Source organism: Bufo bufo, chromosome 8 (assembly GCF_905171765.1).
Source record: "Bufo bufo chromosome 8, aBufBuf1.1, whole genome shotgun sequence".
NCBI classification, from domain to species: Eukaryota; Metazoa; Chordata; class Amphibia; order Anura; family Bufonidae; genus Bufo; species Bufo bufo.
Window position 1 is genome coordinate 1774248 of NC_053396.1, and position 58714 is coordinate 1832961.

The window sequence follows — 58714 nt, forward strand, 5'->3', positions numbered from 1 at the left end:
GGGGGTCAGCCTGTCAGTGCTCTGCGTCATATCCAGAGGTTGTATGAGTGCTGCCAGCATTGCTGCAGAGGTTACAGGGGTGGGGGGTCAGCCTGTCAGTGCTCAGCGTCATATCCAGAGGCTGTATGAGTGCTGCCATCATTGCTGCAGAGGTTACAGGGGTGGGGGGTCAGCCTGTCAGTGCTCTGCGTCATATCCAGAGGTTGTATGAGTGCTGCCAGCATTGCTGCAGAGGTTACAGGGGTGGGGGGGTCAGCCTGTCAGTGTTCAGTGTCATATCCAGAGGTTGTATGAGTGCTGCCAGCATTGCTGCAGAGGTTACAGGGGTGGGGGGTCAGCCTGTCAGTGCTCAGCGTCATATCCAGAGGATGTATGAGTGCTGCCAGCATTGCTGCAGAGGTTACAGGGGTGGGGGGTCAGCCTGTCAGTGCTCAGCGTCATATCCAGAGGTTGTATGAGTGCTGCCAGCATTGCTGCAGAGGTAACAGGGGTGGGGGTCAGCCTGTCAGTGCTCAGCTTCATATCCAGAGGTTGTATGAGTGCTGCCATCATTGCTGCAGAGGTTACAGGGATGGGGGGTCAGCCTGTCAGTGCTCAGCGTCATATCCAGAGGATGTATGAGAGCAGCCAGCATTGCTGCAGAGGTTACAGGGGTGGGGGGGGGTCAGCCTGTCAGTGCTCAGCGTCATATCCAGAGGATGTATGAGTGCTGCCAGCATTGCTGCAGAGGTTACAGGGGTGGGGGGTCCGCCTGTCAGTGCTCAGCGTCATATCCAGAGGATGTATGAGTGCTGCCAGCATTGCTGCAGAGGTTACAGGGGTGAGGGTCAGCCTGTCAGTGCTCAGCGTCATATCCAGAGGATGTATGAGTGCTGCCAGCATTGCTGCAGAGGTTACAGGGGTGGGGGGGGGTCAGCCTGTCAGTGCTCAGCGTCATATCCAGAGGATGTATGAGTGCTGCCAGCATTGCTGCAGAGGTTACAGGGGTGGGGGGTCAGCCTGTCAGTGCTCAGCGTCATATCCAGAGGTTGTATGAGTGCTGCCAGCATAGCTGCAGAGGTTACAGGGGTGGGGGGTCAGCCTGTCAGTGCTCAGCGTCATATCCAGAGGTTGTATGAGTGCTGCCAGCATTGCTGCAGAGGTTACAGTGGTGGGGGTCAGCCTGTCAGTGCTCAGCGTCATATCCAGAGGTTGTATGAGTGCTGCCAGCATTGCTGCAGAGGTTACAGGGGTGGGGGGTCAGCCTGTCAGTACTCAGCGTCATATCCAGAGGTTGTATGAGTGCTGCCAGCATTGCTGCATAGGTTACAGGGGTGGGGGGTCAGCCTGTAAGTGGTCAGCGTCATATCCAGAGGCTGTATAAGTGCTGCCAGCATTACTGCAGAGGTTACAGGGGTGTGGGGTCAGCCTGTCAGTGCTCAGCGTCATATCCAGAGGTTGTATGAGTGCTGCCAGCATTGCTGCAGAGGTTACAGAGGGGGGGGGGGGGGGGGGGGTCAGCCTGTCAGTGCTCAGCGTCATATCCAGAGGATGTATGAGTGCTGCCAGCATTGCTGCAGAGGTTACAGGGGTGGGGGGTCAGCCTGTCAGTACTCAGCGTCATATCCAGAGGTTGTATGAGTGCTGCCAGCATTGCTGCAGAGGTTACAGGGGTGGGGGGTCAGCCTGTCAGTGCTCAGCGTCATATCCAGAGGTTGTATGAGTGCTGCCAGCATTGCTGCAGAGGTTACAGGGGTGGGGGGTCAGCCTGTCAGTACTCAGCGTCATATCCAGAGGTTGTATGAGTGCTGCCAGCATTGCTGCATAGGTTACAGGGGTGGGGGGTCAGCCTGTAAGTGGTCAGCGTCATATCCAGAGGCTGTATAAGTGCTGCCAGCATTACTGCAGAGGTTACAGGGGTGTGGGGTCAGCCTGTCAGTGCTCAGCGTCATATCCAGAGGTTGTATGAGTGCTGCCAGCATTGCTGCAGAGGTTACAGGGGTGGGGGTCAGCCTGTCAGTGCCTTCTGTGAGATACTGTATATAGGGGTGCACTGACTTCTGTGATACTGTATATAGGGGTGCACTGACTTCTGTGATATACTGTATATAGGGGAGCACTGACTTCTGTGAGATACTGTATATAGGGGTGCACTGACTTCTGTGAGATACTGTATATAGGGGTGCACTGACTTCTGTGAGATACTGTATATAGGGGTACACTGACTTCGGTGAGATACTGTATATAGGGGTGCACTGACTTCTGTGAGATACTGTATATAGGGGTGCACTGACTTCTGTGAGATACTGTATATAGGGGTGCACTGACTTCTGTGAGATACTGTATATAGGGGTGCACTGACTTCTGTGAGATACTGTATATAGGGGGGCACTGACTTCTGTGAGATACTGTATATAGGGGGGCACTGACTTCTGTGAGATACTGTATATAGGGGGGCACTGACTTCTGTGAGATACTGTATATAGGGGGGCACTGACTTCTGTGAGATACTGTATATAGGGGTGCACTGACTTCTGTGAGATACTGTATATAGGGGTGCACTGACTTCTGTGAGATACTGTATATAGGGGTGCACTGACTTCTGTGAGATACTGTATACAGGGGGGCACTGACTTCTGTGATATACTGTATATAGGGGTGTACTGACTTCTGTGAGATACTGTATACAGGGGGGCACTGACTTCTGTGATATACTGTATATAGGGGTGTACTGACTTCTGTGAGATACTGTATATAGGGGTGCACTGACTTCTGTGAGATACTGTATATAGGGGGCACTGACTTCTGTGAGATACTGTATATAGGGGTGCACTGACGTCTGTGAGATACTGTATATAGGGGTGCACTGACTTCTGTGAGATACTGTATATAGGGGGGCACTGACTTCTGTGAGATACTGTATATAGGGGTGCACTGACTTCTGTGAGATACTGTATATAGGGGTGCACTGACGTCTGTGAGATACTGTATATAGGGGTGCACTGACTTCTGTGAGATACTGTATATAGGGGGGCACTGACTTCTGTGATATACTGTATATAGGGGGGCACTGACTTCTGTGAGATACTGTATATAGGGGTGCACTGACTTCTGTGAGATACTGTATATAGGGGGGCACTGACTTCTGTGATATACTGTATATAGGGGGGCACTGACTTCTGTGAGATACTGTATATAGGGGGGCACTGACTTCTGTGAGATACTGTATATAGGGGGGCACTGACTTCTGTGAGATACTGTATATAGGGGTGCACTGACTTCTGTGAGATACTGTATATAGGGGTGCACTGACTTCTGTGAGATACTGTATATAGGGGGGCACTGACTTCTGTGAGATACTGTATATAGGGGGGCACTGACTTCTGTGAGATACTGTATATAGGGGGGCACTGACTTCTGTGAGATACTGTATATAGGGGGGCACTGACTTCTGTGAGATACTGTATATAGGGGTGCACTGACTTCTGTGAGATACTGTATATAGGGGTGCACTGACTTCTGTGAGATACTGTATATAGGGGTGTACTGACTTCTGTGAGATACTGTATATAGGGGGGCACTGACTTCTGTGAGATACTGTATATAGGGGGGCACTGACTTCTGTGAGATACTGTATATAGGGGGGCACTGACTTCTGTGAGATACTGTATATAGGGGTGCACTGACTTCTGTGAGATACTGAATATAGGGGGGCACTGACTTCTGTGAGATACTGTATATAGGGGTGCACTGACTTCTGTGAGATACTGTATATAGGGGTGCACTGACTTCTGTGAGATACTGTATATAGGGGGGCACTGACTTCTGTGAGATACTGTATATAGGGGTGCACTGACTTCTGTGAGATACTGTATATAGGGGTGCACTGACTTCTGTGAGATACTGTATATAGGGGTGCACTGACTTCTGTGAGATACTGTATATAGGGGGGCACTGACTTCTGTGAGATACTGTATATAGGGGTGTACTGACTTCTGTGAGATACTGTATATAGGGGGGCACTGACTTCTGTGAGATACTGTATATAGGGGGGCACTGACTTCTGTGAGATACTGTATATAGGGGGGCACTGACTTCTGTGAGATACTGTATATAGGGGGGCACTGACTTCTGTGATACTGTATATAGGGGTGCACTGACTTCTGTGAGATACTGTATATAGGGGTGCACTGACTTCTGTGAGATACTGAATATAGGGGGGCACTGACTTCTGTGAGATACTGTATATAGGGGTGCACTGACTTCTGTGATATACTGTATATAGGGGTGCACTGACTTCTGTGAGATACTGTATATAGGGGTGCACTGACTTCTGTGAGATACTGAATATAGGGGGGCACTGACTTCTGTGAGATACTGTATATAGGGGTGCACTGACTTCTGTGAGATACTGTATATAGGGGTGCACTGACTTCTGTGAGATACTGTATATAGGGGGGCACTGACTTCTGTGAGATACTGTATATAGGGGTGCACTGACTTCTGTGAGATACTGTATATAGGGGTGCACTGACTTCTGTGAGATACTGTATATAGGGGTGCACTGACTTCTGTGAGATACTGTATATAGGGGGGCACTGACTTCTGTGAGATACTGTATATAGGGGGGCACTGACTTCTGTGAGATACTGTATATAGGGGGGCACTGACTTCTGTGAGATACTGTATATAGGGGTGCACTGACTTCTGTGAGATACTGTATATAGGGGTGCACTGACTTCTGTGAGATACTGTATATAGGGGGGCACTGACTTCTGTGAGATACTGTATATAGGGGTGCACGGACTTCACAGAGGCCGCAGTCAACAGCAGGACCAAAGATGGAGGCCGCAGTCAACAGCAGGACTAAAGATGGAGGCCGCAGTAATCACCAGGACCAAAGATGGAGGCCGCAGTCAACAGCAGGACCAAAGATGGAGGCAGCAGTCATCAGCAGGACCAAAGATGGAGGCCGCAGTCATCAGCAGGACCAAAGATGGAGGCCGCAGTCATCAGCAGGACCAAAGATGGAGGCCGCAGTCATCAGCAGGACCAAAGATGGAGGCCGCAGTCATCAGCAGGACCAAAGATGGAGGCCGCAGTCAACAGCAGGACCAAAGATGGAGGCCTCAGTCATCAGCAGGACCAAAGATGGAGGCCGCAGTCATCAGCAGGACCAAAGATGGAGGCAGCAGTCATCAGCAGGACCAAAGATGGAGGCCGCAGTCATCAGCAGGACCAAAGATAGAGGCCGCAGTCTTCAGCAGGACCAAAGATGGAGGCCTCGGTCTTCAGCAGGACCAAAGATGGAGGCCGCAGTCATCAGCAGGACCAAAGATGGAGGCCGCAGTCAACAGCAGGACCAAAGATGGAGGCTGCAGTCATCAGCAGGACCAAAGATGGAGGCCGCAGTCATCAGCAGGACCAAAGATGGAGGCAGCAGTCATCAGCAGGACCAAAGATGGAGGCCTCGGTCTTCAGCAGGACCAAAGATGGAGGCCGCAGTCATCAGCAGGACCAAAGATGGAGGCCTCGGTCTTCAGCAGGACCAAAGATGGAGCTGTGTATCGTGTGATACTGCGTTGTATCTAACCCCGTGCGGTACTGCCTGATGTATCTAATCCTGGGTGATACTGACACATTTCTCTGGTCTCCACCTCATTACACACCGGAAGTCCGTTGTGCGCCATATAATATCTTCCCCCACAGGGCTACAGGCCTCGCGTTCTCTGCTCCACAGAGTTTAGCTCCCTCCCCGGAACATTGGTGCTGCGGCGCTGTGTCCGGGGGAAGCGATTATCAGGACACGCTTCATTAGGCGCCCGTTACCATGGCTGCGGCTCTCGGGTGATTGGCAGGTGAGCTGCTGGATGCGGGGAAGGGGGAGAACCGAGAAGGGGCCCCGGGATGTGTGTGACCAGCGGAGCGACTGCGCGGCCAAAGGAGGGTGCAGAGAGCAGAGCCATGGGGTGCAGGACGCTGACTGGACGGTGACGCCGACTTCGGGGGTGCAGGGTGGTGACACTGACTCCTGGGGTGCAGGGTGGTGACACTGACTCCTGGGGTACAGCGAGGTGACACTGACTCCTGGGGTACAGGGTGGTGACACTGACTCCTGGGGTACAGGGTGGTGACACTGACTCCTGGGGTACAGCGAGGTGACACTGACTCCTGGGGTGCAGGGTGGTGACACTGACTCCTGGGGTGCAGGGTGGTGACACTGACTCCTGGGGTACAGGGTGGTGACACTGACTCCTGGGGTACAGCGAGGTGACACTGACTCCTGGGGTACAGGGTGGTGACACTGACTCCTGGGGTACAGCGAGGTGACACTGACTCCTGGGGTGCAGGGTGGTGACACTGACTCCTGGGGTGCAGGGTGGTGACACTGACTCCTGGGGTACAGGGTGGTGACACTGACTCCTGGGGTACAGCGAGGTGACACTGACTCCTGGGGTACAGCGAGGTGACACGGACTCCTGGGGTACAGCGAGGTGACACGGACTCCTGGGGTACAGCGAGGTGACACTGACTCCTGGGGTACAGCGAGGTGACACTGACTCCTGGGGTGCAGGGTGGTGACACTGACTCCTGGGGTACAGGGTGGTGACACTGACTCCTGGGGTACAGCGAGGTGACGCTGACTCCTGGGGTGCAGGGTGGTGACACTGACTCCTGGGGTACAGGGTGGTGACACTGACTCCTGGGGTACAGCGAGGTGACGCTGACTCCTGGGGTACAGCGAGGTGACACTGACTCCTGGGGTACAGGGTGGTGACACTGACTCCTGGGGTACAGCGAGGTGACGCTGACTCCTGGGGTACAGCGAGGTGACACTGACTCCTGGGGTACAGGGTGGTGACACTGACTCCTGGGGTACAGCGAGGTGACGCTGACTCCTGGGGTACAGCGAGGTGACACTGACTCCTGGGGTGCAGGGTGGTGACACTGACTCCTGGGGTACAGGGTGGTGACACTGACTCCTGGGGTACAGCGAGGTGACACTGACTCCTGGGGTACAGCGAGGTGACACGGACTCCTGGGGTACAGCGAGGTGACACTGACTCCTGGGGTACAGCGAGGTGACACTGACTCCTGGGGTACAGCGAGGTGACACTGACTCCTGGGGTGCAGGGTGGTGACACTGACTCCTGGGGTACAGGGTGGTGACACTGACTCCTGGGGTACAGTGAGGTGACACTGACTTCGGGGGTACAGCGAGGTGACACTGACTCCTGGGGTACAGGGTGGTGACACTGACTCCTGGGGTACAGTGAGGTGACACTGACTTCGGGGGTACAGCGAGGTGACACTGACTCCTGGGGTACAGGGTGGTGACACTGACTCCTGGGGTACAGTGAGGTGACACTGACTTCAGGGGTACAGGACGGTGATGCTGAGTGACTCCTGGGGTACAGGACGGTGACGCCGACTCCTGGGGTAAAGGGTGGTGACACTGACTCCTGTGGTACAGTGAGGTGACACTGACTTCGGGGGTACAGGACGGTGATGCTGAGTGACTCCTGGGGTACAGGACGGTGACGCCGACTTCAGGGGGTACAGGACGGTGATGCTGAGTGACTTCAGGGGTACAGGACGGTGATGCTGAGTGACTTCAGGGGTACAGGACGGTGATGCTGAGTGACTCCTGGGGTACAGGACGGTGATGCTGAGTGACTCCTGGGGTACAGGACGGTGACGCCGACTTCAGGGGTACAGGACGGTGATGCTGAGTGACTTCAGGGGTACAGGACGGTGATGCTGAGTGACTCCTGGGGTACAGGACGGTGATGCTGAGTGACTCCTGGGGTACAGGACGGTGACGCCGACTCCTGGGGTACAGGACGGTGGCGCTGGCTCCTGGGGTAAAGGGTGTTGACACTGACTCCTGGGGTACAGCGAGGTGACACTGACTCCTGGGGTAGAGGGTGGTGACACTGACTTCGGGGGTACAGGGTGGTGACACTGACTCTTGGGGTACAGCGAGGTGACACTGACTTCGGGTACAGGACGGTGATGCTGAGTGACTCCTGGGGTACAGGGTGGTGACGCTGACTCCTGGGGTACAGGGTGGTGACACTGACTCCTGGGGTACAGGGTGGTGACACTGACTCCTGGGGTACAGGGTGGTGACACTGACTCCTGGGGTACAGGGTGGTGACACTGACTCCTGGGGTACAGGACGGTGACTCCTGGGGTACAGGGTGGTGATGCTGGCTCCTGGGGTACAGGGTGGTGACGCTGACTCCTGGGGTACAGGGTGGTGACGCTGGCTCCTGGGGTACAGGGTGGTGACACTGGCTCCTGGGGTACAGGGTGGTGACACTGGCTCCTGGGGTACAGGGTGGTGACACTGACTCCTGGGGTACAGGGTGGTGACACTGGCTCCTGGGGTACAGGGTGGTGACACTGACTTCGGGGGTACAGGGTGGTGACACTGACTCCTGGGGTACAGGGTGGTGACACTGACTCCTGGGGTACAGGGTGGTGACACTGACTCCTGGGGTACAGGACGGTGACTCCTGGGGTACAGGGTGGTGACGCCGACTCCTGGGGTACAGGGTGGTGATGCTGGCTCCTGGGGTACAGGGTGGTGACGCTGACTCCTGGGGTACAGGGTGGTGACGCTGACTCCTGGGGTACAGGGTGGTGACGCTGGCTCCTGGGGTACAGGGTGGTGACGCTGGCTCCTGGGGTACAGGGTGGTGACACTGACTCCTGGGGTACAGGACGGTGACTCCTGGGGTACAGGGTGGTGACGCCGACTCCTGGGGTACAGGGTGGTGATGCTGGCTCCTGGGGTACAGGACGGTGACGCTGACTCCTGGGGTACAGGGTGGTGACGCTGGCTCCTGAGGTACAGGGTGGTGACGCTGGCTCCTGGGGTACAGGGTGGTGACGCTGACTCCTGGGGTACAGGGTGGTGACGCTGACTCCTGGGGTACAGGGTGGTGACGCTGGCTCCTGGGGTACAGGGTGGTGACGCTGGCTCCTGGGGTACAGGGTGGTGACGCTGGCTCCTGGGGTACAGGGTGGTGACACTGACTCCTGGGGTACAGGACGGTGACTCCTGGGGTACAGGGTGGTGACGCCGACTCCTGGGGTACAGGGTGGTGATGCTGGCTCCTGGGGTACAGGGTGGTGACGCTGGCTCCTGGGGTACAGGGTGGTGACACTGACTCCTGGGGTACAGGACGGTGACTCCTGGGGTACAGGACGGTGACTCCTGGGGTACAGGGTGGTGACGCCGACTCCTGGGGTACAGGGTGGTGATGCTGGCTCCTGGGGTACAGGGTGGTGACACTGGCTCCTGGGGTACAGGGTGGTGACGCTGGCTCCTGGGGTACAGGGTGGTGACGCTGGCTCCTGGGGTACAGGGTGGTGACGCTGACTCCTGGGGTACAGGGTGGTGACGCTGACTCCTGGGGTACAGGGTGGTGACGCTGGCTCCTGGGGTACAGGGTGGTGACGCTGGCTCCTGGGGTACAGGGTGGTGACGCTGACTCCTGGGGTACAGGGTGGTGACGCTGGCTCCTGAGGTACAGGGTGGTGACGCTGGCTCCTGGGGTACAGGGTGGTGACGCTGACTCCTGGGGTACAGGGTGGTGACGCTGACTCCTGGGGTACAGGGTGGTGACGCTGGCTCCTGGGGTACAGGGTGGTGACGCTGGCTCCTGGGGTACAGGGTGGTGACACTGACTCCTGGGGTACAGGACGGTGACTCCTGGGGTACAGGGTGGTGACGCCGACTCCTGGGGTACAGGGTGGTGATGCTGGCTCCTGGGGTACATGACGGTGACACTGGCTCCTGGGGTACAGGGTGGTGACGCTGGCTCCTGGGGTACAGGGTGGTGACGCTGGCTCCTGGGGTACAGGGTGGTGACGCTGACTCCTGGGGTACAGGGTGGTGACGCTGACTCCTGGGGTACAGGGTGGTGACGCTGGCTCCTGGGGTACAGGGTGGTGACACTGACTCCTGGGGTACAGGGTGGTGACACTGACTCCTGGGGTACAGGACGGTGACTCCTGGGGTACAGGGTTGTGACACTGACTCCTGGGGTACAGGGTGGTGACACTGGCTCCTGGGGTACAGGGTGGTGACACTGACTCCTGGGGTACAGGGTGGTGACGCTGACTCCTGGGGTACAGGGTGGTGACGCACTGATCTTTGGGGTGACTGTGCTTGATCGGATTATTAGTGGTGTCATCTCTTTTGTCGCAGGTCATGTGAGTCACGTTGATGTGGTTCCGCCGGTTGTGGGACCCCTGGGGGTTAATATGAGGTTGGTTCTGCAGCATCTGGATTCTCGGGGTGATTCCCAGGAGCGCTGATCCACCATGAGCGTGGGGCGAGTGCCGCTTGCGGAGAAGGCCATGTCAGAGGGATACGCCCGGCTGAGATACCGCGATACCTCGCTGCTTATATGGCAGCAGCAGCAGCAGAAGCTGGAGACGGCCCCCCTGGGCACTTACCTGAGCCGCAGTCAGAGCATGTGGTACTCACAGTACGGGAACCAGTCCATACTGGTCCGGGATAAGAACAGCATCTCCCGGGACACCGGACAGTCCAAGTTCTGCACGGTTATGTGACTCGGCGTAGTGGGGGGTGTCGGCGTCACCGTAGATTTGGCACCTCATCAAGTACAGCCCCCAGTATAGTCTGCGGGGGGCCTGCGTACATACAGCAAGCACACCTAGGGGCCCCACCGCGATGTCATGGGTTTGGCAGTCTACATAATGACCCGTCCACATAAGGGAATAGGACATGTGACACACAATGATGACATCAGCGGTCTGAATGCTGCTGCTACAGGGGTCTGTGAGGTGAACCCCATTCATTGCCTGATGCTGGCAGAGAAAGCCAAGTGCGCCCCCCGTCTGGGATTTCGTGGATGCTGAGCGAGGGACGGGCGGCTGCACTATTATCACTATTGTGTGCTGTACGTTGTATTCAGAGTAAAGCTGCTGCTCGTCTCCTCACCACTGTCATGGCTGCCAGGGGAGGGCAGTGTTATCGCTAAAGTGTACGGACCACCTTGGGGCAATTTTATTTTTCTTTACGATTCCATTTTATTCAGTTGGAGCTAAAATTAATACAAGGGTTAAAAAAAAAATAATCAATGCGGGCAAGCTGTCACTTTGTGTTTTCTTTGAATCCTGTCATCTGACGGCTCACGTGCAGCTCTGTTCTCCTGACCTCACTCATTATAGCTCAATTCTTATCAAACTAATAAGAATATCAGAAACCAGAGCTATACATGAGCCGTCAGATGACAGGATTCAAAGAAAACACAAAATGACAGCTTGCACACACTGATTTTTTTAACCCTTGTATCTCAGAAACAGCTGAACATTTTTAATAAAGAGAAATTGAAATGCAATTAAAGAAAGTTATAACGTATCCCAAGGCCTCGTTCTCATCTCTCGCCCGATCCTCTCCTTCACCACCGGATCCCCACTGACCGCAGCGAGGTCCAGCGGCGATCCGGCAGATTGCTCATATAAATGCCGGGTTTCGGCCGGACATAAACCGCTGCATGCAATGGTTTCTTCTGGCCGGATGAAGGGGAGGATCCGGCCATGCCTGCCGCATCCACAAACTGAGGTGTGAACAAGGCCCAAGTCCTCTGCAGATCTCCCAGCATCCCCCACTGGTTCCCAGTGCCCTGAATGTTGTCTGACCTGCGCTCCCAGCACCGGGCGCGCTACTCGCTGATCCAGGAGGTATTTCCTACTGAATCCAACCGCAGTGCGTGAACACGGCCTAAAGGTGAAACCGCCAGAGGCTTCTCCTCCTACAGGTCACACGTTGGGCCGAGGACGTCGTGTCACTGGGCGACCGCATTAGTCAGGCAGCGCTATATCCACCATGACGGGTGCAGAGGAAGGGACCGGGGCTATGGGAGATCACAAAGGAGCACCTCCAGCTGTATGAAACTACCACTCCCAGAATCCTTATGGGAGGAAGTGCACATGCTGGGAGTTGTAGCTTCACAGCAGCTGGATTGCACCTCCTCTGGGGCCTTAGGCCGGGGCCCACGAAGCCTCAGCGATTCTCTATGGAGATAGGAGAAGCCTCGAGGATTTCACGAGTATAGAAACCGCTCCCGTCATCCGGGGAAGGGACGAAACCCAGAGAAAGACGTAAAAACTCACATTCGCTGGGACAGAGAGACGACACAAGTAAAAATAGACAACTACTTTTATTGTTCACAAACCCTTTAAAATGCGCCAGTATGAACAGCGAGCTACAACCTCACAGCTGCCATCTTGGTTTTTGTATTTTGGAAGCTGCTAAAAATGAATATAACAGCCTGACGTGTGAAAAACACGAAATGGAAGAAACCAGAGGACGCCGGGGTCAGGACGAGGCGGGAGAGAGTCCAAAAATGTAAAAAAATAACCGTCTTCTAATCCAGAGCCGCTGATCTCCTCCAGCAAGGAAAGGGTCAACACCAGAAAAACAAAAAAATCCTCTCCCGTTTCATGCAAGTCTAGAAGAAGAAGCAACAACCCTTCCGTTGTGGACGTTCATACTGTGCGGCCACCGCCGCTGCTCCGGCATAAAAAAGGCGATATATTTATCATGAAAGCCCAAACCCCCAATATATAAAACACGGATGTCAGGAGAGTATATACACACACTACAACATGGCGATTGTCCCCCTCCGTCTGCAAGTGCACGGGCACTCATGTCTCTACCGGGCAAACATGGACGCCCACCCACCCCCCTCCCCCGTTATCAAAAGCAGAAAATGAACAAAAAACCAGGGTATGATATGGTTAATAAATAACGTGTTTCTATGTACATACAATATGGCGTACGGAAGCTAATGGAATGTGTAGCGGCGGGGGAGGGGGGCACAAACTATGCGAAAGGGAAAAGAAACAAAAAAGAAATTCTTAGCGTTAGAAAATAAGGTTTGCGTTTTGTATATTTTGTTCTGAGGTAAATAAGAAAATACATTAAAAATATATATCCCGAGCGCGCAGGCGAGAAGAGCGCGCCCACCGCTGCGCGCCATGATCCAAAGAGACAGAAGTAACGATGTGTGAAGACGGGAGAGGAGTCCGGCGGGGTCAGTACAGCTACGGACTACGACCAGGCGACACATCTAGGTAATTACAAGGCAGAGAGTCCAAGGAGAGCGCGCCAGTAGCGGCACACGCGGGGCGGCGCAGTCTGGCAGGTGAGCCGCTTATCCCAGAGAAACACCAAATTAAAAACAGAATTAAAACCTCTTTATTAATATATAGTAACCCTTCAGCCCCCCGAGGCCTCCCACGCTGCTTATTGCTGACGCCTCTTCGCCCGCACACTTTACCGTCTCGTCTTCTTTAAAAATAAAAGTCGTTTTCCGGTTTTTGGGAATTTGTTTCTAAAATATTTTGTTCCTTTTTTGTTTTGTTTTTTTTCCCATTTTTCTTTAAACCGCACACCAAAAGTGTTACGTGAGCCGCCTGCACCGCGCTACTCAGAGTCACTGCTGTCTGAACTGGATCCACTGGAACTGCTGCTGCCCGACTCTGAGGAGCTGCTGCTGCTGCTGAGCCGCGAGGGTCCTCCTGCCCCCCCCGAGCCGGACTTCTCTGCAGACGAAAGGAGAACATGGTCAGCTCGTGGAGGGAACAAACACCACATCTAAAGCATCGCAGGATCGGCGGCCACCGCCAGAAGAGGGGAAAGGGGCTGCAGCGGGAATACATCAAGCAGCAAGAGGGGGGTGAATGCAGCAGTTGTAAGGAGCACACATGCATCCCTGCAACATGGGTGAGGGCTTCATGCAGCAGCCACATGCATCCCTACAATATGGGCGAGGGCTTCATACAGCAGCCACATGGAGCACACATGCATCCCTGCAACATGGGTGAGGGCTTCATGCAGCAGCCACATGCATCCCTACAACATGGGCGAGGGCTTCATACAGCAGCCACATGGAGCACACATGCATCCCTGCAACATGGATGAGGGCTTCATACAGCTGCTACATGGAGCACACGCATCCCTAGAACATGGGTGAGGTCTTCATGCAGCAGCCACATGCATCCCTACAACATGGATGAGGTCTTCATACAGCCGCCACATGGAGCACACACGCATCCCTAGAACATGGATGAGGTCTTCATGCAGCCGCCACATGGAGCACACACGCATCCCTAGACCATGGATGAGGGCTTCATGCAGCCGCCACATGGAGCACACACGCATCCCTAGAACATGGATGAAGGTCTCATGCAGCCGCCACATGGAGCACACACACATCCCTAGACCATGGGTGAAGGTCTCATGCAGCCGCCACATGGAGCACACGCATCCCTAGAACATGGATGAAGGTCTCATGCAGCCGCCACATGGAGCACACACGCATCCCTAGAACATGGATGAGGCGTTTATACAGCCGCCACATGAAGCACACACGCATCCCTAGACCATGGATGAAGGCTTCATGCAGCCGCCACATGGAGCACACACACATCCCTAGACCATGGGTGAAGGTCTCATGCAGCCGCCACATGGAGCACACACGCATCCCTAGACCATGGATGAAGGTCTCATGCAGCCGCCACATGGAGCACACACGCATCCCTAGACCATGGATGAAGGCTTCATGCAGCCGCCACATGGAGCACACACACATCCCTAGACCATGGGTGAAGGTCTCATGCAGCCGCCACATGGAGCACACACGCATCCCTAGAACATGGATGAAGGTCTCATGCAGCCGCCACATGGAGCACACACGCATCCCTAGAACATGGATGAAGGTCTCATGCAGCCGCCACATGGAGCACACACACACATCCCTAGACCATGGGTGAAGGTCTCATGCAGCACACACGCATCCCTACAACATGGATGAGGTCTTCATACAGCCGCCACATGGAGCACACACGCATCCCTAGACCATGGGTGAGGTCTTCATGCAGCCGCCACATGGAGCACACACGCATCCCTAGACCATGGGTGAAGGTCTCATGCAGCCGCCACATGGAGCACACGCATCCCTAGACCATGGGTGAAGGTCTCATGCAGCCGCCACATGGAGCACACACGCATCCCTAGAACATGGATGAGGGCTTCATGCAGCCGCCACATGGAGCACACACGCATCCCTAGAACATGGGTGAGGGCTTCATGCAGCAGCCACATGCATCCCTACAACATGGATGAGGTCTTCATACAGCCGCCACATGGAGCACACGCGCATCCCTAGAACATGGGTGAGGGCTTCATGCAGCAGCCACATGGAGCACACGCGCATCCCTAGAACATGGATGAGGCGTTTATACAGCTGCCACATGGAGCACACACGCATCCCTAGAACATGGATGAGGCGTTTATACAGCCGCCACATGGAGCACACTCGCATCCCTAGACCATGGATGAAGGCTTCATGCAGCCGCCACATGGAGCACACACACGCATCCCTAGAACATGGATGAAGGCTTCATGCAGCCGCCACATGGAGCACACACGCATCCCTAGACCATGGATGAAGGTCTCATGCAGCCGCCACATGAAGCACACACGCATCCCTAGACCATGGATGAAGGTCTCATGCAGCCGCCACATGGAGCACACACGCATCCCTAGACCATGGATGAAGGTCTCATGCAGCCGCCACATGGAGCACACACGCATCCCTAGACCATGGATGAAGGTCTCATGCAGCCGCCACATGGAGCACACACGCATCCCTAGACCATGGATGAGGTCTTCATACAGCCGCCACATGGAGCACACACGCATCCCTAGACCATGGATGAAGGCTTCATGCAGCCGCCACATGGAGCACACACGCATCCCTAGAACATGGATGAAGGTCTCATGCAGCCGCCACATGGAGCACACACGCATCCCTAGACCATGGATGAAGGTCTCATGCAGCCGCCACATGGAGCACACACGCATCCCTAGACCATGGATGAAGGTCTCATGCAGCCGCCACATGGAGAGCACACGCATCCCTAGACCATGGATGAGGGCTTCATGCAGCCGCCACATGGAGCACACACGCATCCCTAGACCATGGATGAAGGCTTCATGCAGCCGCCACATGGAGCACACACGCATCCCTAGACCATGGATGAAGGTCTCATGCAGCCGCCACATGGAGCACACACGCACCCCTAGACCATGGATGAAGGTCTCATGCAGCCGCCACATGGAGCACACGCATCCCTAGAACATGGATGAAGGTCTCATGCAGCCGCCACATGGAGCACACACGCATCCCTAGACCATGGATGAAGGTCTCGTGCAGCCGCCACATGGAGCACACACGCATCCCTAGACCATGGATGAAGGTCTCATGCAGCCGCCACATGGAGAGCACACGCATCCCTAGAACATGGATGAGGTCTTCATGCAGCAGCCACATTGAGCACACACACATCCCTAGACCATGGGTGAAGGTCTCATGCAGCACACACGCATCCCTAGACCATGGATGAGGGCTTCATGCTGCAGCATGGAGCACGTTTCCTGCACATCCTCCACCAGTGAGGAGAGCGTCCAGCGTTGGCCCAGTCCCCTTTACTTGTCTGATCCTCCGTCCTCCACTAGGCCCCAGCTGAAGCACATAACAGCACTGACCTTGCTAGAGGTGGAGGCTGGGAGTTGTAGTGTTTCCAGTTGCCAGCACAGACTAGGGGAGGATGGTGGAGCATCTCCGTCGGTCGTACTCTCTGGGACTGGCCAATCGCTGGATCTACTCTCATCATCTGTTTGCTTCTCGTCTCAGTCACAACAGAATCAATGACGAGAAGAATAAATGGAAACGGACATCTGCAGCGTCCGGGCGCTCGAGCCCCGGGCTCATTAACCCTTTGGGGGAGGGGAACGGTACCTTTTTTTGCAGGTTTCTTGTTATTTAATTGGCCGCTCACATCCTGGAGTCTCCTCTCCAGCTCCTTTTTCTTTTCCTGAGCCAACTCCTCCTTGGACTTTACACCTTGCTTCTTCCCCGACGCTGCTGGGAAAGTGAAGCAATCAGCCAGATGCCAACAGACAGAGGTTCACAGAACGACCTCTAGAGCAGTGTTTGCCAACTCTGCTCCTCAAGCCCCGGCGGCAGCGCAGGTTTTAAGGATACCCTCCTTGCAGACAGTGAGAAGACAAAGCTCCGCTCACAAAGTGCCTGCCAGAGCCTGAGATTATCCTCAAAACCTGACCTGTTGGGGGGGCTTGAGGACTAGAGTTGGAAAACACTGCTCCGGAGGGCTCGAGGGAACTTTGCAGGACTCCCAACAGGCCAAATTTTAAGCTTGAATCACTGCCTGGGCAGAGGGGGCGATCGGCGTGAGCATGAGCGCCCCACCTGCGGCCCTGCAGCAATCCGATAATCTGAGCAAAGATGTTTTCAACGAGAAGCAAATCATGAAAGGTTTGGATGTCAGAGCTGAAGTGTGAAAGCAGCAGATGCCGAGAAACGGGACCATCCAGAACCGGATGCGGAAACCGACACTGCACACAAGGACTACTTCCACATCATCTGCATCGCCCACTTACACTGCAGGAAAGTGATGAAAATGAAAATGCAGAACTGAAGTCTGAAATATGGAGGGGCGAGGTTGGGGGGGGATACAGCGAGCCCCCAGGACACCTGGTAATTCACAAACATCCCCAGTGTCAAAGGGGTGCTTGGTGCTACCTTAAAGCGACCCTCCGGTTCATAAAATTGAGGAAAGAACAGATGACTTACCTGGTGCCCGCCTTTTCCCGGGCTCCTCTTCTATCATCCAAGATGGCCGCTCCGTACCTACCAATGCAGGTAGTGCGAGAAGCGGTACAGCCATCTTGGATGGAAAAAGAGGACCCAGAAATTGACGAATCTGAAGCCGAGAAGATGAAAGATCAGTTGTGTCTTGAACCGGAGGGTCCTATTAATGTAGGAGGCATCTACTCCAGGACCCAAGGCTACACACCAGACAGCCCCTCTCATGACTAGAAGGAAGGGTCTGGGGTGGCAGTGAACCTGTGAGACGGTCTGCTCATCCTGGTCATGGACCCAGCAGCCTCCGTCTACTCACAGAAAGGCTTCCTCTGCTTCTTCTGTAAACAGGACTTGACGTATCGCTCCAGCTCCCGCAGGGTCGTTGGTTTCAAGGTTTCAAAGTCAATCTCTATCTCGTCGGGGTTGGAGTCTCTTAGAGAAGGTTCTCGGGATTGTATAATGTGGACCACACGGCCCAGTTTCTCCCCCGGGAGCCGGTTGATGTCCAGGCTGAGCTGCCGCTTCTCGTCGTACGTCATGGGCAGACCTTCCTCCTCCTCGTCGGAGTCGTAGCTTGCAGATGGAGGCTGTTTACCCCCTTTTTTCGGCTGTTTGCTGCAGGGAGACAAGAAGGTGGACATATAATGGGGGCAACATCTCCCTGTACTGTGTAGACCGACTGCGCCATAGGTTATGCCCGGTTCTGCAGGTCGGCTCTACTGAAGCGCAGAGGCCGAGCCGCAATACCACATATCCTGCAGACGGGGGTGGGGCTGTACAACCCCCCTGCACACAGGCCGCCCGGTATGGCGCTGCGCTCACCTGTTGGCGGTGGGGGCGGCTGTGCTGGATGTAGTGGTGGCTGTAGTGCTGTTTGCCTTCTTGGTGGGGGCCTTTTTCGGAGGCACTGGCTTGGCGGGCTGCGCTGCCTTCACCTTCTTCTCCTCCTCAGTTTTCATCTTGTGCTTCTCTTTCTCCTTCTCCTTCTCTTTGTCCTTTTTCTTCTTCTCCTTTTCCTTCTCCTTTTTCTCCTTCTTCTTCTTTGGTTTATTGACAGGCGCCTGGGACAACGCCGCCAGCTGCTCGTGAACGGCCTTCAGCTGCCGAGACAAACACGCCGCATGTTAGAGAGTTAAAGGGAAGCAAATCATTTACCATCAGCTCCGTTACAGTGTGTCAGCGCAGGTAAGGGCTGCAAGCCTGAAGTCCGGTCCATTATGTGCTCCTAGGCTGAACTCAATTGTATAAAAAGCCTCAGTTGTGTGTGTGAGCCATCAGCCTCTGCGTCAGGCGTCCAGAGTGGAGCAGGCGACACAACGGACACCCAGGGCCAAGGCCTGTGACTGCCAACATTTAGAGCTGTAGTTCCTACAGAGGCCAGCAGGTGGCAGGGCTCCGCAGGATGAATGCAGTCTAAAGATCACTGGGAGCGAAGGGTTAGAAAAAAGAATTGAAAATATAAAAATAAAATAATAAAATTAAAATCAGCCCCCCTTTCCCCAAATTAAAAATCAAACAAAAAAAATTAAAATCACAAGCACTGCCAAACGATAAAAAATAAAAGTATTTATCCTGTACGGTGAACGCAATACAAGAAGGAAAATTAAAACTGACAATTTGCAGTTTTTTCATCAAAATTTAATAAAAAAGTGATCAAAAAGTCAAACACCCCAAAGTGATAGAATTGAAAACAGAAAAACAGATCAACCCACAAAAAAATGAGCCCCCCCCACATCTCCGTAGATGTAAATCTAAAAAGTTATAGGGATGCAAAGAAAAAAATATATATACCGTATTTTTCGCCCCATAAGACGCATTTTTTTAAATGGGGCGAATACTAATAAAGCGCTTCCATTATGGAAGTGCACATTAGTACCGGAGGAGCGGGAAGCGGTGAAGTCTCTGTACTCACTGCGTCCTGGTCCTCGGCTATGCAGGGCTGCGCACAGCGTGGGGGCGCACAGAGACCTCACACTGTACGCGCCACTTCACAGCACGGCCGTGGCGGGAAGAAGACACAGCGCACTGGAGGTGAGGAGCGGCGGCGTCCAGGAGCAGGAGAGCTAAGTGTTTTTTTAAATTGTATTTGCGCTGATGGCCGACATAAAGCTGGGGGCTACATGAGGCTAGGGGCCGACATAAAGCTGGGGGCTACATGAGGCTAGGGGCCGACATAAAGCTGGGGGCTACGTGAGGCTGATGGCCGACATAAAGCTGGGGGCTAAATGAGGCTGGGGGCTGACATAAAGCTGGGGGTTACATGAGGCTAGGGGACGACATAAAGCTGGGGGCTACATGAGGCTGGGGGCCGACAAAGCTGGGGGCTAAATGAGGCTGGGGGCTGACAAAGCTGGGGGTTACATGAGGCTGATGGCCGACATAAAGCTGGGGGCTACATGAGGCTGATGGCCGACATAAAGCTGGGGGCTACGTGAGGCTGATGGCCGACATAAAGCTGGGGGCTACATGAGGCTGATGGCCGACATAAAGCTGGGGGCTACGTGAGGCTGATGGCCGACATAAAGCTGGGGGCTACATGAGGCTGGGGGCTGACATAAAGCTGGGGGCTACGTGAGGCTGGGGGCTGACATAAAGCTGGGGGCTACGTGAGGCTGGGGGCTGACATAAAGCTGGGGGCTACGTGAGGCTGGGGGCTGACAAAGCTGGGGGCTACATGAGGCTGGGGGCTGACAAAGCTGGGGGCTACATGAGGCTGGGGGCCAACATAAAGCTGGGGGCTACATGAGGCTGGGGGCCAACATAAAGCTGGGGGCTACATGAGGCTGGGGGCCAACATAAAGCTGGGGGCTGACAAAGCTGGGGGCTACATGAGGCTGATGGCCGACATAAAGCTGGGGGCTAAATGAGGCTGATGGCCGACATAAAGCTGGGGGCTACGTGAGGCTGGGGGCTGACATAAAGCTGGGGGCTACGTGAGGCTGATGGCCGACATAAAGCTGGGGGCTACGTGAGGCTGGGGGCTGACATAAAGCTGGGGGCTACATGAGGCTGGGGGCTGACATAAAGCTGGGGGCTGACATAAAGCTGGGGGCTACGTGAGGCTGGGGGCCGACAAAGCTGGGGGCTACATGAGGCTGATGGCCGACATAAAGCTGGGGGCTACGTGAGGCTGATGGCCGACATAAAGCTGGGGGCTACGTGAGGCTGGGGGCCGACAAAGCTGGGGGCTACATGAGGCTGATAGCCGACATAAAGCTGGGGGCTACGTGAGGCTGATGGCCGACATAAAGCTGGGGGCTACATGAGGCTGGGGGCTGACATAAAGCTGGGGGCTACATGAGGCTGGGGGCTGACATAAATCTGGGGGCTACACGAGGCTGATGGCCGACAAAGCTGGGGGCTACGTGAGGCTGATGGCCGACATAAAGCTGGGGGCTACATGAGGCTGATGGCCGACATAAAGCTGGGGGCTACGTGAGGCTGGGGGCCGACATAAAGCTGGGGGCTACGTGAGGCTGGGGGCTGACATAAAGCTGGGGGCTACGTGAGGCTGGGGGCCGACAAAGCTGGGGGCTACATGAGGCTGATGGCCGACATAAAGCTGGGGGCTACGTGAGGCTGATGGCCGACATAAAGCTGGGGGCTACGTGAGGCTGGGGGCCGACAAAGCTGGGGGCTACATGAGGCTGATAGCCGACATAAAGCTGGGGGCTACGTGAGGCTGATGGCCGACATAAAGCTGGGGGCTACATGAGGCTGGGGGCTGACATAAAGCTGGGGGCTACATGAGGCTGGGGGCTGACATAAATCTGGGGGCTACACGAGGCTGATGGCCGACAAAGCTGGGGGCTACGTGAGGCTGATGGCCGACATAAAGCTGGGGGCTACATGAGGCTGATGGCCGACATAAAGCTGGGGGCTACGTGAGGCTGGGGGCCGACATAAAGCTGGGGGCTACGTGAGGCTGGGGGCTGACATAAAGCTGGGGGCTACGTGAGGCTGGGGGCTGACATAAAGCTGGGGGCTACGTGAGGCTGATGGCCGACATAAAGCTGGGGGCTACATGAGGCTGATGGCCGACATAAAGCTGGGGGCTACATGAGGCTGGGGGCTGACATAAAGCTGGGGGCTACGTGAGGCTGGGGGCTGACATAAAGCTGGGGGCTACGTGAGGCTGATGGCCGACAAAGCTGGGGGCTACGTGAGGCTGATGGCCGACAAAGCTGGGGGCTACGTGAGGCTGATGGCCGACATAAAGCTGGGGGCTACATGAGGCTGATGGCCGACATAAAGCTGGGGGCTACATGAGGCTGATGGCCGACATAAAGCTGGGGGCTACATGAGGCTGATGGCCGACATAAAGCTGGGGGCTACGTGAGGCTGGGGGCTGATCTGAGGTCTGATTGAGGGTCGTATTAACATTGGGGGTCTGATTTCTGGTCTGACCTGAGGAGTAATGAAAAATATTTTTTTCTAATTGCCCCCCTCTAAAACCTAGGTGCGTCTTATAGGACGAAAAATATGATATTTTAAAAATATTAAAACATTAAAATATAAATGTGATCTCGGTGTAATCGCACTGACGGGTAGAATGGCAGACAGAAGAGCAGTGATGGGCGGTGTTACTCCTCACGTACACGCTGATCTATTGTGTGTGGTGATGGAGCCCCTTTAAGTGGACGGCCTGCTGAACACTGTCGGCTCAATGACCCGAGAGCCACGTGGCAGCTGACGGCCATCCCCGTCTCACCTGCTCCTGCAGCTCAGCCAGCCGCGTGGCGCGCTCCTCTTCAGAGTCTGAACTATCGGACTGGGAGGAGCTCTCTTCACTGGTGTGACTGCTCTCCACGCTTTTGCTGACCACCGGGGCCACTGCTGGGGGAGGGGCGGGGGGCTCTGGCGGCTCATCGGGCATCTTGGCAAATCTCATCTCAAAAACATCCTGTGGAAAGAGATCAATGACAGAGCCTGACGAGGAGGATGACGAGCAGGGGGCCGGCCACAGGCGAGGAGGACCAGGACCCCACAGAACAGCGGGCCGCTCAGGTCTCCTGCCTCGGTGATGGTTACCGGTGAGCCGTTTATAGGGGACGTGTGGGGGATGGGCCAACAGCTATAATGGACAGGAAATATATACACTACTCACAAAAAGTTCAGGATATTCGGCTTTCGGGTGAAGTTTATGGAGAACAAACAGTTCCGGCTCCAGTGATATTATATGATGAAAGTCGGGCATGAAGTAGAAGCAGCGATGGCGATCTCCTCATCTCAGAAACCGACCCCAGTGCTGGGTATACCGCCACAGAGATGTCAGTGTCTCACCGACCACAGTGCTGGGTATACCGCCACAGAGATGTCAGTGTCTCACCGACCACAGTGCTGGGTATACCGCCACAGAGATGTCAGTGTCTCACCGACCCCAGTGCTGGGTACACCGCCACAGAGATGTCAGTGTCTCACCGACCACAGTGCTGGGTACACCGCCACAGAGATGTCAGTGTCTCACCGACCCCAGTGCTGGGTATACCGCCACAGAGATGTCAGTGTCTCACCGACCCCAGTGCTGGGTATACCGCCACAGAGATGTCAGTGTCTCACCGACCCCAGTGCTGGGTACACCGCCACAGAGATGTCAGTGTCTCACCGACCCCAGTGCTGGGTACACCGCCACAGAGATGTCAGTGTCTCACCGACCCCAGTGCTGGGTATACCGCCACAGAGATGTCAGTGTCTCACCGACCCCAGTGCTGGGTATACCGCCACAGAGATGTCAGTGTCTCACCGACCCCAGTGCTGGGTATACCGCCACAGAGATGTCAGTGTCTCACCGACCACAGTGCTGGGTACACCGCCACAGAGATGTCAGTGTCTCACCGACCCCAGTGCTGGGTACACCGCCACAGAGATGTCAGTGTCTCACCGACCCCAGTGCTGGGTACACCGCCACAGAGATGTCAGTGTCTCACCGACCCCCGTGCTGGGTATACCGCCACAGAGATGTCAGTGTCTCACCAACCCCAGTGCTGGGTACACCGCCACAGAGATGTCAGTGTCTCACCGACCCCAGTGCTGGGTATACCGCCACAGAGATGTCAGTGTCTCACCAACCCCAGTGCTGGGTACACCGCCACAGAGATGTCAGTGTCTCACCAACCCCAGTGCTGGGTATACCGCCACAGAGATGTCAGTGTCTCACCGACCCCAGTGCTGGGTACACCGCCACAGAGATGTCAGTGTCTCACCGACCCCAGTGCTGGGTACACCGCCACAGAGATGTCAGTGTCTCACCGACCCCAGTGCTGGGTATACCGCCACAGAGATGTCAGTGTCTCACCGACCCCCGTGCTGGGTATACCGCCACAGAGATGTCAGTGTCTCACCGACCCCAGTGCTGGGTATACCGCCACAGAGATGTCAGTGTCTCACCGACCCCAGTGCTGGGTATACCGCCACAGAGATGTCAGTGTCTCACCGACCCCAGTGCTGGGTATACCGCCACAGAGATGTCAGTGTCTCACTGACCCCAGTGCTGGGTACACCGCCACAGAGATGTCAGTGTCTCACCGACCCCAGTGCTGGGTATACCGCCACAGAGATGTCAGTGTCTCACCGACCCCAATGCTGGGTACACCGCCACAGAGATGTCAGTGTCTCACCGACCCCAGTGCTGGGTATACCGCCACAGAGATGTCAGTGTCTCACCGACCCCAGTGCTGGGTATACCGCCACAGAGATGTCAGTGTCTCACCGACCCCAGTGCTGGGTATACTGCCACAGAGATGTCAGTGTCTCACCGACCCCAGTGCTGGGTATACCGCCACAGAGATGTCAGTGTCTCACCGACCCCAATGCTGGGTACACCGCCACAGAGATGTCAGTGTCTCACCGACCCCAGTGCTGGGTATACTGCCACAGAGATGTCAGTGTCTCACCGACCCCAGTGCTGGGTACACCGCCACAGAAAGGTCAGTGTCTCAGGAACCTGTCCAGTGGCCTTCAGCATCAATTCCAGCTCGACAACGACGTCTCCTGCTGTTCACAAGTCGCCTTATTGTCTCTGAGGAATCCCACTCTTCTTGAAGGGCAGCCCTCAGGTCATTGAGGTTCTGAGGTACAGACTTATGAGCCTCTACACGGCGACTCAGCTGATCCCAGAGGTTTTCAATGGGATTTAGGTCTGGAGAAAGTGCAGCCGCTCCATGTGAGGTCCCTCAGTCTCCAGCAGCCATTCCCCAATGATGGACCTCGATGAGCTGGAGCCTTGTCCTCCATGAAGATGACATCAGGCCGGTGCTGTTCCTGCAGAGGCACCATGACTGGAGTAATGATGGTCTTCAGGTGGTCTGGGCTGTCACTGGACCAGTCACACAGTGTAGGCCAGTCCTGTATGGACCAGACACCGGCCCACACTGTGACACCACCAAAGGCTGGTCTAGTGACAGCAGTGGCTGATGCAAAGCGCTCTCCTTGACGTCTCCAACATCGCTGGCCGCCATCAACTCTGCTCAGCGTGAATCGCCTTTCATCAGTGATCAGCACTGAGGCCACTGGTCCCTCGTCAGTGTAGATGCTCCCCGGCCCATAGAAGACGATGACGCCTGCGCCTGGTGGTGACGCCGATGTAAACGGTTTGCAATGGTCTGACGAGACACTTGGGTGCCTCTCACCTCCCTTACATGTGCCTGGAGTTGTGTGGCATTCATCATCCGGTTCGGCAGGGCATTGCTCACAATGAAGCGGTCTTCAGTGTGGGATGTGGCCACGGGACGTCCACTTCTCTGCCTTTCTGTGACTCTTGCAGTCTCTGTATCTCTGATACAACCTGCTGATGACACTGAGCTCAGGGGCCACCTCCGTCTGAGAACATCCTGCTTGAAGCCTCACAATGGTGAGGTCCTGTTCATCAATTGTTGGTCTCATGATGTCACAATGTGAGCAGCATGATGAGGAGGACGGTTTATTACCAATTCTAACTGAACCAGGACTTTTATTGGGCGATTCATGGATCAAACACCTGGTGTGAATTTTGCTGTTAAAGGGGTATTCCCATCTCAGACAATGGGGGCATATCGCTAGGATATGGCCCCATTGTCTGATCGGTGCGGGTCCCACCTCTGGGACCCACACCTACAATGAGAACAGAGCGGGGAGAACTGTGGATTTCCCAGGGTCCGTCCACCACCAAGCGCTGCTCCAATAGAAGTGAATGGGAGCGCACTGCGCACACGCGGCCCCTGCTCCCATTCATTTCTATGGGGCAGACGGAAATAGCCGAGCCAGCGCTCGGCTATTTACATCAGCCCCATAGAAATGAATGGGCGGCGGCTGCGCATGCGCAGTCCGTTCATTTCCCAGCTCTGTTCTCATTGTAGGTGCGGGTCCCAGAGGTGGGTCCCGCACCTATCAGACAATGGGGGCATATCCTAGCGATATGCCCCCATTGTCTGTGATGGGAAAACCCCTTTAAGCTCCTCGTTAGAGAGCAGCAAGTGGTGCAGAAAGTCCTGACACATTGAAGAGTTGGAAGGTCAGAGGGCATTTTAGGGTCATGCGGAAATTTCACCCATAAGACAAATATCCCGGACATTTTGCGAGTATTGTATATATGTCAGGACCCCCCTGACCGCCTGCACATGGGGGGAGAACTGAGGTGAACTGCAAACCACAAGACATGTCAGTTGCTGCGCAGAACGTTACCTGGAGCTTTCGGGCCATGGCCACCACCTCGTGATCGGGGGGATTGTACTTGTAACAGTTGGAGAACATTAACCGTATATCAGCCGCAAACGCCTGCGCGTCCTGGTAATCCCGACCATCCATTTTCTTCTGCAATGAAATAAGAGCAACATATAAGGAAGAAAAGGAGAGACAAATTCTGCAGATGTAGCAGAGCCGAGTATGTCATGTGGACGAGCAATGAACAATCTGCTCAAAGTCTCCTGCGTTCTCTGTATGAGCTGCGGGACAACTGGGGCCCCAGGACGTAATGTCTGCAAGGTCTAGAAACGGATCTCATACCGAGAGGAAACAAATGACAACCTCGGCTCTGCTACATCCTTAAAAGTTAAAATACAGCCACAAAGGGTCCTGTAGTGCTTCAGCTGCTCACCATTTTCAAGCTGTCTGCTTGATGTCAAGGAATGGTACAGTGTTTAGATCCAGACGCTGAAACCCTGTTATGTCATAGTTCTGATAACACAGCTGAGGTTTTGTTACAATGTAACAATGAAGGTAAGAACTGTCAGACAGAAGAGAGATATTTGTACTGCCACACTGAGGATCTCCCAGACTGGAAACAAGAACGTTACGCCGTTCATTGACAGCAAGCAGAGATATTTAAGTGGAGTTAAACATACAGTTATTAGACTTTATTTACACAAAACTAGAACCCCCCCTTTAAAATTTTACAAATTACTCACAACTTTTGGCCCTTTCGAGGGGTTCTCCAAAAGTTAACTCCTGATTGGCCTGTCTGTAGGATATCTGATGGGTGGGGTCTGACTCCTGGCGCCCCCTCAATCAGCGGGTGGATGAGCGCTGCGGCCCCTTCGAAGTACACTAAGCACAGCGCCATACATCGTATAGTGGTTGTTGTTGGTACTGCAGCCATGTGACGCCACAGACCAAAGCCCTTACTGGAGCACTGTGGCCCCTTCCAACAACTGATCTGCAGCTCTGCCTGGAGTTGGGGCCCCACCGATTCGATATTAATTTACTATCCTGAGGTCATCAATATTTAACCCCTAGAAAACCTATCCAATAACATCGATGACATTAAACACGTCCCCGAAGGTGGCAGATGAGCCTCCAGTAAAGTGAAGGACAAACCTTGACAGTGCTGAGGTCCATGGGGTGCTTGATGATATCGTGGTAGTCGTGCAGCTCCAGGGCCTCGGCGTCCACCGGCTTGTAGAAGGGCCAGGCGTAGGCGGCGTGCTTCTTGGACAGCATCTCTTTCAGGATACTGTCGCAGTACTTCATGTGCTCCGTCAGTTTGCCCTTCTTGCCGGCGTGCTGCGCGATCTCCCCTTCCTCCAGGTCCTTCTTTGGTGGTTTGATGGGGCGCCCGGTGCTCTCTCTCCTGTTTGCCACTTTCGCTTGCTTAGGATCGGAGATTGGGACAGGCGACTCGCTGCGGCTGGCGGTTATGGCGGAGGTGGTTGGGGTGGTCGTGTCCGCTTTTCTTTTTACACCTTTTTTCTAATGAAAGAACAAAGACAATAACTGTGCAGACGCCGCAAAAGCCGCCTCATGCTACGGCGTACAGATATGAAGACTGCCCAGCAGTGGAACTCAAACCCGACAGGACCCCTTAAGAACATAAAAGCAGAAGTGACACATTTGGGGGGAAGCAGGTTATAGGACCGTCCAGGTAGAAAGTCCCAGCCAATCGGATCTCAGACATGGAGAGATCCCAATATGAGTACTGGGTCCCTAACCCTAACCCTATTCAGATTCATGGGACTGGTGCATTATACACAGTGGAGTGACATTATTATGAGCAGAAGCTAATCTGCAGAGCGACCGCCGGGTGCAGCACGGACAGCAGCTAATCTGCAGAGCGACTGCCGGGTGCAGCACGGACAGCAGCTAATCTGCAGAGCGACCGCCGGGTGCAGCACGGACAGCAGCTAATCTGCAGAGAAACTGCCGGGTGGAGCACGGACAGCAGCTAATCTGCAGAGCGATCGCCGGGTGCAGCACAGACAGCAGCTAATCTGCAGAACGACCGCCGGGTGCAGCACAGACAGCAGCTAATCTGCAGAACGACCGCCGGGTGCAGCACGGACAGCAGCTAATCTGCAGAACGACCGCCGGGTGCAGCACGGACAGTAATCTGCAGAGCGACCGCCGGGTGGAGCACGGACAGCAGCTAATCTGCAGAGCGACCGCCGGGTGCAGCACAGACAGCAGCTAATCTGCAGAGCGACCGCGGGGTGCAGCACGGACAGCAGCTAATCTGCAGAGCGACCACCGGGTGCAGCACGGACAGCAGCTAATCTGCAGAACGACCGCCGGGTGCAGCACGGACAGCAGCTAATCTGCAGAACGACCGCTGGGTGCAGCACGGACAGTAATCTGCAGAGCGACCGCCGGGTGGAGCACGGACAGCAGCTAATCTGCAGAGCGACCGCCGGGTGCAGCACAGACAGCAGCTAATCTGCAGAGCGACCGCGGGGTGCAGCACGGACAGCAGCTAATCTGCAGAACGACCGCCGGGTGCAGCACGGACAGCAGCTAATCTGCAGAACGACCGCCGGGTGCAGCACGGACAGTAATCTGCAGAGCGACCGCCGGGTGGAGCACGGACAGCAGCTAATCTGCAGAGCGACCGCCGGGTGCAGCACAGACAGCAGCTAATCTGCAGAGCGACCGCGGGGTGCAGCACGGACAGCAGCTAATCTGCAGAGCGACCGCCGGGTGCAGCACGGACAGCAGCTAATCTGCAGAACGACCGCCGGGTGCAGCACGGACAGTAATCTGCAGAGCGACCGCCGGGTGCAGCACGGACAGCAGCTAATCTGCAGAGCGACCGCCGGGTGCAGCACGGACAGCAGCTAATCTGCAGAGCGACCGCCGGGTGCAGCACAGACAGCAGCTAATCTGCAGAACGACCGCCGGGTGCGGCACGGACAGCAGCTAATACCCACCGAGGGATATGTGTGCAGACAGCTTATCACACCCCTTATATACCCACCGAGGGATATGTGTGCAGACAGCCTATCACACACCTTATATACCCACCGAGGGATATGTGTGCAGACAGCCTATCACACCTTATATACCCACTGAGGGATATGTGTGCAGACAGCCTATCACACCTTATATACCCACCGAGGGATATGTGTGCAGACAGCTTATCACACCCCTTATATACCCACCGAGGGATATGTGTGCAGACAGCCTATCACACACCTTATATACCCACGAGGGATATGTGTGCAGACAGCCTATCACACCTTATATACCCACTGAGGGATATGTGTGCAGCCAGCCTATCACACCTTATATACCCACCGAGGGATATGTGTGCAGACAGCCTATCACACCCCTTATATACCCACTGAGGGATATGTGTGCAGACAGCCTATCACACCCCTTATATACCCACTGAGGGATATGTGTGCAGACAGCCTATCACACCTTATATACCACAGAGGGATATGTGTGCAGACAGCCTATCACACCCCTTATATACCCACTGAGGGATATGTGTGCAGACAGCCTATTACACACCCCTTATATACCCACCGAGGTATATGTGTGCAGACAGCCTATCACACCTTATATACCCACTGAGGGATATGTGTGCAGACAGCCTACCACACCCCTTATATACCCACCGAGGGATATGTGAGCAGACAGCCTATCACCCCTTATATACCCACTGAGGGATATGTGTGCAGACAGCCTATCACACCTTATATACCCACCGAGGGATATGTGTGCAGACAGCCTATTACACCTTATATACCCACCGAGGGATATGTGTGCAGACAGCCTATTACACCTTATATACCCACTGAGGGATATGTGTGCAGACAGCCTATCACACCTTATATACCCACCGAGGGATATGTGTGCAGACAGCCTATCACACCCCTTATATACCCACTGAGGGATATGTGTGCAGACAGCCTATCACACCCCTTATATACCCACTGAGGGATATGTGTGCAGACAGCCTATCACACACCTTATATACCCACCGAGGTATATGTGTGCAGACAGCCTATCACACCCCTTATATACCCACCGAGGGATATGTGAGCAGACAGCCTATCACCCCTTATATACCCACTGAGGGATATGTGGGCAGACAGCCTATCACACCTTATATACCCACCGAGGGATATGTGTGCAGACAGCCTATCACACCCCTTATATACCCACCGAGGGATATGTGTGCAGACAGCCTATCACACCTTATATACCCACTGAGGGATATGTGTGCAGACAGCCTATCACACCTTATATACCCACTGAGGGATATGTGTGCAGACAGCCTATCACACCTTATATACCCACTGAGGGATATGTGTGCAGACAGCCTATCACACCTCATATACCCACCGAGCCCGCTCAGCACAGTGGACTTCCTTCATGATCAATGCTCTGCTGAGGTCTAAAGAAGGAAATGCTCAGAATAATGGGACTCCGCTGTGTGCATGAGGGTGTCAGACACTATACCGCCAGCATATGGACCGATTATCATACGGACCAGAAGACCATACCTGGCCGACCCCTTTAGGATGGAGTGACTGTTTATTGCATCCCTATTCCCTCCTCTCCTTTACTGGGGATTCTCCGTTTCTAGGTAATCTGTTCCTCAGCGATTACTTGTACATATCATCCATCTATGTACCAAATTCCCGCTGAGCGTGTGCTTACAGACAGCAGCGGAGCAGTGTAAAGCATGGGCGACTGCCACAGACTCTAATAGACACTGATCCCAGCGGCTTCCTCATGAAGCCCCAACTTATAGGAGACCTGCACGGAGGCGCCCCAAGAATCCCTCCAGCCCCTCCATAATCCTCTCCCAAAACATGGACTATCCATTACCTTAACGACTGGGGCAGCTGGCGGAACAACTGGTGCTACTGGGACTGGTGCGGCTGGAGGCGGCTGAGGAGCAGTGGTGGCGACGGGTACCGTTACGTTAGCGGTTATAGTTGGCACAGGAGTGACGGCGATGACTGGTGTCTGGGACACTAGAGGAGCGATGTTGGTGAGCTGGACCGTGGGGCTGACCACCGTGGAGACGCTGGAGGCTTGGGTGGTGGCTGGAAGGAGACAACATGGGTTCAGTTTTAACTGCATGGCTCCTGGGTGACAACCACTGATGGCCCCCATTATACTGCCCACAGGAGCTGCCAATCAGCTCTATAAATTACACCGTTACATTCTCCTCCCACTGATTAGCTCATGTGTCAGTCCTAACAGTAACTATGGCATTCTATTCATGAATGAGGAGGCTGTGGATGAACTGAGCTGGAGATTGGAGGATGTGACAGATGAGGCTTCACATGAGATTGGTTCCTTGAGCCCTCGCCCCCCCCCTCCCCAGTCCTCACCCCTCCCCCCAGTCCCAGCCCTCGCCCCCCCCCTCCCCAGTCCTCACCCCTCCCCCCAGTCCCAGCCCTCGCCCCCCCCCCCAGTCCCAGCCCTCGCCCCCTCCCCCCACCCCTCGCCCCCTCCCCCCACCCCTCGCCCCCCCACCCCACAGTCCTCGCCCCCGATTCATGCCTACTCTATCACATCTGCAGGACATCTATTCATTATATGGCGCTGACGCGCTCCGCAGCGCTGCAGTTATCCCTCCTCATTACACACAGCACAGTCAGTGTAGGACCTTTATATCGCTCCCGACGCCTCTCCACGGGCGGCTCGGCTCGTCTTCCGGAGCTGCGCTCCACTACGGCAGGCTTGGGGGGGCTGCGCTCCACTACGGCAGGCTTGGGGGGGCTGCGCTCCACCACCACCGGTTTGGGAGACACAGCGGCTTTCTCAACAGGCGGCTCTTGTTCTGTGATGACTGGAGAAAAAGGGATCTGGTTAAGAGGACACCATCACCGAGCGGCGGCACTGCCTGGTTGGGGGGGGGGGGACGCGGCTACTTTCACACTCGCGTTTTGTGCGGATCCGTCATGGAGGCATTCTGAGCGGATCCTTCTCCATTCAGAATACATTAGAATGCAAACTGATCCGTTTTGGACCGCTGAGCCCTGAACGGATCTCACAAACGGAAAGCCAAAACGCCAGAGGCTCGTACCTGGGGTCTGCGCAGCTGGAGGGGGCGGCGGCTTCTTTCCTTTGCCTTTGGGGACCGGGGGCAGTAACTCCACCTCTTCCTGCGGCATCTGGGCGACTTTCTGGAGGAAAATCTTTTCCAAGGCTTGAGCCATGAGGACAATGTCATCTGTGGACTGAGGGCGGCAGCGGTCAGCGGCCATCCGTACCCCCCCTGCGGCCCCTTCACGCGGACACTTACCTTGTTGTAGATGTAGCAGTTGGTGAACATGGTGTTGAAGTCCTGCATGCACTCGTTGGCGCTCCAATAGTAGTTGTTCTCCAGCCGCTTCTTGATCGTCCCCATGTCCATGGGATTCTTAATGATCTTGTGATAGTCCTGGAAGACAGAGCGCCCACAATGGGAATCGCGAACCATGCGCTAAACATGGAGACTTCCATGGATTAACTTCCTGACAATTTCAAGATCTCTGCTGTCTGTCAGTGAGTAAATATATTGGGGGCAGCATAAGACCTCCGCGGGGCCTGCGCTGTATGGTAAACCTGGCGCATCTTGCGCGCGCTGCCGTCTTTAGACCACAATGTGTTTGAACCAATACACGGAGCACGAGGTGCGGACAACGCTTGGTTGGCGCCATTTCAGCTCTGTCACATTTCACTTTCTGCAAGCCAGCACAGGCCAATTGTTTCCCACAGCGGAGGGTTTGTTACAATGTGTCCCTGAGATGAAGGCAGGACACACCTCTCTCCTGATTTGTTACAATGTGTCAGTGCATGTATCAGAGGCCAGACCGTCTCCACTGCTTACAACTGTGGCAAAACCTCAGCTGTGGGAGCAGACAGGTTTTCACAAGTACATGTTCTCTAGCCACAGACAGCAAGCAGAGATCTTGGAGTTGGGGCCGTCTGTGGGGACTCACGGGCAGGCTGAGCTTGATGCAGTCCACGGGCTGGTAGAAGGGCCACGCGAACTGATGCTTCCACAGCGTCTTCACCACCACATTCTGCATGTACTGCAGCTGGTTGGTCTTGCGCCCGGGCTTGTTGGGGTTCGTGACTTCGGGAGGGGGCGGGTTCACGGGCCCTTGAGGGGCCGGAGCCGCCGCCGGAGCAGCAGACATTTTGCTGTTCTCACTTTCTTTCACAGTAACTCTGCAGCACAATCTCTTCCTTTATGGCCCCCGACAGGGAAGGACATCCCATCTCAGGGGTCCAACCATAGAACCTGAGGAGCAGGAGAAGACGACATCAGAAAGATCCACCCCCCACATGTAACGGACAGCGCCACCCTCCGTACCTACACCGCCATCGCTGCAGAACCCCCCCACATGTAACGGACAGCGCCACCCTCCGTACCTACACCGCCATCGCTGCAGAACCCCCCCACATGTAACGGACAGCGCCACCCTCCATACCTACACCGCCATCGCTGCAGAACCCCCCCACATGTAACGGACAGCGCCACCCTCCGTACCTACACCGCCATCGCTGCAGACCCCCCCCACATGTAACGGACAGCGCCACCCTCCATACCTACACCGCCATCGCTGCAGAACCCCCCCACATGTAACGGACAGCGCCACCCTCCGTACCTACACCGCCATCGCTGCAGAACCCCCCCACATGTAACGGACAGCGCCACCCTCCATACCTAAACCGCCATCGCTGCAGAACCCCCCCACCTCCTATAACCGACAGCGCCACCCTCCATACCTAAACCGCCATCGCTGCAGAACCCCCCCCACCTCCTATAACGGACAGCGCCACCCTCCATACCTAAACAGCCATCGCTGCAGAACCCACCTCCTATAACGGACAGCGCCACCCTCCGTACCTAAACCGCCATCGCTGCAGAACCCCCCCACATGTAACGGACAGCGCCACCCTCCGTACCTAAACCGCCATCGCTGCAGACCCCCCACCTATAACGGACAGCGCCACCCTCCGTACCTAAACCGCCATCGCTGCAGAACCCCCCCACCTCCTATAACGGACAGCGCCATCCTCCATATCTAAACCGCCATCGCTGCAGAACCCCCCCACCTCCTATAACGGACAGCGCCACCCTCCATACCTACACCGCCATCGCTGCAGAACCCCCCCACCTCCTATAACGGACAGCGCCACCCTCCGTACCTAAACCGCCATCGCTGCAGAACCCCCCCCCGCATGTAACGGACAGCGCCATCCTCCGTACCTAAACCGCCATCGCTGCAGACCCCACCTCCTATAACGGACAGCGCCACCCTCCGTACCTAAACCGCCATCGCTGCAGAACCCCCCCCACATGTAACGGACAGCGCCACCCTCCGTACCTAAACCGCCATCGCTGCAGACCCCCCACCTATAACGGACAGCGCCACCCTCCATACCTAAACCGCCATCGCTGCAGAACCCCCCCACCTCCTATAACGGACAGCGCCATCCTCCATACCTAAACCGCCATCGCTGCAGAACCCCCCCACCTCCTATAATGGACAGCGCCACCCTCCATACCTACACCGCCATCGCTGCAGAACCCCCCCACATATAACGGACAGCGCCACCCTCCATACCTAAACCGCCATCACTGCAGAACCCCCCCACATATAACGGACAGCGCCACCCTCCATACCTAAACCGCCATCGCTGCAGACCCCCCCACCTCCTATAACGGACAGCGCCATCCTCCATACCTAAACCGCCATCGCTGCAGAACCCCCCCACCTCCTATAACGGACAGCGCCACCCTCCGTACCTAAACCGCCATCGCTGCAGACCCCCCCCCACCTCCTATAACGGACAGCGTCATCCTCCATACCTAAACCGCCATCGCTGCAGACCGCACCTCCTATAACGGACAGCGCCATCCTCCGTACCTAAACCGCCATCGCTGTAGACGCCCCCCCACCTCCTATAACTGACAGCGCCATCCTCCATACCTAAACCGCCATCGCTGCAGACCCCCCCCACCTATAACGGACAGCGCCATCCTACATACCTAAACCGCCATCGCTGCAGAACCCCCCCACATATAACGGACAGCGCCACCCTCCATACCTAAACCGCCATCGCTGCAGACCCCCCCCACCTCCTATAACGGACAGCGCCATCCTCCATACCTAAACCGCCATCGCTGCAGACCCCCCCCACCTATAACGGACAGCGCCATCCTACATACCTAAACCGCCATCGCTGCAGAACCCCCCCACATATAACGGACAGTGCCATCCTCCATACCTAAACCGCCATCGCTGCAGAACCCCCCCACCTCCTATAACGGACAGCGCCATCCTCCATACCTAAACCGCCATCACTGCAGAACCCCCCACATATAACGGACAGCGCCACCCTCCATACCTAAACCGCCATCGCTGCAGAACCCCCCCACCTCCTATAACGGACAGCGCCATCCTCCATACCTAAACCGCCATCGCTGCAGAACCCCCCCACCTCCTATAACGGACAGCGTCATCCTCCATACCTAAACCGCCATCGCTGCAGACCGCACCTCCTATAACGGACAGCGCCACCCTCCATACCTAAACCGCCATCGCTGCAGACCCCCCCCACCTCCTATAACGGACAGCGTCATCCTCCATACCTAAACCGCCATCGCTGCAGACCGCACCTCCTATAACGGACAGCGCCATCCTCCGTACCTAAACCGCCATCGCTGTAGACGCCCCCCCACCTCCTATAACTGACAGCGCCATCCTCCATACCTAAACCGCCATCGCTGCAGACCCCCCCCACCTATAACGGACAGCGCCATCCTACATACCTAAACCGCCATCGCTGCAGAACCCCCCCCACATATAACGGACAGCGCCACCCTCCATACCTAAACCGCCATCGCTGCAGAACCCCCCACCTCCTATAACGGACAGCGCCACCCTCCATACCTAAACCGCCATCGCTGCAGACCCCCCCCCACCTATAACGGACAGCGCCATCCTACATACCTAAACCGCCAACACTGCAGAACCCCCCCACATATAACGGACAGCGCCACCCTCCATACCTAAACCGCCATTGCTGCAGACCCCCCACATATAACGGACAGCGCCACCCTCCATACCTAAACCGCCATCGCTGCAGAACCCCCCCACCTCCTATAACGGACAGCGCCATCCTCCATACCTAAACCGCCATCGCTGCAGAACCCCCCCACCTCCTATAACGGACAGCGCCATCCTCCATACCTAAACCGCCATCGCTGCAGAACCCCCCCACATATAACGGACAGCGCCACCCTCCATACCTAAACCGCCATTGCTGCAGACCCCCCACATATAACGGACAGCGCCACCCTCCATACCTAAACCGCCATCGCTGCAGAACCCCCCCACCTCCTATAACGGACAGCGCCATCCTCCATACCTAAACCGCCATTACTGCAGAACCCCCCCACCTCCTATAACGGACAGCGCCACCCTCCATACCTAAACCGCCATCGCTGCAGACCCCCCCCCACATCCTATAACGGACAGCGCCATCCTCCGTACCTAAACCGCCATCGCTGCAGACCGCACCTCCTATAACGGACAGCGCCATCGCTGCAGACCCCACCTCCTATAACGGACAGCGCCATCCTCCATACCTAAACCGCCATCACTGCAGACCCCACCTCCTATAACGGACAGCGCCATCGCTGCAGACCTAAACCGCCATCGCTGCAGACCCCACCTCCCATAACGGACAGCGCCACCCTCCATACCTAAACCGCCATCGCTGCAGACCCCACCTCCTATAACGGACAGCGCCATCCTCCATACCTAAACCGCCATCGCTGCACACCCCCCCCCACCGATAACGGACAGCGCCATCCTCCATACCTAAACCGCCATCGCTGCAGAACCCCCCCACCTCCTATAACGGACAGCGCCACCCTCCATACCTAAACCGCCATCGCTGCAGACCCCCCCCCACATCCTATAACGGACAGCGTCATCCTCCATACCTAAACCGCCATCGCTGCAGACCGCACCTCCTATAACGGACAGCGCCATCCTCCATACCTAAACCGCCATCGCTGTAGACGCCCCCCCACCTCCTATAACGGACAGCGCCATCCTCCATACCTAAACCGCCATCGCTGCAGACCCCCCCCCCCCACCTATAACGGACAGCGCCATCCTCCATACCTACGGTAAACAGCCAGCGCTGCAGACCCCGCCGCCACGGCTACGTTGCGCATTAGTCACATGACCACAATAAGGACAGATACCCTTGTGCGGTGGTCACGAGGCGGCCATCTTGGATCAGGAGGTCATTCTAGAAGGCACCGTTCAGATTCCTCACCAGCTGTGGTTCTTCAGAAACCCCAATCTAAGGCTCGTCCTCAAGACTGCGGAGAAGAAAACCAGGAAGGGTCAAACAAGGAACGAGACTCCCGAAAGAGCAAAAATCTAAGACACGGCGGGGGAGGGCGAGCAAACGGCGGCAAAGATGGCGACAACCCCCCCCTCTATGATATGCATTACATACAGACTGGACAGTCCACTGCTCCCACAGGATCAGCGCACCCCTCTCCTGAAATCCTCTGTGCTGCTGTGGGCCCTGCTCCTTCCTCCATCCAGCACACACTCATGATATCTGATGAGCAGCGGCAGAGATTTGGTTGCACTCTTCACGTACTTTTGGCGCAGCGTTGGTGCCACGCACCCATTTACAATACCAGGAGTGGCGAGCGTGGCCGTGGTTCCAAAAAAGCGGCAAAAAAGAATAACTTTCTTCATCCACCTCAGAAAACAAAGCTGCAGATCGCCATATTGTCACCAGAGACACGTCCCAGCCAAGTATGAGCGGAGAACAGACGGCGCCGCACTATACGGCCAGCGGGCACTGCAGACCCCATAACACTGTGCACCCGCCCCAAGGACGGCCATCGACAACCAGCCACCTGAGGACTGCACCATCTGTATGCTCCCTGGAGACCAGGATGATGGGAGTGATTGTGGTACCACGGTAAAAGGGTTTGTTCACACGTGTGTAAAACGAGTCTGACAACGGCGACCACAGATAACTGGAGGGGGCCCAATCACGAGGGAGAGGGGACGCCTAGCCCCCCACTCTTCATCGGGGTCAGTGAGCACTAAAATCCACAAATAGCTCTATACAAAAGATGACCCCCAAACAAGAGGGCACTGAGACCCCACAACACACACAGAACCCCCAGAAAGTCCAAGATCCAGAAGAGACAGAGGGCCGAGAGCAACGACAGACCGCTCTCAGGATCTGCTCTCCAGCAGTCACATCATAGCCGAGAGCAACGACAGACCGCTCTCAGGACCTGCTCCCCAGCAGTCACATCATAGCTGAGTATGTCAGACCACTCTCAGGATCTGCTCTCCAGCAGTCACATCATAGCCGAGAGCAACGACAGACCGCTCTCAGGATCTGCTCTCCAGCAGTCACATCATAGCTGAGTGTAATGACAGACCGCTCTCAGGATCTGCTCCCCAGCAGTCACATCATAGCTGAGTATGTCAGACCACTCTCAGGATCTGCTCTCCAGCAGTCACATCATAGCTGAGTATGTCAGACCACTCTCAGGATCTGCTCCCCAGCAGTCACATCATAGCTGAGTATGTCAGACCACTCTCAGGATCTGCTCTCCAGCAGTCACATCATAGCCGAGAGCAACGACAGACCGCTCTCAGGATCTGCTCCCCAGCAGTCACATCATAGCCGAGAGCAACGACAGACCGCTCTCAGGATCTGCTCCCCAGCAGTCACATCATAGCTGAGTGTAATGACAGACCGCTCTCAGGATCTGCTCCCCAGCAGTCACATCATAGCTGAGAGCAATGACAGACCGCTCTCAGGATCTGCTCCCCAGCAGTCACATCATAGCCGAGAGCAACGACAGACCGCTCTCAGGATCTGCTCCCCAGCAGTCACATCATAGCCGAGAGCAACGACAGACCGCTCTCAGGATCTGCTCCCCAGCAGTCACATCATAGCCGAGAGCAACGACAGACCGCTCTCAGGATCTGCTCTCCAGCAGTCACATCATAGCTGAGTGTAATGACAGACCGCTCTCAGGATCTGCTCCCCAGCAGTCACATCATAGCCGAGAGCAACGACAGACCGCTCTCAGGATCTGCTCTCCAGCAGTCACATCATAGCTGAGTGTAATGACAGACCTCTCTCAGGATCTGCTCCCCAGCAGTCACATCATAGCCGAGAGCAACGACAGACCGCTCTCAGGACCTGCTCCCCAGCAGTCACATCATAGCTGAGTATAATGTCAGACCGCTCTCAGGATCTGCTCCCCAGCAGTCACATCATAGCTGAGTGTAATGTCAGACCGCTCTCAGGATCTGCTCCCCAGCAGTCACATCATAGCCGAGTGTAATGACAGACCGCTCTCAGGATCTGCTCTCCAGCAGTCACATCATAGCTGAGTATAATGACAGACCGCTCTCAGGATCTGCTCCCCAGCAGTCACATCATAGCTGGGTGTAATGACAGACCGCTCTCAGGATCTGCTCCCCAGCAGTCACATCATAGCTGAGTGTAATGACAGACCGCTCTCAGGATCTGCTCCCCAGCAGTCACATCATAGCTGAGTGTAATGACAGACCGCTCTCAGGATCTGCTCCCCAGCAGTCACATCATAGCTGAGTGTAATGACAGACCGCTCTCAGGACCTGCTCCCCAGCAGTCACATCATAGCTGAGTGTAATGTCAGACCGCTCTCAGGATCTGCTCTCCAGCAGTCACATCATAGCCGAGAGCAACGACAGACCGCTCTCAGGAGCTGCTCCCCAGCAGTCACATCATAGTTGAGTGTAATGACAGACCGCTCTCAGGATCTGCTCCCCAGCAGTCACATCATAGCCGAGAGCAACGACAGACCGCTCTCAGGATCTGCTCTCCAGCAGTCACATCATAGCTGAGTGTAATGACAGACCGCTCTCAGGATCTACTCTCCAGCAGTCACATCATAGCCGAGTGTAATGTCAGACCGCTCTCAGGATCTGCTCCCCAGCAGTCACATCATAGCCGAGTGTAATGACAGACCGCTCTCAGGATCTGCTCTCCAGCAGTCACATCATAGCTGAGTGTAATGACAGACCGCTCTCAGGATCTGCTCCCCAGCAGTCACATCATAGCCGAGAGCAACGACAGACCGCTCTCAGGATCTGCTCCCCAGCAGTCACATCATAGCTGAGTGTAATGACAGACCGCTCTCAGGATCTGCTCTCCAGCAGTCACATCATAGCCGAGTGTAATGACAGACCGCTCTCAGGAGCTGCTCTCCAGCAGTCACATCATAGCCGAGAGCAACGACAGACCGCTCTCAGGACCTGCTCTCCAGCAGTCACATCATAGCCGAGTGTAATGACAGACCGCTCTCAGGATCTGCTCCCCAGCAGTCACATCATAGCCGAGTGAAATGACAGACCGCTCTCAGGATCTGCTCTCCAGCAGTCACATCATAGCCGAGAGCAACGACAGACCGCTCTCAGGACCTGCTCTCCAGCAGTCACATCATAGCTGAGTGTAATGACAGACCGCTCTCAGGATCTGCTCCCCAGCAGTCACATCATAGCTGAGTGTAATGACAGACCGCTCTCAGGATCTGCTCCCCAGCAGTCACATCATAGCTGAGTGTAATGACAGACCGCTCTCAGGATCTGCTCCCCAGCAGTCACATCATAGCTGAGTGTAATGACAGACCGCTCTCAGGATCTGCTCCCCAGCAGTCACATCATAGCTGAGTGTAATGTCAGACCGCTCTCAGGATCTGCTCTCCAGCAGTCACATCATAGCCGAGAGCAACGACAGACCGCTCTCAGGAGCTGCTCCCCAGCAGTCACATCATAGCTGAGTGTAATGACAGACCGCTCTCAGGATCTGCTCCCCAGCAGTCACATCATAGCTGAGTGTAATGACAGCTCTCAGGATCTGCTCCCCAGCAGTCACATCATAGCTGAGTGTAATGACAGACCGCTCTCAGGATCTGCTCCCCAGCAGTCACATCATAGCTGAGTGTAATGACAGACCGCTCTCAGGATCTGCTCCCCAGCAGTCACATCAAAGCCGAGTGTAATGACAGCTCTCAGGATCTGCTCCCCAGCAGTCACATCATAGCCGGGTGTAATGTCAGACCGCTCTCAGGATCTGCTCCCAGCAGTCACATCATAGCTGAGTGAAATGACAGACCGCTCTGAGGATCTGCTCTCCAGCAGTCACATCATAGCCGAGTGTAATGACAGACCGCTCTCAGGATCTGCTCCCCAGCAGTCACATCATAGCCGAGTGTAATGACAGACCGCTCTCAGGATCTGCTCCCCAGCAGTCACATCATAGCTGAGTGTAATGACAGACCGCTCTCAGGATCTGCTCTCCAGCAGTCACATCATAGCCGAGAGCAACGACAGACCGCTCTCAGGATCTGCTCCCCAGCAGTCACATCATAGCTGAGTGTAATGACAGACCGCTCTCAGGATCTGCTCTCCAGCAGTCACATCATAGCCGAGAGCAACGACAGACCGCTCTCAGGACCTGCTCTCCAGCAGTCACATCATAGCTGAGTGTAATGACAGACCGCTCTCAGGATCTGCTCCCCAGCAGTCACATCATAGCTGAGTGTAATGACAGACCGCTCTCAGGATCTGCTCCCCAGCAGTCACATCATAGCTGAGTGTAATGACAGCTCTCAGGATCTGCTCCCCAGCAGTCACATCATAGCTGAGTGTAATGACAGACCGCTCTCAGGATCTGCTCTCCAGCAGTCACAGGGGTGGCCAAGAAGACCTCACATGGTGCTGCCACAATCACTTCCTCTTTCCTTTACATACAGTACAGACCAAAAGTTTGGACACACCTTTTCTTTATTTTCATGACTATGATTATTGTAGATTCACACGGAAGGCATCAAAACTATGAATTAACACATGTGGAATTATATACATAACAAACAAGTGTGAAACAACTGAAAATATGTCATATTCTAGGTTCTTCAAAGTAGCCACCTTTTGCTTTGATTACTGCTTTGCACACTCTTGGCATTCTCTTGATGAGCTTCAAGAGGTAGTCCCCTGAAATGGTCTTCACTTCACAGGTGTGCCCTGTCAGGTTTAATAAGTGGGATTTCTTGCCTTATAAATGGGGTTGGGACCATCAGTGGCGTTGAGGAGAAGTCCGGTGGATACACAGCTGATAGTCCTACTGAATAGACTGTTAGAATTTGTATTATGGCAAGAAAAAAGCAGCTAAGTAAAGAAAAACGAGTGGCCATCATTACTTTAAGAAATGAAGGTCAGTCAGTCAGCCGAAAAATTGGGAAAACTTTGAAAGTAAGGGCTATTTGACCGTGAAGGAGAGTGATGGGGTGCTGCGCCAGATGACCTGGCCTCCACAGTCACCGGACCTGAACCCAATCGAGATGGTTTGGGGTGAGCTGGACCGCAGAGTGAAGGCAAAAGGGCCAACAAGTGCTAAGCATCTCTGGGAACTCCTTCAAGACTGTTGGAAGACCATTTCAGGGGACGACCTCTTGGAGCTCATCAAGAGAATGCCAAGAGTGTGCAAAGCAGTAATCAAAGCAAAAGGTGGCTACTTTGAAGAACCTAGAATATGACCTATTTTCAGTTGTTTCACACTTGTTTGTTATGTATATAATTCCACATGTGTTAATTCATAGTTTTGATGCCTTCATAGTCATGAAAATAAAGAAAACTCTTTGAATGAGAAGGTGTGTCCAAACTTTTGGTCTGTACTGTATGTCTATATCAGCACAACAGTGACATGCAGTGTTATCATAGTCCCTGTGCAGGTGGCAGTCCCCATGGCCAGATGTTTTCCCCGATGACCGTACTCCTAACATACGAGCCCCTACGTTTTGCCTCACGCAGGTCACCTGAAGTCATGACAATGGCCGCTCGACTACTCTAAGGAGGTGGCAGAGAAGCAGAGTCGGAGCAGCCCCCAAACAGCTCTTATGAAGGACACACCCGCTCACTACTGGTAGTCACACGCCCAAGTCTTGGTCTAATGCCGCCTGATACCTGCAGACGGTCACAGGTCGTTCACACAGCTCCTCGCCGGCCGGACGCTACAGCCCAGGACTGGAGGAACCTGCATGTTATACACCCCGTCTAAGCATCGGGAGGTCGCCATGGCAACCAAGACAAACCCCTCCATTCTTAAAGCTGGTTATAACATATGGCGCCAGTGCAGCAGCCTCCACGAAACTACTCCCAGCATGCTCCATTCACTTCTATGGGAGTTCTGCCAAGCAAGTGGGCATGCTGGGGGTTGTAGTTGGACAATGTAAATACTTCATGACCCATGTGTATACTGTCACCAGGGCCCTGAAGTAGAACAGGTGTGCACTACAGCCTACGGTGAGGCGTTGGACAGGGATGAACGCTGTCCTACCACAACTCCCAGCATGCCCTGCCAGACTATGACACAGTGCAGGATCTGCTCAGCCATGCCACGTGTGGTCCTGATGCTGCAGGAAAGCAGCGGGCATGCTGGGAGGCTCTCCGCTGTCCCACAGGACGGGCGGGGGGGGGGCGACGCTGTAGACTCTAATTACAGACAAAAACATCACATTATTCCCCAAAAGACGGATAAGATTTTACCCACAAATCCCGGGGGGAGCAGAAGGAGGCGATCAGGTGCCGCCGTCCCTGAAGGAATATTGTGTAACCGCCCAGTACAGCAAACCCTCCGTAACGTCACAGCGCCGCCACCACCGCAGGGGGAATACCAGCAGAAGGGCCGAGACCCTCCCCCCAGACCAGTCACCGGCTGTGGACACATCTCATCCCTACAGGATCCCCATCAGGCAGATCACCCATCCAGTTGTGCTGGGAGTTGTAGTTTCACAACCGCTGGAGACACTAAGACATTCCATTAATAAAGAGCAACACCAGTCAGACCCGAGCCCCCCACCACAGGGGTGACGTCTGGCCGGAGCACCCCCACCACAGGGGTGACGTCAGGCCCGAGCACCCCCACCACAGGGGTGACGTCAGGCCCGAGCACCCCCACCACAGGGGTGACGTCTGGCCGGACCACCCCCACCACAGGGGTGACGTCAGACCCGAGCCCCCCACCACAGGGGTGACGTCAGGCCCGAGCCCCCCACCACAGGGGTGACGTCTGGCCGGACCACCCCCACCACAGGGGTGACGTCAGGCCCGAGCCCCCCACCACAGGGGTGACGTCTGGCCGGAGCACCCCCACCACAGGGGTGACGTCTGGCCGGAGCCCCCCACCACAAGGGTGACGTCTGGCCGGAGCACCCCCACCACAGGGGTGACGTCAGGCCCGAGCCCCCCACCACAGGGGTGACGTCAGGCCCGAGCCCCCCACCACAGGGGTGACGTCAGGCCCGAGCACCCCCACCACAGGGGTGACGTCTGGCCCGAGCACCCCCACCACAAGGGTGACGTCAGCCTTCAGCCCCTCACATCAGTGGGGGCAGAGTCCGTCTCAGGTTTGTCCCCAGTGTAATGTCAGATGTCATCGGGCACAACCAGAATGGACAGATCCTTGAAGAAAGTTCAGTATCTCTGAGAGACACGAGGGACCACCGCTCACAGGGAGCCCCTCACTCAGCAACTGAAGAAACCAAGCCACTACTGCTCCAACCATGGTCAGACTGGATGAGCTGGGCTTATACTAGGGGCCACAACGACCCCTCAGGGTCTCTACGGGGGGACTGTCAGCAGACATCAGGGTCTCTACGGGGGGGGGGGCTGTCAGCAGACATCAGGGTCTCTACGGGGTACGGGGGGGATGTCAGCAGACATCAGGGTCTCTGTGGGGGGGACTGTCAGCAGACATCAGGGTCTCTACGGGGGGGGGGCTGTCAGCAGATATCAGGGTCTCTACGGGGGGGGGCTGTCAGCAGATATAAGGGTCTCTATGGGGGGGCTGTCAGCAGACATCAGGGTCTCTGTGGGGGGCTGTCAGCAGACATCAGGGTCTCTGTGGGGGGCTGTCAGCAGACATCAGGGTCTCTATGGGGGGGGGGGGGCTGTCAGCAGACATCAGGGTCTCTATGGGGGGGGGGGGCTGTCAGCAGACATCAGGGTCTCTATGGGGGGGGGGCTGTCAGCAGACATCAGGGTCTCTAGGGGGGGGGCGGTCAGCAGACATCAGGGTCTCTGTGGGGGGGGGGGGGGGCTGTCAGCAGACATCAGGGTCTCTGTGGGGGGGGGTTGTCAGCAGAAATAAGGGTCTCTATGGGGGGGCTGTCAGCAGACATCAGGGTCTCTGTGGGGGGGGGGGGGCTGTCAGCAGACATCAGGGTCTCTGTGGGGGGGGTTGTCAGCAGAAATAAGGGTCTCTATGGGGGGGCTGTCAGCAGACATAAGGGTCTCTATGGGGGGGGCTGTCAGCAGACATAAGGGTCTCTATGGGGGGGCTGTCAGCAGACATCAGGGTCTCTAGGGGGGGGGAGATGTCAGCAGACATCAGGGTCTCTATGGTTGGGGGGGGAGATGGAGATGTCGGCAGACATCAGGGTCGCTGTGGGGAGGGGGCTGTCAGCAGACATAAGGGTCTCTATGGGGGGGGCTGTCAGCAGACATCAGGGTCTCTGTGGGGGGCTGTCAGCAGACATCAGGGTCTCTGTGGGGGGCTGTCAGCAGACATCAGGGTCTCTGTGGGGGGCTGTCAGCAGACATCAGGGTCTCTGTGGGGGGCTGTCAGCAGACATCAGGGTCTCTGTGGGGGGCTGTCAGCAGACATCAGGGTCTCTGTGGGGGGGGGGCTGTCAGCAGACATCAGGGTCTCTGTGGGGGGCTGTCAGCAGACATCAGGGTCTCTGTGGGGGGCTGTCAGCAGACATCAGGGTCTCTGTGGGGGGGGGGCTGTCAGCAGACATCAGGGTCTCTGTGGGGGGGCTGTCAGCAGACATCAGGGTCTCTGTGGGGGGGGGGCTGTCAGCAGACATCAGGGTCTCTGTGGGGGGGGGGGGGGCTGTCAGCAGACATCAGGGTCTCTGTGGGGGGGGGGGGGCTGTCAGCAGACATCAGGGTCTCTGTGGGGGGGGGTTGTCAGCAGACATAAGGGTCTCTGTGGGGGGGGGTTGTCAGCAGACATAAGGGTCTCTGTGGGGGGGGTTGTCAGCAGACATAAGGGTCTCTGTGGGGGGGGGCTGTCAGCAGACATCAGGGTCTCTATGGGGGGGGCTGTCAGCAGACATCAGGGTCTCTGTGGGGGGGGCTGTCAGCAGACATCAGGGTCTCTGTGGGGGGGGGGGGCTGTCAGCAGACATCAGGGTCTCTGTGGGGGGGTTGTCAGCAGAAATAAGGGTCTCTATGGGGGGCTGTCAGCAGACATAAGGGTCTCTATGGGGGGGCTGTCAGCAGACATAAGGGTCTCTATGGGGGGGCTGTCAGCAGACATCAGGGTCCCTGTGGGGGGGGGGGGGGTCTGTCAGCAGACATAAGGGTCTCTATGGGGGGGGGGGGGGGAGATGTCAGCAGACATCAGGGTCTCTATGGGGGGGCTGTCAGCAGACATAAGGGTCTCTATGGGGGGGCTGTCAGCAGACATCAGGGTCCCTGTGGGGGGGGGGGGGGGGCTGTCAGCAGACATAAGGGTCTCTATGGGGGGGGGAGATGGAGATGTCAGCAGACATCAGGGTCTCTGTGGGGGGGGGGCTGTCAGCAGAAATCAGGGTCTCTGTGGGGGGGGTTGTCAGCAGAAATAAGGGTCTCTATGGGGGGCTGTCAGCAGACATAAGGGTCTCTATGGGGGGGCTGTCAGCAGACATAAGGGTCTCTATGGGGGGGCTGTCAGCAGACATCAGGGTCTCTATGGGGGGGCTGTCAGCAGACATCAGGGTCTCTGTGGGGGGGGGGTTGTCAGCAGAAATAAGGGTCTCTATGGGGGGCTGTCAGCAGACATAAGGGTCTCTATGGGGGGGCTGTCAGCAGACATAAGGGTCTCTCTGGGGGGGCTGTCAGCAGACATAAGGGTCTCTATGGGGGGGCTGTCAGCAGACATAAGGGTCTCTATGGGGGGGCTGTTAGCAGACATCAGGGTCTCTGTGGGGGGGGCTGTCAGCAGACATCAGGGTGTCTATGGGGGGGGCTGTCAGCAGACATCAGGGTCTCTATGGGGGGGCTGTCAGCAGACATCAGGGTCTCTATGGGTGGGGGGGGGGCTGTCAGCAGACATCAGGGTCTCTATGGGGGGGCTGTCAGCAGACATCAGGGTCTCTATGGGTGGGGGGGGGGGCTGTCAGCAGACATCAGGGTCTCTGTGGGGGGGGGCTGTCAGCAGACATCAGGGTCTCTGTGGAGGGGGGGGGGGGCTGTCAGCAGACATCAGGGTCTCTGTGGAGGGGGGGGGGGCTGTCAGCAGACATCAGGGTCTCTATGGGGGGGGCTGTCAGCAGACATCAGGGTCTCTGTGGAGGGGGGGGGCTGTCAGCAGACATCAGGGTCTCTAGGGGGGGGGGGCTGTCAGCAGACATCAGGGTCTCTGTGGAGGGGGGGGGCTGTCAGCAGACATCAGGGTCTCTAGGGGGGGGGGGGCTGTCAGCAGACATCAGGGTCTCTATGGGGGCGGTCAGCAGACATCAGGGTCTCTATGGGGGGGGGGCTGTCAGCAGACATCAGGGTCTCTATGGGGGGGGGGGCTGTCAGCAGACATCAGGGTCTCTATGGGGGGGGGGCTGTCAGCAGACATCAGGGTCTCTGTGGGGGGGGGGTTGTCAGCAGACATCAGGGTCTCTATGGGGGGGCTGTCAGCAGACATCAGGGTCTCTATGGGGGGGGGCTGTCAGCAGACATCAGGGTCTCTGTGGGGGGGGCTGTCAGCAGACATCAGGGTCTCTATGGGGGGGGGCTGTCAGCAGACATCAGGGTCTCTATGGGGGGGCTGTCAGCAGACATCAGGGTCTCTATGGGGGGGGGCTGTCAGCAGACATCAGGGTCTCTGTGGGGGGGGGGGGTTGTCAGCAGACATCAGGGTCTCTATGGGGGGGGCTGTCAGCAGACATCAGGGTCTCTATGGGGGGGGCTGTCAGCAGACATCAGGGTCTCTATGGGGGGGGCTGTCAGCAGACATCAGGGTCTCTATGGGGGGGGCTGTCAGCAGACATCAGGGTCTCTGTGGGGGGGGGTTGTCAGCAGACATCAGGGTCTCTATGGGGGGGGCTGTCAGCAGACATCAGGGTCTCTATGGGGGGGGGTTGTCAGCAGACATTAGGGTCTCTATGGGGGCGGTCACACAGCCGGACACTACAGCCGCCTCTACCTGCAGGCTCCGCCGCGGAGATGAGGGGCCCCGGCCGGTCTCACACTCACAGCCCGGGATCCGCCTCTCCCAGCAGCCGGGGCCGCCTCCTGCTCCCCCTCCGTGGATTGCTCCCCTTTAAAAGATGGCGGGCAGGGAAAATGTCCCCTGCTCCCCGGGTTGGGCGCCCCCCCCAGCAGCCCCCCGCCCCGGGCCGAGCCGCGCGCACAGCGCCCCGTCCCCCGCTCAGCCACTTGGTACGGCCGGGTTCCGCGCGGAAGCTTTTGTTTTACAATGTATCACAAAGGCTCGTCCGGAGCGGCCGCTACCACACAGCGGCGGGGGAGGGGGGCCCCAGGTCCGCGGCTCTGCCGCCCCCACCGCCGGCCCCGCACCCCACCGACAGCACTTAGAGACACACAGACACAAGCAGACAAGGAGAGAGGCGATCATTACTTTCCCCCGCCGCTCGGTACCGTCCCCGCTCGTCCCCTCCAGCGCCTCTTCGTTTTATCCTCACCAAGGCAGCATAATAGACGAATTCGAAGTGAACGGCGCGCATGCGCAAAGCGCCCACTGGCCGCCGGGACTTGTAGTCTCCCAGCCGCATGCGCTGCTACTGCAGGAAATGGAAATGCGCCGTCTGGACAGACTACAACTCCCAGCAGCGCCCAGGGGTTTCCTTCCCTTCCCCCTCCATGGAGTGGCCGGGAAAGGGAGAGAGGACTTAGGAGAGGGGGTTTGATTCCACGGTTAGGGGCTTGGTGTCACCTTTGTGGTGGGCTGCTGGAGGGGTCAGTGGCCCCTGGCTGGTGCTGCTCATGGGGGTCCTGGCCCTAGTGGGACTGGAGAGAAGGGAGGAGCCCCCCCTGCTCCTCCTCCATGACTTCCCTGTATTCTAGTCGGCAGAGCTCATTGTCCGCAGGCGGCCTGTCTATAATAATAATAATGGTTATATAGCGCTGTGCCCAGCGTAGGGGCCACCACACCTGGAACATGGTGGCCCCGCCAAGGCGCAGTGAAATAATCCAGGCATGTTTGGCAAATATTCGTCGCTCTCGGTGAAAGTACGGCAAAGTTAGGGGGGCTGATTGGGCTAGAGAATACAGCAGGGCGGCAGTAACACACGGGGCCCCCATATACAGCACAGACCCCCAGACCGGACGACGGTCTTCCTGAAATGATGTACGCAATCTGTCCGGGGTGGGGACGTGAAACCTGTGAAAAAAAGAGTACTAACGTTTCTGAAAATATAAAAAAATAAATACAAAAACTAAAACCCTCTTTTCCCCCGTATTACATGACCGGTATCGCCGCGGCATCTAAAAAAGCCTGACCTATTAAAGTAACGCATTTATCCACAAGGCGAACATCGTGACAGACCCTAAAACAGACCCAGGCGCTGACATAGGGTCTTGCTCCAGCATTCCTTGGCTTGAGGACCCGCACAGATCTAGTAATGTGACCTTATCTGGAAGGTTCTTCACAAGTACCCAGTGAGGAGCCCCCTCAACACAGATTATAACGTTACGTCTTATGAGCCCAAAGTCCACGTGTGGAGAGGAGCGTCGACATTCCAGCCGAGGTGCTCCTGAGCATGACCTTAGCGGGTGGGACTGTCCGCAGACATTTACTATAGTGTCTGCGCCTGGTCTCTTTAAACAGTCTCAGTTTCGCATTTCTTCTCCACCCCAGGGCTGGCCTACTATTCTTCTGTTTGCATTAAAAGTTACACCTTCCAGGAGACATGCGACTTTTTTCATGCACAACTACGGTAACTTAGACCAGTCTTAGTGAATAAGAACCTAACTGAAAAACAACCACCAGAGGTCAGACCAGCAGCAATACGCCAAGTCTAGGCTCATCAACGGCTGGGTGACATTTTATAATACTCGGCAAAAGACCAACAGATGAATCAAATACGCCTTGTCTAACTGTACGCCTGAAAACAGAGCTGAGTTTGGTAGATGTGCCCCCACAACCTTACATTCACAGACCTGGGGGTCCTGATTTCCATCCTCTAGGGGCAGCTGATGGGGCTATCTCTGAGGTTACAGCAGAGACCTGATCTCTTCCCATACTCCTGCTCCCATCTTACCACACAGTTGAAAGAAGGGCTCCTGTAACTCCTGAGCAGGAGACCGTGGACTATAGAGACCAGCACTGTAGAGACCTGGACTATAGAGACCTGGACTGTAGAGACCAGGGATTGTAGAGACAATAGACTTTAGAGACCCATGGACTATAGAGACCAGGACTGTAGAGATCATGGACTTCAGAGACCAGGACTGTAGAGACCATAGACTGTAGAGGACCAGCGCTGTAGAAACCATGGACTATAGAGACAATAGACTGTAGAGACAATAGACTTTAGAGACCATGGACTTTAGAGACCAGGACTGTACAGACCATGGACTGTAGAGACAGAACTGTGGAACCAGGACTGTAGAGACCAGGACTTTAGAGACCATGGACTATAGAGACATGACTGTGATAAACCCAGAACTGTAGAGACCATGACTGTGGAGACCATGGAGTATATAGAGACCAGGACTATAGAGACCATGGACTGCAGAGACGAGGACTGTAAAGACCATGGACTATAGAGACCAGGACTGCAGAGACAATAGACTGTAGAGACAATAGACTTTAGAGACCATAAACTATAGAGACCAGGACTGTAGAGACAGCAGAGACCTGATCTCTTCCCATACTCCTGCTCCCATCTTATCACATAGTTGGGAGAAGGGCTCCTGTGACTCCCGAGCAGGAGACCATGGACTATAGAGACTAGCACTGTAGAGACCATGGACTTCAGAGACCAGGACTGTAGAGACCATGGACTGCAGAGACCAGCACTGTAGAGACCATGGACTATAGAGACCAGGGCTGTAGAAACCATGGACTATAGAGACCAGGACTGCAGAGACCAGCACTGTAGAAACCATGAACTATAGAGACCAGGACTGTAGAGACCATGTACTGTAGAGACCAGGGATGTAGAAACCATGGACTATAGAGACCATGGACTGTAGAGACAATAGACTTTAGAGACCGTGGACTATAGAGACCAGGACTGTAGAGACCATGGACTATAGAGACCAGGACTGTAGAGACCATGGACTGTAGCGACCAGAACTATAGAGACCATGGACTGTGAACACCATGGATTGTAGAGACCATGGACTCTAGAGACCAGGACTGTAGACATGGACTGTAGAAACCATGGACTATAGAGACCAGGACTGTAGAGACCATGTACTGTAGAGACAATAGACTGTAGAGACCATGGACTGTAAAGACCATGGACTGTGGAGACCAGGACTGTAAAGACTGTGGACTGTAGAGACCAGGGCTGTAGAGACCATGGACTGTTGAGACTGTGGACTGCAGAGACCATGGACTGTGGAGACCAGGACTGTAGAGACATAAACTGTAGAGACCATGGACTGGTAGCGACCAGAACTATAGAGACCAGGACTGTAGAGACCATGGACTGTAAACACCATGGACTATAGAGACCAGGACTGTAGAGACAATAGACTGTAAAGACCATGGACTGTGGAGACCAGGACAGTGAACACCATGGACTGTAGAGACTGTGGACTGTAGAGACCAGGGCTGTAGAGACCATGGACTGTTGAGACCAGGACTGTACAGACCAGAACTGTGGAGACCAGGACTGTAGAGACTATGGACTGTAGAGACCTGGACTGTAGAGACCAGGACTTTAGAGACCATGGACTATAGAGACATGGACTGTAGAGACCATGGACTGTGGAGACCAGAGACTATGGACTGTAGAGACCATGGAGTATATAGAGACCAGGACTATAGAGACCATGGACTGCAGAGACAAGGACTGTAAAGACCATGGACTATAGAGACCAGGACTGCAGAGACAATAGACTGTAGAGACAATAGACTTTAGAGACCATAAACTATAGAGACCAGGACTGGAGAGATAATGGACTTTAGAGACCAGGACTGTAGAGACAGCAGAGACCTGATCTCTTCCCAAACTCCCGAGCAGGAGACCATGGACTATAGAGACTAGCACTGTAGAGACCATGGACTTCAGAGACCAGGGCTGTAGAAACCATGGACTATAGAGACCAGGACTGCAGATACCAGCACTGTAGAGACCATGAACTATAGAGACCAGGACTGTAGAGACCAGGGATGTAGAAACCATGGACTATAGAGACCAGGACTGTAAAGACAATGGACTGTAGAGACAATAGACTTTAGAGATCGTGGACTATAGAGACCAGGACTGTAGAGACCATGGACTATAGAGACCAGGATTGTACAGACCATGGACTGTAGAGGCCAGGACTTTAGAGACCAGAACTGTGGAGAGCAGGGCTGTAGAGACTATGGACTGTAGAGACCTGGACTGTAGAGACCAGGACTTTGGAGAACATGGACTATAAAGACCATGGACTGTGGAGACCAGGACTGTAGAGACCATTGACTTCGGAGACCATGGACTGTAGAGAGCAGGACTGTAGAAACCATGGACTATAGAGACCAGGACTGTAGAGAACAGGAACTGCAGAGACCAGGAATAAATTGACAATGGACTGTAGAGACATGGACTGTAGAAACCATGGACTATAGAGACAAGGACTGTAGAGACCATGTACTGTAGAGACAATAGACTGTAGAGACCATGGACTGTGGAGACCAGGACTGTAAAGACCATGGACTGTAGAGACCATGGACTGTAGAGACCAGGACTGTAGAAACCATGGACTATAGAGACCAGGACTGCAGAGACCAGCACTGTAGAGACCATGAACTATAGAGACCAGGACCGTAGAGACCATGTACTGTAGAGACAATAGACTGTAGAGACCATGGACTGTAAAGACCATGGACTGTGGAGAACAGGACAGTGAACACCATGGACTGTAGAGACTATGGACTTAAGAGACCAGGGCTGTAGAGACCATGGACTGTTGAGACTGTGGACTGTAGAGACCAGGACTGCAGAGACCATGGACTGTGGAGACCAGGACTGTAGAGACATGGACTGCAGAGACTTGGACTGGTAGCGACCAGAACTATAAAGACCAAGACTGTAGAGACCATGGACTGTAAAGACCATGGACTGTAAAGAACATGGACTGTTAAGACCATGGACTGTGAACACCATGGACTTTAGAGACTTTGGACTGTAGAGATCAGGCACCCCTGGAGTCAGATGAGAAAAAGTCCTCCACACAGGTATTTTTTCTCCCGTCTAAGGCCCAGGCCAGACCAGTACTGTAGAGACCATGGACTATAGAGACCAGGACTGTAGAGACCAGAGCTGTAGAAACCATGGACTATAGAGACCAGGACTGCAGAGACCATGAACTATAGAGACCAGGACTGTAGAGACCATGTACTGTAGAGACCAGGGATGTAGAAACCATGGACTATAGAGACCAGGACTGTAGAGACCATGGACTGTAGAGATAATAGACTTTAGAGATCGTGGACTATAGAGACCAGGACTGTAGAGATCATGGACTTTAGAGACCAGGACTGTAGAGACCATGGACTATAGAGACCAGGATTGTAGAGACCATGGACTGTAGAGACCAGGACTGTAGAGACCAGAACTGTGGAGAGCAGGGCTGTAGAGACTATGGACTGTAGAGACCAGGACTTTAGAGAACATGGACTATAAAGACCATGGACTGTGGAGACCAGGACTGTAGAGACCATGGACTTCAGCGACCATGGACTGTAGAGACCAGGACTGTAGAAACCATGGACTATAGAGACCAGGACTGTAGAGACCATGTACTGCATAGACCAGGAATATAGAGACACAGGACTGTAGAGACATGGACTGTAGAAACCATGGACTATAGAGACCAGGACTGTAGAGACCATGTACTGTAGAGTCAATAGACTGTAGAGACCATGGACTGTGGAGACCAGGACTGTAAAGACCATGGACTGTGAACACCATGGACTGTAGAGACCAGGGCTGTAGAGACCATGGACCGTTGAGACTGTGGATTGTAGAGACCAGGACTGCAGAGACCATGGACTGTGGAGACCAGGACTGTAGAAACCATGGACTATAGAGACAGGACTGTAGCGACCAGAACTATAGAGACCATGGGCTGTAAAGACCATGGACTGTTAACACCATGGATTGTAGAGACCATGGACTGTAGAGACCAGGACTGTAGAAACCATGGACTATAGAGACTAGGACTGTAGAGACCATGTACTGTAGAGACAATAGACTGTAGAGACCATGGACTGTAAAGACCATGGACTGTGGAGACCAGGACAGTGAACACCATGGACTGTAGAGACTATGGACTGTAGAGACCAGGGCTGTAGAGACCATGGACTGTTGAGACTGTGGACTGCAGAGATTTGGACTGGTAGCGACCAGAACTATAGAGACCAAGACTGTAGAAACCAGGGCTGTAGAGACCATGGACTGTTGAGATTGTGGACTGTAGAGACCAGGACTGCAGAGACCATGGACTGTGGAGACCAGGACTGTAGAGACATAAACTGTAGAGACCATGGACTGCAGAGACTTGGACTGGTAGCGACCAGAAATATAGAGACCAGGACTGTAGAGACCATGGACTGTAAAGACCATGGACTGTGAACACCATAGATTGTAGAGACCATGGACTGTAGAGACCAGGACTGTAGAGACATGGACTGTAGAAACCATGGACTATAGAGACAAGGACTGTAAAGACCATGTACTGTAGAGACAATAGACTGTAGAGACTATGGACTGTAAAGACCATAGACTGTGGAGACCAGGACAGTGAACACCATAGACTGTAGAGACTATGGACTGTAGAGACCAGGACTGTAGAGACCAGGGCTGTAGAGACCATGGACTGTTTACTGCAGAGATTTGGACTGGTAGCGACCAGAACTATAGAGACCAAGACTGTAGAGACCATGGACTGTAAAGACCATGGACTGTAAAGACCATGGACTGTGAACACCATGGACTGTAGAGACTTTGGACTGTAAAGATCAGGCACCCCTGGAGTCAGATGAGAAAAAGTCCTCCACACAGACATTTTTTCTCCCGTCTAAGGCTACATGCACACGACCGTGCCATTATTTGCGGTCCGCAAACAGCGGATCCGCAAAAAATGGAAGCCGCCCGTATTCCTTCCGCAATTTGCAGAACGGGCGGTCCATTGTAGACATGCCTATTCTTGTCCGCAAAACGGACAAGAATAGGAGATGCTATATTTTTTTTGCGGGGCCTCGGAACGGAGTAACGGATGCGGACAGCACAAGGAGTGCTGTCCGCATCTTTTGCGGCCCCATTGAAGTGAATGGGGTCCGCCATCCGAGCCGCAAAAACAGCGGCTCGGATGCGGACCATAACTACGGTCGTGTGCATGAGGGCTTAGTCTACTCTCACACTGGCGTTTTGTTTCCGTTTGTGAGATCCGTTCATGGCTCAGCGTCCAAAACGGATCAGTTTTGCCCTAATGCGTCTGAATGGAGAAGGAATCCGCTCAGAATGCATCAGTTTGCCTCCGTTCAGTCTCGTACCGCTCTGGAGGGCCGCCTGCAGCATTTGGTGTCCAGTTCTGACGAAACTGAGCCAAACGGATCCGTTCTGACACACAATGTAAGTCAATGGAGGACGGATCCGTTTTTCTCTGACACAATCTGGCACAATAGAAAACGGATCCGTCCTCCATTGACTTTCAGTGGTGTTCAAGACGGATCCGTCATGGCTGTGTTACAGATAATACAACCGGATCCGTTCTGAACGGATCGTCTGTGCAGAATCCAGACGGATCCGCACCAAACGTGAGTGTGAAAGTAGCCTTAAATAGCGGATCTCTGACTGATCCGACAAAAAACGGATTCATACTGGCCACAATGGATGCTCAAAAACTAAATGGTGATGTGAAGCCGGCCTACAGGGTGTCGCCAGGACAAAGCACCAGTGCCGATCTCCAAATCCCAACATCAGCCCAGAGATTAGCCCTCCTCTCCCTCAATAAATTAGGAATTCAATTAAAGAGCGTGGCCTTGTGGTAACGAGTGGCATCTGGGAGCCATCATCTCATCTTTGAATTAGGCTGCCCTAATAAGTGCTGCCCTGAGTGACATGTCTGACTGCTGGGAGACTCTGCAGCATGTTGTATGTGTAGGACTACAAGTCCCAGCTGTACAATGACACTGCTAATACACCAGCATCTTCCCCCTACCTGTTCTTGTGCAATGCTCTGCAGAGCTCCTCTAGTCTTCAGCTCCAGTTGGCCAGCATTTGTCTCCTCACTGCCTGCAGCTACTTAGTAAAGCCTTCAGCCCCGAGTCTGTGCTGCTAAAGGGGTTAAAGTTTTTCCTAAAGAATCCAGGGAGAGAGCAGACAGCAGTGCAGGGGGCATGGCCAGCAACAGTGATAGTAATACAGGGGGCGTGGCAGCACAGTGGATAGCTGTGCAGGGGCGTGGCCAGTACAGTGACAACAGTGCAGGGGGCACTGGCCAGCACAGTGATAGTAATACAGGGGGCGTGGCCAGCACAGTGATAGCTGTGCAGGGGGCATGGCCAGTACAGTGACAACAGTGCAGGTGGCGTGGTCAGCACCGTGATAGCAGTGCAAGGGGCGTGGCCAGCACAGTGATAGCTGTGCAGGGGGCGTGGTCAGTACAGTGACAACCATGCAGAGGGCGTGGTCAGCACCGTGATAGCAGTGCAAGGGGCATGGCCAGCACAGTGATAACAGTGCAGGGGGCGTGGCCAGGACAGCGTTGTCTCGTGTACAGACTCATATCTGCTCTCTCAGGCTTGTGCACGAAACATTATCAGACCAGGGAGAGGAGCTGACACAATCACAGATCAGTCAATCTGAGAAAGGAGCCACTGTAAGATGCAGTAAGTGCATGGTAAAGCCTTTACATTTGATTAGTTAGAAACATACAAAGAACAAAAAAATAACTCGGACAAACCCCATTAAGCCTGATTCACACTCCACAGACATAATGTGTAAGGAAGTATAAACGGGGTTCTGAAGGTGCATTCGGTCCCCCCATTAGCCGCAGACCTGCTGCTTAGCTTCGGGAACGAGGATCTGTGTTTTACCTCGTTCCCAGGGCGGCTTTACTAGCTGGGTGGCTCCCATGCTCCTAAGTCTGCCTTGGAGCGCCGAGCTGATCACTCGGTGCTCGACTGGTTTGTCTGTCGGTCATGTGACGCTGGCCACGTCACATGACCCTCACTCCCCACTATAAATACAGGCAGCCTGCGGCCACAGGTTGCCTGTTATTTAGGTTCCACCAGTGATTTGGTCTTTCCTGGCGTACTTACCTCCTGCTGAATTCCTGACGATCCTCTGCCTGCTCCTTGTGTACTTTGCTGCTCTCCTGGTATTCTGACCCCCGGCCCTCCTCCTGACGATCCTCTGCTGACTCCTTTGGTACTTCACGTCTCTTATGACCCCGGCTTCTCCTGACAATTCTCTGCTTGCTCCATTTGTACTTTGTAGCTTTCCTGGTATTGACTCGGTCCGTTCACGTCCTGTTGTTGTCTGTCTGTCATCCCTGCACTTATTCCAAGGTTAGGGATTGCCGTCCAGTTGTCCCCTGTCATTAGGACTCGCGAGGCAAGTAGGCAGGGCCAGGGGTAAGGGTGGGAGCGCAGTGGTCACTTCCCTCCCCCCCTGTGTGTGTGTGTGTGTACGCGACCGTTACAGGAAGGATCTGCTTTCTGTTCTGTGTTTAGAGCCCCCATGGGTCAGTTGTCAGCCACACCGGAACTATTCCATGAAGTAGAGGCCCTAGTGGATCCCCTGCATCGAAGTCCAGATCCCTGTATAGGGTTAAAGGGTGAATAGCAGATGGCTGCCAAGATAATGCCCCTTATGTGATAGCCCAAAGTAAAACCTGTGGTTGATGCAGTGGTTCCACACCCACTGTTCACAACATGGCTCCAGGCTGTCATAGCCACTGATCAAAGCCCTGCAATTTCACCATGGGGGCTCTGAGCGGAGGACAGATGCTCAGATGCCCGCGCTCGCTATTGACCACAATATCTGGGGAATTACATGATCAGGATAGGAGTTATCTCCAATCACAGTCATTGTGGCAGGG

The 58714-nt window shown here is 55.0% G+C and overlaps 2 protein-coding genes across 7 annotated transcripts; one reads left to right on the forward strand and one right to left on the reverse strand.

Annotated features, from left to right (window-relative positions):
* The first annotated feature begins 5762 nt into the window (after positions 1-5762).
* On the forward strand, positions 5763-10628 carry BRD3OS (BRD3 opposite strand). The gene is made up of 2 exons (XM_040406033.1): positions 5763-5837; positions 10202-10628. The coding sequence occupies exon 2, from the start codon at positions 10318-10320 to the stop codon at positions 10567-10569; it is 252 nt and encodes an 83-aa protein (XP_040261967.1). The 5' UTR covers positions 5763-5837; positions 10202-10317; the 3' UTR covers positions 10570-10628.
* Positions 10629-13199: 2571 nt separating this feature from the next.
* BRD3 (bromodomain containing 3) lies at positions 13200-49186 on the reverse strand. 6 transcript variants are annotated; one of them, XM_040406019.1, is made up of 14 exons: positions 49068-49186; positions 37618-37737; positions 33329-33633; positions 32650-32787; positions 32431-32584; positions 32011-32193; positions 31221-31441; positions 27486-27857; positions 26355-26483; positions 22408-22599; positions 18519-18796; positions 18013-18311; positions 16830-16952; positions 13200-13569 (listed from the first exon to the last, which is right to left on the reverse strand). In XM_040406019.1, the coding sequence occupies exons 3-14, from the start codon at positions 33527-33529 to the stop codon at positions 13451-13453; spliced, it is 2409 nt and encodes an 802-aa protein (XP_040261953.1). In that variant the 5' UTR covers positions 33530-33633; positions 37618-37737; positions 49068-49186; the 3' UTR covers positions 13200-13450. The 6 variants fall into 6 exon arrangements, with proteins under 6 accessions (XP_040261953.1, XP_040261948.1, XP_040261954.1 ...); XM_040406014.1 differs by having other exon boundaries at positions 16830-16955; XM_040406017.1 differs by having other exon boundaries at positions 13451-13569; positions 16830-16955; positions 49132-49169.
* Positions 49187-58714: the final 9528 nt, after the last annotated feature.

Bases quoted from the DNA above. Each gene is read 5' to 3' on its own strand.
- BRD3OS (XM_040406033.1), top strand. From the start codon at position 10,318: ATGAGCGTGGGGCGAGTGCCGCTTGCGGAGAAGGCCATGTCAGAGGGA.
- BRD3 (XM_040406014.1), bottom strand. From the start codon at position 33,529: ATGTCTGCTGCTCCGGCGGCGGCTCCGGCCCCTCAAGGGCCCGTGAAC. The intron at 32,788-33,328 runs GTGAGTCCCCAC...TCTGTCTTCCAG, and splicing joins GCATCAAGCTCAGCCTGCCC to GACTATCACAAGATCATTAA. The intron at 13,570-16,829 runs GTACCGTTCCCC...TTTCGTCTGCAG, and splicing joins CAAGAAACCTGCAAAAAAAG to AGAAGTCCGGCTCGGGGGGG.